The 72,089-nt window shown below is 33.0% G+C and overlaps 1 protein-coding gene across 1 annotated transcript; it reads left to right on the top strand.

Moving 5' to 3' along the window:
• Positions 1 to 38,059: 38,059 nt before the first annotated feature.
• Positions 38,060 to 47,140, top strand: LOC124361805 (probable cytochrome P450 6a13). The gene is made up of 5 exons (XM_046815787.1): positions 38,060 to 38,207; positions 42,136 to 43,061; positions 43,738 to 43,959; positions 45,780 to 46,031; positions 46,678 to 47,140. Exons 2-5 carry the CDS (start codon positions 42,140 to 42,142, stop codon positions 46,845 to 46,847), a joined length of 1,566 nt encoding a protein of 521 aa, XP_046671743.1. The 5' UTR covers positions 38,060 to 38,207; positions 42,136 to 42,139; the 3' UTR covers positions 46,848 to 47,140.
• The last annotated feature ends 24,949 nt before the right edge of the window (positions 47,141 to 72,089 follow it).

Below are 72,089 nucleotides of genomic sequence, written 5' to 3'. Positions count from 1 at the left end.
AGGACACATCAAGTAATGAACAAAATAAAAAATGAGCAGTGAATTCATTTTTCTAGTAGAAAACGTAACACGAATAATATAAGATATTGGAGGGAGGGGCTATTACAAAGTTATGAGGCTTCTACTGAATATTTCACTGTGGGTCTCGGAGCTGGACTCACTTTCAAGAGCTCTTTGAACCCACCGGAAACCAAATATCGAATAACGGATTATCTGGAAGAAAAACATCTTTAACAGTGAGAGAACAATAATTACTGCAGTAGAGGTTAAGTGTCAAGGCGAACTGAAGATGAGACAGAAATATAAACACAAACAACATTAACGGATGAATTATTCATGGTTGTTATCTTATCTGCTTTGAGCGAGTTTCGCCTCACAGATACACTGTTTTAGATGTTTTCTTATCACAATCATTGGATATTTTCCTTTGGTTATTTATCTACGGTAGTTTCGTGTGTGTATGTGCGCGCGTGTGTGTGTGTGCGTGTGCGTGTGCGCGTGCGTGCGTGCGTGAGTGCGTGCGTGTGCGTGCGTGCGTGCGTGCGTGCGTGCGTGCGTGCGTGTGTGTGTGTGTGTGTGTGTGTGTGTGTGTGTGTGTGTGTGTGTGTGTGTGTGTGTGTGTGAGTGTGTGTGTGTGTGTGTGTGTGTGTGTGTGTGTGTGTGTGTGTGTGTGTGTGTGTGTGTGTGTGTGTGTGTTTATGTATACACTGCCTATCTTCGATCAACTGGGGTATTTTAAGCTAGAAAGTTATTTTTAAATAGTTCGCATTAATCACTTAGATTTTTACGTTTCAATTAACTGATACCCGCAGCTTTGCACTTAATTGTCAAAATCGAAGTCCATATACTACTTAGTAAAATCACTTACCATGTAACAAGACGAACTTTAAAAACTTAAGTAGGGATACGTCAGGTATATATTATTACGGTGTTCTTTTTAATATGATTCATATCATATTTTGCTCATTTAGGAGGATTCATGGTTTGAATTAATTATAAAGTATTTCCGACGCCATATCTGGTTTTGCCTTGTTCAAAAAATTAAAATACATAGGTCTTGGAAATCTACGTAGCCTTTCTTCACATATATGTGTGAACTAAGGAATTTCCGGTGCCATAGTTCAGTTGGCTTTGCAGTTATAAAGAAGAAAATATAATATACATACGTAGGACTGAGAAATCTATCTCGGTTGAAAAGTGTATGCTGTCTATCGTTTCATTCCATTAGACGTCACAGTTGAGTATGTCTTATTGCCCCGATCATAAAACTATATACTTATTAATAATTCGGTCAAAAAACGTTTATTTCTGGTCTTTTTGTTTAATTTAGATATAAGATATTTCCAGCCCCAAAGTTGAGTTAGCCTTGTTGGCTCGACAAAGAAAATATTCATAAATTCAGAGGACTGAAAAGCCTATTTACGGTGTAGGAGTGACCTATTACTTTCTCAGCTGCTGCAGTAATCAGTAGCTTTGATCGGTGGGTAAATGAAGTACTCACGCCGTGGTGTGGACATTTCTGTTTGTCCACAATACGTTATGGTGTATTGCGTGATGTCCGATGTAATGTATGTATCTCACTATAGAGGTAGAGAATTATTTGTAATATTATCAAAATAAATGTAAAACAAAATAAAAAATGTATATTATCCCAAAATATACATAATGAATTTACTGATAGGGATACTGGATATCCATACTACCAGAGTACTTGCAGCATGACGTCATGTCTGTAACAGTACACGCGGTTTAAAGCAACATTAGGACACACTCACTGATCAGTATAAACAAAAACACACTTTCACAAGTCACACATACAAGTTTCTATGTAATTTTGGCTTGTTTTATGTTTTGTTATATTTTTTGTTTTTGGTGATAGTGTTTTTGTAAGGACTAAATCAAGTGAGGAAAAATGTGAAATTATCATGTGGCAAGATATCTTGAGAATCTCTGTATACTTTACATTTTACGTGAAACTTAATTTCTATTGTACCGTAAATTAGTTAATTAAATTTCATATAATGTAAATTTCGGAACCTAGTCAGCCAGTATAATATAATATTATTTTACATCCAATGTTCAGGAATTAAATTATTGGGCGGAGTAACTACCTAATTGGCACGCGTATGAATATTTTCTTCTAACCCTTTGTAGCAGCCCAACTACGTGACCGATCAGACCTCGCGCGCTTTGTCCGTAAGTAAAATTTATCTTTTCGTATTATTAAATTAGCCCTTTGATGCCAAACGTATAAAAATGAATGGAACGTAAAGTAAAGTTGTAAATAGTAAAGTAACGTACCCTTGAAGATCTTTTATTTGCTTGATTGAGATAGATAAAAGTTGTGGCGTCATCCTTATGGCGAAAACGTTTTTATAATAAGTAATTTGTATCATTAAATGGCTAATACCGTCGCGAATTTGTTTTAGGCGAGTTCACGTAGCTGATGTATCTCACGTGTTGTTTGAGTAGATGGCTTCCACTTTCCCAACTTCTACTCCTCTTCTAGGAATAACCATTCTTAGACTACAGCTTCAAAGTCTCGTGCCGAGACGCCGACGCCCGGGTTGTGAGTCTACATATTGCGAAGGGAATTGGAATCTTTTGTTTTATAAAGTAAAACATCGTAGGCATAATTGCACAGAACATTGGATATTTTAGGCCCACCTAGCAGATATACTTTTTTAGTTCTTATATTCTAATTGGCAGCAACGTGGCATTACATACTTTTCCTTTAACATCTAAAAGTGGTGCTTGTAAGTATTCATAATTAAACTGAACTTATAAGTAAACTTTGCAATTCGAGTATTTAATACTACGACCTCAGAAGTCACCATCCCTATGTGTTATCGTCATACGGTACACTATATAGACAAAAATAACTACTGGTGGATGTCTAACTATGAATTTTAGCTGAGTGCCGTCGAAGTATGTCACTCAGTGCGCTGACAATTACTCTGATGGTTACCAACATTTCTTCTCTATGGTTGCTTGTTGTCCTATCTCTCAGTACCTAAATAAACTGCATACAGACCTCAAGTCAACATGAAATGCCTTTTACGTAACACGTAGTAGTCGTAGGCTACCTCTTGTTTACTTGTATTTATTACTTATTTACTAATTATTTACTTGCAATTTATAAAGTAAACAACATTAAAGCTTATAAGTAAAATTAATCGATAAATGTGTTTCTAAGCGTTAACCTCGATAACGCTGAAGAAACTCGGCTAATTCTTTTTGTAGAATATTCGTTGAAATACGAGGCAAGTTTATATGAAGAAACAGATCTGAAAAGTTACCTGAAATATTTTATACCTCAGAAAAACTACTAATATTTCCATTTTATAATCAAAGTTTATCTGACACTAAACTGTTTTTAATACTTTCAGTCGACACAAAAAAAGAAAAAGCATTTTTAATATGAGAAAAATTTAACATCTGACCTTGAGTCCAGATTGTATCAGTGAGGAATTAAAAACATCTAATGCATTGTAAAGCAGTGAATTTTTTTCACCTAAGTAATATAAATTGGAACTTTTCTTTGTGATATGAAGTTTTCCCAGAAATTTAAGGAAAAACAGAGAAATGAACACTAACATGCCTCAACTATACTTTCTTTCACGTACTACAGTCCGAAAAACAACAAGACTTCTATAACGCAAAATCTTATAGACGATTATTTTAAAAGTTTTTTATTAACTTAGTATGGATACACACTACACCGTAATAGGCTTTTCAGTCCTCAAAATGTATGTATATTTTCTTTATTGGGATAACAAGGCAAACTGAACTATGGGGCTGGAAATATCGTATACCTTTTGGTGATGAAGAGGTGGTATTTATATATTTTAAAGAAGAGACTTTTAAAAGTTTTTTGTGTTTTGAAAAAAAAAATTATTCTCACACAATGAGCTCTGTTATAAAGTTATAGTAAATTACCTTAATGTGATATCAGACCAAATTTCAAAATTCCAATACTTTAACAAAAACAAACTATTAAACTGCCGTTAGAGGTTTAATTCGTTATTCGATATTTAGCTTCCGGTTGATTCAAAGAGCTCTAGAAAGCGAATCCAGCTCCGAGATCCACAATCAAATATTCCGTAGAAGCCTCATAAACTTGGTAATAACCCTTCCCTCCAATATCGCTTATTTATAATAAGATTTCTAGTAGAAAAATGGAGGTGCATATTTTTTATTTGTTCATTACCGTATCAAATCATTATCTATTCTAGATGGCCAAAGCCCAAACTTATACGGTGAGATACAAGACTTATACATCCAACAGTTTATGATATTGATTATTAGTACGGGTCCTTTAAAATTTTTTATATTTGCGTAATTTTAACGAAGCTTTGTCACTCAAGGTTCTGGAAAACTTCATTTCTGTCTGTCTTACTTTCTGTCTAACTGCCCGTCCGCGATATCTCGAGAACAAACTGGTTTACAGATTTTAAATTTTGTATAATTATTTATTTATATACTGGCAACATCAAGTTTGATGATTGTGTGTATTGCTAAATGGGATATGGTTGTACTTTAGAGAGTGTTTTTACATTGATTTTATGGAAACGAAAAAATCATGCAATAAGTAAAAATAATTTTATAATATAATATTTGCAATAGTTACAAATGCAGCTATACATTTGAAACTTTGCTTACAGACTCAGGGAATCTTCTTGCTCGACATACGGTTATCTACCTTGTAAGTACGACTTATTTTATTAGTAAATCACTAATTAAAAGTAGGTGAATTGATTTTTTTGGAAACTAGCTTATTTTTCAGATATAGATTTTTGGATAGTTAGCATACTATGTGGCAATTAAATATATATTTTATTTTCCAAAAGAATGAAAAACTAAATTAATAAAATTATTTGCAGTTGGCGATTGGAAACGTAAGAAAATTACAAAATCTTTAACGGTTGCGTTTGTCTTTTCTCTTAATATAATTCTATTGTATACAGTGGGGGAAAATAATACAAATATAAAAGGAAAAGTTTGTACCCAAACTATTGCTCCTAACTATTTATCCAAAGTCCACATTAGGCATATTAGGCATAAGTAAAAGGATTTAATACAACTTAGATTCCTGCTGATAAAATCGTTCCAACTGTACTGTATTTTATACTGTACTCTTTTCGATACAGTTGAGGACTGTTAAGGCATGTGTTCTATACCTTTTAGATGTTTTTTTTTTTTATATAATGTACAATAGCATTACATTTAAATATTACCAATTTTACAGATTTAATGGAAGTAGTTTTTGGACAGTTATTTGACATTCCAATCACGTGTTAGTTTGACTAATTATAAATACATTCAAACTTATTGACAGACAAAAAGTAAAGCTCATATAGTCAGAGACCAATAATTGCTGTAGTAAAGGTTACGTGTCAAGGCGAACTGAAGATGAGACAGAAATAGCGTATAAACACAAACAACATTAACGGATGAATTATTCATCATTGTTATCTTATCTGCTTTAAGCAGCTGTAATAAAAAATGAGCAGTGAATTCATTTTTCTAGTAGAAAACGTAACACGAATAATATAAGATATTGGAGGGAGGGGCTATTACAAAGTTATGAGGCTTCTACTGAATATTTCACTGTGGGTCTCGGAGCTGGACTCACTTTCAAGAGCTCTTTGAACCCACCGGAAACCAAATATCGAATAACAGATTATCTGGAAGAAAAACATCTTTAACAGTGAGAGAACAATAATTGCTGTAGTAAAGGTTACGTGTCAAGGCGAACTGAAGATGAGACAGAAATAGCGTATAAACACAAACAACATTAACGGATGAATTATTCATCATTGTTATCTTATCTGCTTTAAGCGAGTTCGTCTCGAAGTCGCACTGTTTTGAATTGAGATTTTGATATCAGTTAAATATTTAAATCGTACTATTTTGTGTATGTGATAGATACACAGTCTATCCCCGATTAATTACGAGTATCTAAACTTTAAAATTATTTTACAATGCTTCGCATTGCTCAATTGAATTTTTAAGTTTCAACTATCTGTTACTAACATATAGCTATACAGCTTAATAGGAAGAATAATCATCGTATCAGTATATTTTTATGCTTATATGAGCAAGTACAGTTGATATAACACCACTGATTTTGAAGGACTGTCAAATTAAAGATTAAAAGGTTCAAGGCTCAGACTTGAGGAACTCCAAACATCGTCTCATTATTATTATTCACCGCTGGCAACCTATAAAAATCAGAATAATAATCCATCCCTAAGAATCAATTTAAATTTGTCATGAGTTTTTATATTTTATTTTCCATAAATTGTACTAATTCTATATCTCCGCGTGAAAATCATACCAGCTTAAGGGATCTAAAGAAAGTGAGGGTGACAAGAAGTTATTCACTTGAGTTGTGCACAAGGGAGCTGTTGTCAACTTTTTCACGGAAGTCGCGAACAGAAGTCTTTTCTCGCTTGGATCGCAAACTTTAATGTTTGTCTCGGTATATTTCTAACCCACTGTTTAATCACAAGTTGATCAAATAACCGTCATAAAATATTACCATCTTTTTATGGTTTAATAATTGTGAGATTATATAATGCAGTCAGAAATATTAAATATTATTTAATATTTAATTAAACGTTTATGTGATTTGAATTTTTAGATATTTTCTCTAATTCATTAATACTTTTGTAAACGAAAATGTGAGGCAGTTAGTACACGCCTATTTTATATATACTTTCTGAAAAACATTATTTAGAAAAAAAACCAATCAGCCAGTAAATTATGTATAACGCCTTTTGGGCAATCGTAAATTTTTAATAACCGAAATCATCAGCAGCTGTGAATAGTGGATTCCTAAGTGTTGATCCACAACACGTTGTGAGTATTTAAGTGTTGTGTAATGGCCGATGCAAAGTTCGTTTCACTATCGAGGTAGATACATTTTCATAACATTGGCAAAATATTTGTAAAATGAAATAATAAATATAAAATATTCTATAGTATATGGAACAAATGGACTTATAGGCCTAATGGGCATACACGTTGCCAGAGTACCTGCTGTATTCACGTCAAGTCTGTAAGGGTAGTCGAAAATGCAGGTCTAAAACAATACAAAGATATCAAACTTTATCAGGCAAATTAACAAGCACACACTGAAACTACACACATCTGGGTTTCTGTACAATCTGGCTTGTTTTGTATTTTATTATATTTTGTGTGTGTGTTTTGTATTATTAAAGGTCTGGTGGTATTTATATAATTTATTTTACAGATTTTAACTTTAGCTTTTTACATGTGGAAAATAAATATATTCCCAAAAAAATGAAACCGCGTATACTATAAATTTATAACAAATTACGTCGTATTTATCTTTAAACTAAAATTAGTCGAAGAACTAAAACACTACCATTTCAAAAAACATTTAATAGCCGTTTCTGTTTCAGATTTAATCCGTTATTTGATATCTGACTTCCGACGATTGATTTAAACACCTCTAGAAAGCGAGTCAGCTCCGAGACCCACAATAAAATATTCAGACGAAGCCTCATAAACTTCGTAATAATCCCTCCCACCAATATCGCTTATTTATGTTAAGTGTTCTACTAAAAAACGGATCACAAACACATTTTTTATTTTTTCATTACTTTATAACACCATTAACGATATGACCAAGGCAAAGTTTACCTATACGGTTACATATACCTATGCATAAAACAGTTTATGATATTTAATATCAGTATGGGTCCTTTAATAGTCTAGTTTTAGGTCTGAAGCATATTTGGTTTAGAGGTTATTATTTTTATAGAAATAACATTTCAAACTACGAGTATTACCTTAAGTTCGGTAATATTCATTACATTTATATATATATATATATATGTATGTGTGCGTGTTTTATTACTTGCCTTGTATACAGGAAGAATTTGATTTTTGTGAATCTCTAATGACAAATAGGTAAGTTTATTTTATTGGATGTCAGCTGAATTTTGGGATATATATATATTCAGATGTAAGTTCCGTGTATAGAAATTAAATACATATTTAATGTTTCCTATGCTTGGAAACTATATTTACTAAATTATCTGAAGTTGATTAAAGCATCTAGGATATATATTTGCATGTAGTGTATATATATATATATATATATATATATATATATATATATATATATATATATATATAGTATATATTATATATGTCAGTTGGGTTTGGACTTTCTCTTAGTTATTTATTTACTGCAAACAGCGAAGAAAATTGATACTAATATAACACGAAAGATTGTTACCCAAACTATTGCCCATAACTACTGTTCCAACCTCCACACTTGGCATAAGTGAAAGGATTAAATAGACCTTAGTGATTTGCTGATAAATTCGTTCCAACTATACTGAATTTCATATAGTACTCTTTGCAATACAGTTGAGGTCTGTTGAGGTGTTTTATGAAATGGAATTTTCAACAAATTACAATACTACAGGATAATATTAAAATATTAAGCTATTACCATTTGTAGAAGTTTAGTGAAAGTAGTTTGACAGTTAATTGTTATTCCAATCACACGTTAGTTTGGCTATTTATAGATAGATTCTTGAGAGAAGGTACAAGTAACTCGTCTTGTAACATTCTACAATAAGATATGAGTACATTAAAAGCTAGATGTGATATTTTAATGAGATGATATTGTGAATGTCCGGACATTCATTCATTTAAGGTTGGCGTTTTGGAGAAATTAAGGCTTAGGGAGTCCGTGAACAATGTAGTTGGCAGTCCTTGATTCTTAATAGGAGCTAGGAGGAGCTAGGTCTGTGTGTCTCAAGCCGGGCTTTCGACTGTATTGACCATGGTATTGTATTTTCGAAAAGGTGGAATAGTTCCGTATTACCGGCAAAAACACTAAGCCACATTAGTATTATTTAATTTGTATCAAACAATATTTTAACCATTCAATGAGAATTGAGTATGGCGTTCCGCAGGAATAGGTACTAGTCGCGTTATCTTTTTCACTTTCTCATGATTATTAAGGACTTGTTAATAATGAATTAATTTTTTCCTACAAATATCTAAGCTAGAACATTCATTGTGTTTGATTGATGCCATCTCTAAATTATCCAAATGTTATGGTAGGCTAAGTAATGACATGGAAAGCATTGAATTGAATGATGAAGTAATTGGTAGTCTCTGGCGACGGGGCAGATCGAGATATTACTTCACGCCAGATGAAGGATTGACCCTCTATTCTAGGTCCGGGTGGACCGGGAGATTATCGAGACAAAGAGTGCTGTAAAGTACGAGTATTTCGGCGTGACGCTTGACACCAAGCTTACTTTCAAGAACCATATATTTAGGGCGGTAGACAAGTCAGCGGTTGTTACCACCTGTTTGAGCCGACCGTTGAAGAATATCGGTAGATCTGTGGTGACTAAGCGACGGCTGCTCATGTCACACACTCCATGCTCTTGTACAGGTGCAAGGAATGGACGGACGCTCTAATGTAAGTGTGCTACAGGCAATATATGGGCAGTAAAGAGAAAATAGGCACTCAGGATCGTGAGTGCTTGCCCAACTGTCTCCGAACCGGCCGTCCTCGTAATGGCAGGGGCCATCCCAATCGACCTGCTCGGTTTCGGAAGGAAGCGGTTGTACGAAGGGTACGGCGTGGTAACTCCCACCGAGGCCCGAGAACACACCATGAAGGACTAGCAGGAACGATGGCTGCTAGAGAGTAGAGGAGGTTGGACGGCCGGATTGATTAGAAACCTGAGAGAAAATAAGGAGTAACAACATAAGGGGAGGGGAAGGGGATTTCTACCTGATCCAGTTCCTCACCAGTCATGGCAACGTCGGATTTCAAGATGAGTAATTTTGAAATCCGAAATATCCCTTTGGGGATACGAAGAACGACGACACCAACCTTACGTTCTTCTCTTGCATACGGTGGGAAAACGAAGTAAGGAGACTTGAGATTGCCGTAGAAGGCAACGATAACGTCGAGAGCCAGTCTCTGACAGACATATTTGGAATACTGTTTTTGCTTATGTAAAGCGAGTGCTGAAAACCAATAAATTAGAAGAAAGGTAGTACAGCTCGGTGTTGGCTTACCGATAGCTTGATACTGTAACAGCCCTGTGTTGGCTTAAGGTGGAAATCTTTGGAAGTTATGCGGAAAGTAGCCCGAGAGAGAGTGGTGCCTGGGCCGGTAGGGCTTTATTGGGTGCAACTCCAACACACCAGTGAATTTAGCTGCCGGTGCACTAGCATTTCTCCTTATTCGTATCGTGTCATTCAAGAAAATCATATTTTACCAGTCAAAGTTAGGGCTAAGAAGCCCTCTCTAACACTTAACCTGGAGACCAACGGCTCAAAGGTGACTTCCGAACCACCACCAATGGCCAGACAGGAGAGCTGCTTACAAGGACAGAGTCGTTTAGCGGTCACCCATCCAAACAGCAGCCACGCTCGACGTTGCTTGATTCGGTTATCTCACCACAACCGCCGTATCGCGTCTGATCTAATCTAAGTTAACTAACTACATCTAATCAAAAAAAAACCGGATCTAATTACTTTATGCACAAACCGCACAATAAGCTTAGTAAATCTTTCACCTCTGCTTACAAAAGGTTTACATACAACATTTGGTAAACCTTTTAAAGCATTAATAGGAATACTTAAATACTTCAGTGGATGAGCAAACTTTAAATTTTGATCTTCTTTGATGTTGGTTTTATTAATTTGTATTTTTAACAGTAAATTTTAATTTATGTACTTTATTAGGATTATATATTACATATAACTCATAGGTTAGTTGTATTCATGTTTAATGAGAATAACGGTATTTTAAGTTCTTAAAAATGATTCAACATCCTCATATGTTAGCAGAAAGATAATAATAAACACACAAAGATGGATTGTGGCTACAATTTTCACTGTGTAACGTTCTTATTACTCCTCGATTTGATCAGAAAGTGGAAAAATAAACTGGTGGAAGTGAATGCGAGTCAAAGGCCTAAAGGGGCCATGCAAACATCTTGTCTGCGATTATTCAGTTTGTTATGCACACAAGTGTTCCGGGTAAATACATCTTCACTTCACCGCTACCATGTGAGGCTTTGACCTTTGTGCCTCACTTGTTTGGTTGGCTAACATGTTGTTCGAGCCATTACCCGATAGTGTTAGGTTGGGAGCACTGTTGTATCCGTCTTGATTAGGCAAACTTTGTTTCATAGGTGAATGTAGTGTTTTAATGACTGTTCTGAAGATAATCTCTGCGAAAATTAAAGTTAGTCTTACTTTTTTAAGCTTTTAATGTTATTTCATCCTAGAATGGTTTAGCAGAATAATTGTCATACCTACATAGTTAACGTTTGTTTTCATTTTGTTAACAATGGGAAATTCTTTATTTAAAGTTTGTTATTTGCGATGAAAAGTTTAAGACGATAAGATGATTTCAGACATTCCCCATCGTTATTGTTACAAAAGGTATAACACAACGTTTCGAGGAATGGAATCTATTCTTTTTGTCAGGTGGGGGAGGTATTAATACAAAAATATAGTTTCTTTCTGTTCCTTATTTTGTTATGTATCAATATCTCTCCCACCAGAAGAAGAGGATAGATTCGAATCCTCGAAACGTTGTGTTGTAACTTTTATGACCTAAAACAATGTCAAATTCCGAAATCCTGTCACACTTGGTATTCATGCATATGTTTTATATCCTGAGACAATCCCTACACAGACAAATGGAGAATATAAAGAAGAAAAGAAGATAAATTTAAACTCTGGCTCTTATTGATGATAAAAGTATACATTTTGATCCCACTGGTTGCAGTCCTCGGGCTATATGACAAATATGCGAGTAGCGGCCTCGGTAACACGATGTCGGGAAACGTCTGTAAAAACTGTAAAAGGGATCTCAACTATTTTACTGTCAACACTGAAGTTGACGATGTTTTTAGCTTTGGACGTGTTCCATAATGGATTATCTGTTCCGTATCATTAGTTTAGTTTTTCTGGAAGACTAGTATAATGTTAAATGACGTTTCACACAATGTCGTATCTAAATATTTAATGACGTCACCGGTTTCTTGCCAAGAGATAAGACTAAGGAAACTTGAAGGTACAATCACTTGTGTGACAAAACGTAGCCTACAATCTGAGTCATGCTACAATCCAGCGTGTACATTGTGCTTCATAAATCTGAAGCATGAGTTTTGCCTCTTCTTTCAGAATAAAGCTAAAAATAGGAAGTCAAGCTCTCCATCAAAAACATTCCCCTGGAGATCCCTAGTAACTGAGATGTATAAAGCATTCTCACGTGGAATTCCTGATGGAGATAACCAAATCCCAAGTGATCATTACGAATGTACTCGTACTATGTAAGATAGCCATTGTACGTGAGAGTAAGATGCACAATGATGTGTTATATTTTGTCCTCTTCACAGTGTACAATCTCCCAACAAGCATTCCTCTAAGTAACTAAGCTTTTACATGGAATAAATTGACACTTCAGATTGCAGTATGGAGTATATGGCGTCCTGAATAATTATCAAACAATTGTGTGACCTTCATCGTACCATATGAGTAAGACTAAACTTTCTAAGAAGTCACTGGTTCGGTTCCGGGAGAGGATCTTTAAAAACATATACTTAATGCATAAGTAGTTAATGTGACCATATAAGTAGACTTTGCTTTGGTCATCTCGATAATGGTATGATAAACTAATAAACAAATAGAAAATGTACTGAGAATCCATTTTTCTAGTAGAAACCGTAATATGAATAATATGCGATATTGGCGGGAGTGGTTATTTGATTGTAGGTCTCGAAGCTGAACTCACTCTCGAGAGCTCTTTGAACTAACCGGAAGTCAAATATCGAACAACGAATTATTTTAAATAGAAACAACTATTACAATTAACATTTTTGAAGATGTTAGTAGTTTAATATTTGGACTGATCTGAGCTTAAAGATAATTACGATGTAATGTATTGTACATTTATTGCACAGATTATTCTTTCGCTTTTTCCAAATAATATTTTTTTTCTAACTGTAAGAAGCTAAAATAAAATGTAACACCACACGTGTAAAAACAACAATAATAAAATAATAATAGTTCCTTTATCTTTGTCCCTTAATAATTATCGAATAATTGTATGACCTTCATCGTACCATATGTCTACGGCTTTCTAAGAAGTCACTAGTTCGGTTGCGGGGGAGGATGTTATGTTTAAAAAAATAATTTTTTTGTACGGTTTATCCGTTTAGCCGTATGTGACCAAATTTTAACACTTTTTATACTGTGCACACAGAGTGAACCGCACCAACTACTAGTAAGTATGCAAATATGATGCGCAACATATCGGAACGAACTCCGTTCAAACATTACACTAATCTCTCCGTAAGACAAACGATCAGAAGGCATCAATTACAACCTCTCATTCATTACGGAGCTCGACTCCGGCCCATTCATTATTGGTTGGTCTGAACCATCGATAAGCAATGGTCTGGACACCCTCACATTACTGTTCGTGTAACCGAGGCTGCCATTCGCGTATGTGTTATACAGCCCGAGAACTGCAACTAGCAGCATCAAAGTGTGTACTTTTATTATCAATAAGGGCCACAATGTATGTTTAAATTTATTAGGAATAGGATATTCAACTTTTTTTATTGTACACGTTATACAAATAGTTACTGCAATATTACAATGAATCTTTGACGATATTCTTTAAGCATTCATAGGATGTTTGTAGTTAGGAAATATTAGTATGATACGTGTTTAAGATGCAAGTACAATAATTGTTCCTGTTGGTTATGAGTGTGTGGACGACGGACGGCTATTGGTGCTTGGTATGATTTATTCAGACAAGCTTTCTTCATTTGTGGTAACGAGCCGTGGACAGTTTAACGATGGTAACCGTTCCTTAAATACTTAAATTCCTATAAGGCCTTCTGAAATCTGCGGACTAATTGGTTTGCAGCTGATTTTATAAAATTTGATTTTAATTTAGACAGCATAAGCTATATTTTTTAAGATGCAACTTCAGTTGGGGATAAAATGTACTTATACATTATTGATTGAGCGTTAACGAAGCTTATCACTTGAGGGGCTGGACAAATTTAATTTCTGTCTGTTTTTCTGCAGATTGGTATCTTGAGATTGAACCGGCTCTGGGATTTGTTTTTATAAAAAATCGAGAAAATTTCATTCAAAACCCGTATTGAGCAGAAGGTGAAATGGAGTTAAACTCAATATTTGTATTGAATCAACCCTTTTTGTCATGCTACGTTATGTGTGAGAATACCTCCTCATAAATTACACTTGATATTGTAGTATATTAACTGTCTCTTATGCAAAAATGATACAAAGAGGTCGTTTTGATTTTCTACGTCACTCACTGTTTTTGTCTCTTCAGACGGGCGTAGACTCAGGATTTCAAGAGTGAGGTCTGTGACGTCAGATATCAGACGCCGCATTGGTGAAGGTGGGATGGAATTGAACTCAACATTCACATTCAATTAACACTTTCTCCATAACAATTTTATGTGAATAGTTTGGTCATATGTAAATACTTTATGTAAGTTATAATTCATTAACAAAATGATAATTCTCTGATTTATATGCACATTGCACAAATAAAAATCCTCTTCTTTAACAGGTTTTCTTAAACCTGATTTAACAATGACTAAGCATGACTTCTTTAAAAGCGTGTTACTAAAATGTAATAGCGATCAAAAACTTTTCCTATTTTTCTGTCTTTAAAGAAGGCATCTCAAAAGTGTTTCTTACTACGACTTTTTCCCCCTCACTAATGGCTAGTAATACCAGCTTAAAATCTTTGCATGGATAAACGTCAAAGAATGTTCATCTGTTTTATTTATTACATACTTTCATATAACGCATTACAATATTACAATAATGGTATAAATCATGTTATGGAACACCGTTATCAAGTTATGTATCGGACTTTAATGACACTTGTAATAAAAAATTAAACTATATCACATTTTGTATTATATTAATGACATATGTTCAATATTCAAACAGAATTAGCATATGCCGTTGGAATAAAGAATAAACAATTTAATAAAACTGTTGTGTTTCTTGTTGTGTAAAATAGAAACAACTAATGTATAACAGTGTACTTAAAAGTAACGTCGCGTCGGGGATTAAATCCGTTATAAACAGTGCATGGTAGAAAGACTTTTAAAGTATTATCCTTTAAGCTAAATAGGAAATCATATTTGGCCAAACCGCTTCGGCAGATTGTTGTACAAGTTTTATCCAATATTCATATCTCTCAATTCGGGGAAGCGGAAACATCCCCCCTCCTCCCACTCCACCATATACTGATCGTTCCACCATGTGAAGCGACGTACAGGGCTTGGTGTGTTCATGTGATTAGATTTCCGTGAGATCTTTAAAAGGAAATTAATAAGTATTTGTATAAATACATTTTAAAGGTCCCTGTACTCCCATAATGATACAACATTTTTGTTAATTCAACTAATTAAGTACTAGTCAACAGTAAAAATACAAACTTCCGGTTTTATGTTTATTTCATGGAAGGAGAAGTTGTATAACAGCAAATTACTAAATCAATGAGAATATGTGTTTTTGACGGACTAGAAAAAGTGAAACACTTCTTCCACAATGAAATAGATTTGTAGTCCCGTTCATGTATACTAAGAATATGTAATAGTCAATTTTAATCGATACGTATATTGATGAAGTTACGTAGGTTAGGTCTTTAAGTCTTCGCAAAGGAAGTTTCAAATCGATCCTAAAATGTTTACCTAACAGACATACAAGAAATCAAGTTAATAAGAAATGTTTGAGTTTAATTATGTTAAATGTTTGAGAAATGTATAAACCCCCTATCCCCCTGATTTTGATTTCAAAGTGTAAGAATTAAAATTTAGTGGTCAAACCTTATTATTAAGTTATAAAAGTAGCCTCAAAAAGGGTTTTGATATATAAATATACAATAATAAAATTTTTAACACTTCTTATATATTTTATTTGTACAATACACATTTCGAATTCAACGAATTCAGCATTAGGTACAAGTACATTGCACAAATAAAATATATAAAAAGTTTTTAATGGTTTATTATTGTATATTTATTATTGTTTCTTGCCGTTGCATGTTTTCTTGCGTATGGTACGAAAAGAATACAATATACAAACGAAATGATACGCCGATCTATTTCCGATCATACTTCTAATTTTATTACAAAATTATGAGTCTCCGTTAAATGTAATACTTCGTATAAGTACTATATTGTATATGAGTACTTAACAAAGTCCATGATTTTTATAAAGTCTCTGAGGACAAATAAGGGATGGAAACTCTGATTACAGACGAGTTGAACATTAAATAATTTATGGCACCGTTGATCTTTCAGTGATAATTAATATATTTTAAAAGAGATACCCAATGTCTTTAACTCAAAAATATTTACTGAAAGCTTTGAAATATTAAAAGGAAATTATTAACTCAGATTATATATTCCCTAACTTGATACACTTAACAACACTTAAATCTACCCCTAAAACCGACCGTCATATACAAAAATAATACTGATGTTATCGTCAGACAAGTAGACAAAAAGTCTTAGACTCCATTAAAGATTATCTATATGGTTAGTTGCCATTTATTTAAAATGTATTTGCGTGTTTTATGGTTTGTTTTAAGGGTTCCAAGCTAAAAAATGTATGACAAAAATTCAAAAAATTTCAAAAGCACCGTAAATTTATGTCCAACCTTAATCTTTTGGAGTTGCATATTCTCTTGCTTCAAAAATACAAGAAATAAATAAATTAGTGTGCACTGTGGTAGTTGTTCCATTGAAGGAAAAATTCCTAAGATACGTTTTACAGGGAACTATAGTATAAAATAGTAACTGGTAAGTTCATTTTTGACTGGGGAGCAAATTATGTACATTATCTTCCTATGAATCGGATAGGGTAATGTATGAGTACTTGACAAAGTCTATGATTAAGTCACTAAGAACAGGAATAAAAACATGTCATTCAGAGATACTAATGACAGCGTTGATCATAGATAGTTATATTGTTAAGGAGATACTGCATGTAGATTATTCAAGTTATTTTAACCATAAAATGACTTTGGATGCCAGTTCTACAGTTATTCTTATTTTACTTTTTATCTTCCTAAATGGTTTGAATGAATGAATTAAAATGGTTCAAATGGTTTATTTCCCCAAAAATAGTACAATAAAAACACATATACACATATATATATATATATATATATATATATATATATATATGTATATGTATATGTATATATATATATATACCTATACACGTATTGCAACGAACGTATGCACGTACAATATACAACGTCTGAAACCATGTATCAGAGCGCAACAATGCGGTACTAATACATAGATATTTTTTATTATATTAAACTTGTAGTAATTATATTTTATGCCACTAAAATTCGAAAAAAGTGATATAATTGGGAAGAGCCTACATGAGCCGAGGGCCTGTGCGTAGGCTCTGATCGTGAATATTGGAACTCTAAATTTATAATAGGCCAAATGTTATTGTAAGTAAAATAAAAGTAATTTTGTAATTTTTGAGATTATTAAAGGGCTAAAGAATTTATTTTTAACCCGACTGGATAGCAGCGACAACGGTGAGCACACAGGCAATTGATGAGTCATATTCATAACGATATACAACCGAGTGTAAATCTAGCTTTGCTGCAATGTCGTATCAAGTATTAATTATGGTAATTATAGTGAAGGACAGACCGACCAACACCAAAAGTGAAGAAGGGTTAGAAGTTCAGCGATAACAAGGGACAATAAGTCTATCTACTTCTTCGCCATCTAACGATAGCAACCAATCCTTCACGCGTTTTTAAACCAGTTAAGATTAGATAATTGAAACACATCAGCGAAGTTGTAATTCAAACACACTTTACGGCACAAAACATGGTAAATATAATACGAATTTATTATGATGAATTTTTTTTATGTAGAAACTGCAATACCGACTTGTTGCGAGTATCGTGTGTTATGAGTATGAGTTGTCGATGGAAAAAGAGTATGAAAATGAGTGTATAAGTAAATAAGAATTTGTTTTGATAAACAATTGCCTTATGGTCATTAGTTTTGTCAAAAAAAAGTAATTCTGAAGAATATGTTTTACTCTTAAAGAGCATTATTTTTAATATACGATTCCACAAACATTACGATTGTTAACATTAAGATTCCACAAATAAACTGAAAAACTCAAAACCTTTTCCGGGAAATGCAACAGTTACAAAGCTTCTATGTATATGTTACAAACGGCCAGTTTATGTGGAGTGAAGACTGTTGTAGCAGCCAAATGATTAGTAAGGCGGCGAGCTCAGCGGTAACTGGCAAGAGTAGCTCGGTGTATTTGGTCGGGGTAATTAATGTGAGGTTGCAGCCGAGGTGCTTCCAAATTCGTCTTGGAATTGGGCAGTTTGGTGCAGTTCACCGTTTTGTCTGGTACTGTTGTGGTCTGGTATCGTCTAGTTTATTTTCATTTTATTAATAATAAAAAAATAACTGGAAATAAATAATTCAAGCTGCACATACGGATAGTGCAATTTTTAAAAGTAAAACTAACAAAACAATTCAAATACTATTTGGAAAAGGTATTTCCATTTAGAGGCATAATCTTCTCTATCGAGTACAGACAGCGTGTATTGTATGTTTTTTGGGCCTGTTTTTGCAGCCTTATGGTTTGTGGTTATTCTTTTTGCTATAAACCTAAATCATAAGCTCAATTTTGTATGTGCTATTTATTTTTGCCTTTTTTACTTTTTGAGTTCACTACCATAGTGATTTGTGTTAAGTTTATTAGTTTGTGCTGGGTTTTGATACACGAATAAGAAGGATTCCAATCCTCGAAACGTAGTGTTCTGTTCTTGTAACACATAACGATGGTAAATGTCCGAAATTCAGTTGTACATAATTTTAATTTGCTCTACTCTTACCATCTGTAACTATCTAAATATAGATAGTAACAATAATCGTAAGAATATATAAAACATCCCTTATAGCCTATTGCTTAGGAATTACTAATTATGGATAGTTTAGTATTGCCAGTTTGTGATAATGAAATCCTGGTAGTTAGCTAGGATGCGTAGAGCTTTAAGTTGAAAATCTTTGTGCAAGTAATAATGATAATAATAGCTTTATTGGAGTAGGCAATTTATAATATTGTATGATATGCGTCAAATTGAAAACACACATTAAGTATACAGGGTGTACATAAAGTCCTGCACAGGTATAATATTTTCTGAACGATAACAGATAAATCAACAGGATTTGGTACATCAACAATACACCTAAAAATCTACTTTTTGAAGGAACTATCAGTTTTCTGTAATATCATGGGGACATCCCGCAAGGAGTCAGAAGGAAATTTTAAATAGGAACATAGGTCAATATGCACATCATTTTAAAGGGCTTATCTAGCAGAGCTTAATGCCGCAAACCAAAATCAAAAAGAATGAACCAGTACAAAATGGCGTTTGTTCAAAGGTTTTACTTGGTTACATTTTATTAGTAGCCATAACTCCAGTAAAGCAAAACTGCAACCAAACGAATACTGCAGCTAAATACTACATTATGCTTGTCAGTTGTACAGAAGTGAATTATGACGTTAGTTATCCTCAAGGGTTACAAATGTGGTCCTAATTATTGATAACGGGGAAAACCTGATAACAGTAACAATTAAAAACATCTTATCTTTGGGTCGCAGTTTGCACTTTCCTATACCAGCCAGTATATTCATAGTATTCTATTCTATTTTTCTTGTTTTAGTAGTGCTGTCCAACCTTTCTATCAGTGCGCTATAGTACAAAAGAGTTTGACGTATTGCTTGTAGTTCTTCAACTACACTATGTCGCTTGACGAACGTGAACGTGTAACACTTCTTATGATGGTTGGTTGGGGAAACAACAGACGATCACACGAGGAAGCATGCCATTTATTTAATGACTACTTTCAAGAGAGGCAGCCGATTTCTAGAACAATTGTAGGGAGAACTGTTCAACGCTTTATGGAAACAGGAAGTGTTTCCGATCGTCATACTTCAGGAAGGCCCGCTACTGCGACAACCGAAGACAACTCTTTAGATGTATTGCAGTCATTTATTGAGAACCCGCAGAGTCCCTACGCTCAGCAGCAAAAACTCATGACACCTCTGTTACGACTATAAAAAAAATTCTGAAAGAGTCTTATTTTAAGCCTTATAAAATTCATTTGGTGCACGAACTCAACGAAGATGATTTCGATCGACGTTAGAATGTTTTGAAACTATGATGGCCAGAATATATCGCAACGAAATTGATGTGAACAATATTGTGTTTTCAGATGAGTGTTCATTTATGCTGAATGGAAGCGTAAACAGGCACAATTGCCGTTACTGGAGTAGCGAAAATCCTCACTGGATGCGGGAGGCACATACGCAGTATCCACTAAAGATGAATGTCTGGCTTGGTGTGATAGGTACCTAGTTGGTAGGTCCTTTCTTTATTGAAAGAAATTTAAATGCAATATCATACCAACGTTTGCTGGAAAATGAAATTACACCAGCACTTCGAAACATGTTTGGATAACATTTCCAGAATATCTGGTTTCAACAGGACAGAGCACCCCCACACTACGGCATCGACGTAAGAGCCTATTTAAACACTGTTTTTTGGCAACGGTGGATCGGAAGGCGGGGGACTGTAGAATGGCCAGCGCGTTCACCAGATCTGTCTCCATTAGGCTATTTTGTTTGGGGTTACCTTAAGGACAACGTCTACAAAACAAAGTCTCAAAATTTAAATGAACTGAGACAAAGAATTCTTCAAGAATGTCAGACGATTCCTCAAGATGCCGTGCAAAATTCTGCTAATAGTTTTTATGTGCGTCTTTCCAACTGTCAAATAACCGGAGGTGAACAATTCGAATATTTACTCTGAAAGCATTTGGTAAGTAAACATCTTTTTAATAAAACCTTTGAACAGCCGCCATTTTGTACTGGATCAATCTTTTTGAGTGCGGTTTGCGGCATTAAACTCTGCTGGGTTTGAAGTTTAATCCCCAACCCAACAGATTATTCATGAACCGCAAAACATTAACAGATTGGTAGGCTCCTTGCATCAGTAGGCACCTTAGGTTCCTCTTAAACAGTGGTTTCCTATTTCCAACAATCAAGTCTAAGAGCAGCTTGTTGAACAGTTTAGCTCGACCTCAGAGCTTCGTAAGCCTGGAGCCTGTGCTGCGCAGATCTAAACGCATCCCGCCCTCTGGTATTGTACTCATGAACACGACAGTACAGTACAGAACGGTCTCGTATATGTAGAAGGCAGGGAAGGTTAACAAATCAAGTTCTCTGGAACGATCCCTATAGGATGTATGATTCCTATTTTTCCAATTATTCGTATTGCTTTCTTCTGAAGGACGAAACTCCTCTGGAATTGGACGTTAGCGCATCCTCCCTACAAAGTTATACTGTGTGAAATGTGAGGGTACACTACATAATAATGTGTTCTGTTCTTGTAACATAAAACAATGAAAAATGCCCGAAATACTGTTAAACTTTATTTTAATTTTCTTTACTCTTACAATCCGTAAATATCTAATTATAGTTAGTACCTATAACTTTTAAGTTACAATACAAAAATATCCTTTCTATTGCATAGAAATCACAAAATATTGAATGTATAGTCTTGCCAATTGGTGATAATGAAATACTTATAATAAGTTGTACTGGTAGAGCTTTCGAGTGGAAAATCTTTGTGCAGGTGTTTTTTCAATGAATTTAACTTAAGGAATTAGAATTATAAAAACTACATATTGCTCAGGAAAAATACATGACATAAAAATGAAACTAAAAATAAAAAACCGAATAAAATTATATTGTTATGTTAAAGTTAAAGTAACAAATACCATTTTGAGGATACTTCAGAACTTTTTATGTGGTCTTGTTTTAAAAATTGTTCACATAATGGAATGAAACTTTGAAGGACATATCTTAAATATCTGTGTCTAATAAACTAAATAAATAACCCAACTGTAAACCAATTAGTGTAAGCCAGCAAGTTACGTTGCACACCGTTTATAGGTGTCTAGAAATAAGTTAAATTGTCTTTAGACATATGCAATAAAAATTAATTAGTGTCACAGCAATAACTTGCAGTTTAATCGTAATCCTTCGGGAGGTCCTATAAAAACTATTATTTTTTCTTGCGTGATTCATAGTTGAAAATTACTTGTAATTTATTATTAAATCAAGGTCGAGTATTCTTAAACCTCTCACCTTCCTTTTAAATGTAGGTCTGGTATTTATTATACTAGTAGTTTGAACGTAATAAAATTACCAACACTGATTACTTGTGTGATAACAACAACAAAAACAAAGGAAGTATTGTAGATCTTACAAGAAGAGTGGCCGACACACCAAGTTCCCGTTATTACTGTTCTGGGACACACCCGTGCCTTGTCACTTCATTGTTCAGTGTGTAAAACCCAGATTTTAGCCGCTCTAACCGTTTCGAAAATAATGCGGGGGAGCTAAGACAATATATTTTTATAATAATTTAAGTTTAATTACGAAACATTGAAATATATATTAACTGGACTGAATCCAATGATTTTTGAAAGACCTGATTTCACATAAGTTCGCAATACGGAGATTAGATATGTAACTAATATTTCTCTCGCCTGTAAAATTATTTCAATTATTAACCATCAACTCCACGAACAATATTCAACCTTAATAATTTGTAACTTTTGAATCAAAACTTTCTTAGTACTGCAAAACACTGGTTGGTTGTCTTGATTTATTTTTATGTAAATACATACTTTGCAGGAAGTAACCAACAGTTTATTTAAACTATAACAGAGTATGAACAAGTTTGTTTATAGATAAAAGGTGTAAATTTATATAATGATTTAATAATGACATTACTGGGTTTTAACGATAAGCATGTATGAAATACACTTTTAAAAGAAGAAGTTTTTTCTTTCAAAATTTACATTCACATACCAATTTGCACCAAATATTATATACATTTGTCAGTACTGTAATCTTTTTCATAAATTAAACTAAATAATGATACAATTTCAACCACATTTTCTTTCTGGAATTCGATTCGTGGTTCTACTGTGTATATAATAAGCTACGGATATTTCTAATTTAATCAAAATAATCACAATTCTTAATCAAATAATTTGGTTTTTTATATTATAAATAAAAAGTTTGTAAACATTTTTATAGAATATAAAAAAAAAAATATTTAGAAATAACTAACTATAACATAACAAATCCTATAATAATCAAACCATTGCAATCCTATCAGTAATCGCAAACTCATGAAATCGCATATAATATGGAAAGACTTCAATCAAGAGATTTATTTTTTTACACCCTTCACAATCTCCCTTTTTCTCAAAAAATCTGTATGAAGAAACTGAAATTGCAATCATAAATTAAAATAAAAACCACGAGAAAGATCGTTTTAAATTGAATAATTAAGACCTTAGGAGGTTTAATAGGGTTTATCATTATTAATAGGGGTTTAATGACTAGCGATATAATTAATTATACGAAAGATCAACTGCTATTACTGAGTACACAGCACAGCAATGAAAAGGTTAGTTGCAAATCTAGACTTATATTTTATTATACTGAAAATAATATAACAATATTTTAATACATAATAATTTATAATGTTTCATTTAATAACGGTATTAATAGTTTAATAGTTGAGGAACTATACCATAAAACGGTATTAAATTAAACTTTATTTATTGCATAGCGACTGTGAGAGCCAATTTAAAAAAGTTAATTACAATAGATAAAAAAATGAGTTTAGGCTATATGTAAAATTTCGATTCATAGATATCTTACGTACTTATAATATTCGTTTCAAAACTTACAGCTGATAAAAGGTTGTGATTTTTATTTTTATCACTCAAAAAGATTAGTGGTAATAAATGTATATTTTTCATATCGTTTTTCTTTATTTCACTAAAAAAACGTTAAATTTAACTAGACATCAGCACGAGAGTCTGTTTGATATCGTTTAACCTAAGTGTAACCCGTTCAAAGCTCGTACGTTAACGAGGGCTCGTTACGTTAACGAGATAAGCAATCTGTGAACTCTGCCGAGTGTTTGTATTTAAAGGTCTATCTTGGAGCAAGTCCGGCTCTAAAGAAAAATAATCAAAATTAAAGCTGCTTATGGATATCTCTGATCTTCAAAGAATTTCAAAGTAACTGTATTGCAACTTAATGTGTTATTGTTACAAATCATTATAACCTATAACAATTATTCGTAGTTCATTGCTCATATATTAGCTCTAGAGTTTATTATTTGTGTATATTTTAATCATTCTAAACAATTTTTCAAGTCGTTATGTTGGTAATACATTTTGCAATTTATACTAAGCGTAATGATGTTGATTATATTGTATAAGAAGCCGTAAACAAACAATGTATTTTAAATGTGAATTGTATTTACAATTTTAAGTTATCATTAACATGAAAGTTAACATCACTTTTTCCTCTTGGGTTAGTAAATTGTCTGAGCGTTAGGGTAGGACATGTTACAACGTATCTATTATCTGCATAAGTTCCCTATGAATATGTTGAGAACTAATTTAGGTATAGACTTGAAAATTTTGCAATAATAAACGTTTCTACATAGACAATAAAGACTTCGATTACGTTTCATGCTCCTCCTTTGGATTTGTCTGAGCGTCAACAAAACCTAGTTGAACAAACACAAGACCATACCCCCTCCCCCTAGTTTTACGACGATACTTGAAATGTTGCATAAAACGTTATTTCCATTTAAACAAGATGTAATTCACTTGCAGTGCATGTCCCTCTATTTTGTATTCGGCTGAGCAATAGCGAATAATCATATGATAATCCCCGAAGAGATTGGGTATTGTTACGGTGTACGGTACTTCTATCCTGCATTCTAAAAATAAGAAAGAATGTTGTTACTTATTTTTAATACATATACCCTAGTTCAATAATAAAAAAAAGAAATCTAAAAAAATGGGGGAAAACCAATGACCAATAATTTACGAGTTAACACGTAATAGAGTTAATGATCAGAAGAAAAATAATACTGCAAAGATTACTCGAAAGATCAAAAGATATACGGAAGTAAATTTAAGAAATTATAAAAATGTACTGTTACCTTACTGACAACACTACATCCTCCCATCTTCCACACCTAGGTCAGATGGGGTATCAACCAGAACCAACAATGATCATCTTCTACCTATACACATTCATCTAGATGACTCAAAGAATATTGATTTCCCTAAACAGCCCAAAATAACGTACTGTGATGTTCAACCTAGACTAATAAGATGCCATGCCAAGTTATCATGTTCGCGAAGACTAAAAGACTATATCATTGAGAATTAATAATGTGGATTCCGAACATTCGTCTGTACCTGGCCAGTCGTTCCACGTTGGACACTGCCTCACTAAGTGCTAATAACAAACTCCTTCTACAGACATATCCTGTCATCGGTGTCTCTCACCAGTGTCTAGCAACTGTTTCTTAGTAAAGTCCAGCCATCAATGTGTCCCTTACATCATGGATTGAATTGAAAATAACGAAACATGGTACTGCTCATTGTTCTAGGTGAAATACACCTACCTTCACGCCTGTATAAACCTGATCTTAACCTTAATGGATTTTGAAAGGGAGGTGTTAGCGGAAGGTGGGTGAGGAGCAGTAGCCCAGTGGTCGATGTAGTCTCACAGGTGTGATTTTGGAGTCGATATAATGAATCTGTAAGCGAAATTTGAATAGAGAAAAAGGCATGCAGGTCTTGTGCGGAAGACTGCAAACCAAATCAATATTATTACGCAATCAGAATTTCTTAACACCCAGTAGAAATCTGAGAGGAAATGAAAGCTCACTGTAGAATTACAATGGACAACACTTGTAGGAGTAATCACTACGTCAAATTCTAGTGAATATCTCAAAAACATCTATACTTTATATACAAGTCTAGTGGTGTCTCTCTGTGTGTTACTCAATCTCGTAAAAACTACTTGTACGATTATACTTAAATTTTACATGGACATTCTTAGGGTCCATGGTTAACACATAGGCCCATTCCTAATTCGAAAATCGCTACGGGCTACGCCCCACTACTTTTAAAACTTATTTAACACTCCATTATCCATTATATTTATGGACTTGGCTTAGTTAGCAGATAGTATTTTTTTTTCTCATTTAAGCCTGAGCGTCAGCTATGCCGGCTTCGAAGTGCACTGGTTCTTTTTTTGTTATTATTACATTTTTAGACCTCCCTGGGATTCGAACCCGTGATCTCTCGGTTAGAGAGTCGAGACTATATCCATTAGTCTACGGAGGAGGACTTAGCAGATAGTAAATCTGTTTGTGATCACCTGTCAAAGTCAAAAATAATAATTTATACGCATTTAAACAGGTGGTAATAAATGTTTGTTGATTTCCATATGTCAAAGTCTATGACACTCTACATATGTCATGCTACGTCATAGTTATTAAGTATTTATGACGCAAGTTATCCGAAAAACAGTTATGTACTGAGAAACGCTTAAGAAATAAAGGCATTTTTATTTATTTATTTACGTACAGAAGCTTTTCTTTCACTTGGTTTGTTTATATTGAGATTTTAATCAACTAAAATAAAATGGCATCACTTATTACGTAATAAGAGTGTTAAGTGAAAAGTTAAGGACTTCGAATTTATTCTTCCTTTAGACTTAGGATTTCCAACACAGACCTAAAATAGTTCAATTTTTACTAAAATCGAGCTATTCTAGAAATAAAATGGCATGACATTTTGGGAAATTTCAGCGGTGCTTGTAAAAATAGGTTTCACCCTCCAAATTCAGAGCCTCATCTTTAAACTTGTATCAAAATTGGATCAAGAGATAGGAATATCGTTCAATGGCTATCACTTATCCCAGGATTGTTTGGAGTGTCTTTATAAATATTCTCATGGTGTGTCTGTTTTTCAAAATGAAATAGCGGGCGAAACCGCGGGTAATTGCTAGTTACAAATATTTGCGTTTTATACCAAGTTGATGACATTTGTATACAGTCGAAACAGCTGTGAACTACGACGAGAGAAATCAGCTGTTCAATTTGCAGTCAAGGTCAGGATGTCTGGACAGTACTTGTTTAAATAGCAAGATTGCTGTTCAAACTGGTGACTCTGTAGTGCCTTGTCGTTAACATAAAAAATATCGCTCCTTATCTTCAGGTATGTTAACAAAATCCATAACTATCTAATTACTATCCCATCTAAATATAAAATATTTTCGTAAATGCTTATTGATATGCTTATTAAACACTATAGCATTTTGCGTTTTATATTTTCTCATATTGACAACAACGAAACTTTGAACTTAAAACACCGTGTTCCGACAGCCAATTTGACTTTATACGAAAACAGGCTGGTTTTTTCTAGAAATATTATATTAAACCCTTTCAGAAATAAATTTACTGTTAGTGTGATAATTTTGGCACCAAAATATGAGGGTTTAGAATATGATGAATATATTAAGTGGGATATTATCACACGTATGTTTATCTAAGTAATACTTATATGTTAGCCAGCGAGATAAACAGACTATTTTTTTATCTTTTAGTAACGTTTTCCTATATTTGGTATTTCCATATTTAGAGTATATTATACTTTGTACAATATATTTAATATTCTAACTGTATTGTAATTGTGTTGTACGAGTCATTCATTGTTTTGCGTCGATTGAAATGACACAGGAATTCCTGGTATTAACTTGAAGGTTTTAATTTTTTTTGTTTATTTAGACAACCGTTACTGTGAATAAGCGGTTCCATATTTCAAACACATTTAAGTCCATAGTTGGTTCAATGTTTCTCTGGGAAAACATAAAGGCTTCAAACAAAATAGTGTTTTTGTTTTCACAAAACCGTTCTCCCATAGCATGATAGACCTATATATGCAATGGTCCTGGAATATATTTATTAACCGTTATTTTAGGTTAACCATAAATTTGCTTTAATATTTTTATCCATAAAATGTTTCAATTTGTTCCAATTATTTTTGATAGACTAGTTAAAAAAATAAATTATAAGTACTTAGTTGAAATATATTGCTATACTATATTTACTAGCATAACATGTATTAGTGCAGTTAAGTAGTCATATCAATGCTGGTAAATTGTTAGTTGTACGAAAACGTGGTTTTGTGTTAATGTAATACTATTTTATATATCCTAAAAAATTATAAAAAAATGAATTGCCTTTGTTTCTTTGTTTTGCTTCCACGCAAGAACTGTTCATCCCGATTGCACTGAAATTTTACAAGGGCATTCTTAGCGTCCCTGGCTACTATATAGGCATATTCTTATTTCGAAATCTCCCCTGCTAGGCATAGGATTTACCTACACTAGCATACAATATTTCAATTCTCACTGAAATTGTTGCAGCTCTTCAGTAAATATATCATAAAATATTGTAGAGAAATTCCAGAAATTTCAGAATTAATAAATTGAAAAAAATTCACTGTCGAACTTCAGAGCCCCATATAATTTTAAAAAGTTTATACAAAATGGTTAAAAATATTGGAATATCTTTCGATAATTCCAACAAATCTCAGGATTTTTTTGAAAAATCGTTAAAATAATATGCTTATGGTGACCATGTTTTTCAAAATAAAAATTGCATGCGAAGCCGCGGGTAACTGCTAGTTTACAATAAGGTAAATTATTGTACAGTAACATTGTACCCAATACTGAAAATAATGTTTCATAATTATGTAGTATATCTATCTAGGTTGGACATGTATTAGAACGATATGTTGAAAAATAACTACCACATTTTCGTCCGATAATTAATCTTCCGTAGCTTTTCATAACATTGGTTTGTGGAAGAATTTTCATAATTTAAATATCTGAAGTATAATAAGACAAATTATAAATTTTCTTTGCACCATTTAAATTAAAGTTTGGTCTCTTTTTGCGTTATCAAGTAGGGCAATTAATTTGATGTTTGTTGTATAACATCAGTTATAATATACTTAGTTATTCTTAAGTGTTAGCACAAAAGATATTTTCACAAATTTGTAATACATTTACACCAACTTATGCAAAAGAAATTAACAATCATATACGGGTAAAAATGTTCTTACAAAGAGGTCAGTGTTCATTTACGGCTTGTTTTATTAACCAATGCAATTCCGCAAAACGCTTCCACGTGGCTTCACTCCCCAGCCTTTACGCCGATGAAACAGGTACCAAATAAATAAACAGCACGGCCCGCGAGAGGCAAACAGCAACAGCTAGCTCGGCTGCTAACAGTAATTGAGACGCGGTTTATTTGTTCCGACACTTTTTTACGATGGTTGAAATGTAACAACAAATCGATTCACCGTATTTTACTAAACGATTGACGTTATGATACCGTTTAAAAAATTTCAAGTAAATTAACAGATGTGACACCTTAAAATCTATTATAGCTTTTTAATAAGCTCATGCAAAGTGATGTAAATAGGAACAACGTATTAACGCTAGATAAATAATGTATTAACCTTCCACTATGTCGCTACTCATCATGACATTTTTTGAGGCCATCGTGATTCAATGATACCTCTCTAACACGTAAACGGCAGTCTCTGCCACGATGTCGCTAGCCATCGTGAAATTTATTGAGGCCATCGTGATTCAATGACAACTCCCTAACAAGTAAACGGCAGCCTCTGCCAAGATGTCGGTAACCAGCATTACTTTTGATGTGTACACCTTAAATTCAATGATAACTCCCTAACAAGTAAACGGCAGCCTCTGCCAAGATGTCGGTAACCAGCATTACTTTTGATGTGTACACCTTAAATTCAATGATAACTCCCTAACAAGTAAACGGCAGCCTCTGCCAAGATGTCGGTAACCAGCATTACTTTTGATGTGTACACCTTAAATTCAATGACAACTCCCTAACAAGTAAACGGCAGCCTCTGCCAAGATGTCGGTAACCAGCATTACTTTTGATGTGTACACCTTAAATTCAATGATAACTCCCTAACAAGTAAACGGCAGCCTCTGCCAAGATGTCGGTAACCAGCATTACTTTTGATGTGTACACCTTAAATTCAATGATAACTCCCTAACAAGTACGCGGCAGCCTCTGCCAAGATGTCGGTAACCAGCATTACTTTTGATGTGTACACCTTAAATTCAATGATAACTCCCTAACAAATAAACGGCAGCCTCTGCCAAGATGTCGGTAACCAGCATTACTTTTGATGTGTACACCTTAAATTCAATGATAACTCCCTAACAAATAAACGGCAGCCTCTGCCAAGATGTCGGTAACCAGCATTACTTTTGATGTGTACACCTTAAATTCAATGATAACTCCCTAACAAATAAACGGCAGCCTCTGCCAAGATGTCGGTAACCAGCATTACTTTTGATGTGTACACCTTAAATTCAATGATAACTCCCTAACAAGTAAACGGCAGCCTCTGCCAAGATGTCGGTAACCAGCATTACTTTTGATGTGTACACCTTAAATTCAATGATAACTCCCTAACAAATAAACGGCAGCCTCTGCCAAGATGTCGGTAACCAGCATTACTTTTGATGTGTACACCTTAAATTCAATGATAACTCCCTAACAAATAAACGGCAGCCTCTGCCAAGATGTCGGTAACCAGCATTACGTTTGATGTGTACACCTTAAATTCAATGATAACTCCCTAACAAATAAACGGCAGCCTCTGCCAAGATGTCGGTAACCAGCATTACTTTTGATGTGTACACCTTAAATTCAATGACAACTCCCTAACAAATAAACGGCAGCCTCTGCCAAGATGTCGGTAACCAGCATTACTTTTTGATGTGTACACCTTAAATTCAATGATAACTCCCTAACAAATAAACGGAAGCCTCTGCCAAGATGTCGGTAACCAGCATTACTTTTGATGTGTACACCTTAAATTCAATGATAACTCCCTAACAAATAAACGGCAGCCTCTGCCAAGATGTCGGTAACCAGCATTACTTTTGATGTGTACACCTTAAATTCAATGATAACTCCCTAACAAATAAACGGCAGCCTCTGCCAAGATGTCGGTAACCAGCATTACGTTTGATGTGTACACCTTAAATTCAATGACAACTCCCTAACAAGTAAACGGCAGCCTCTGCCAAGATGTCGGTAACCAGCATTACGTTTGATGTGTACACCTTAAATTCAATGACAACTCCCTAACAAGTAAACGGCAGCCTCTGCCAAGATGTCGGTAACCAGCATTACGTTTGATGTGTACACCTTAAATTCAATGATAACTCCCTAACAAATAAACGGCAACCTCTGCCACGATGTCGCCAACCATCATGACATTTCATGTGGTCATCGTGTTTCAATGCTAACTGCCTAAAATGTAACGGCAGCCCCAGTCACGATATCGCTAATCATCATGACGTTTGATGTGGTCATTGTGTTTCAATGCTAAATGCCTAAAATGTAAACGGCAGCCTCTGCCACGATGTCACTAATCATCATGACGTTTGATGTGGTCATCGTGTTTCAATGCTAAATGCCTAAAATGTAAACGGCAGCCTCTGCCACTAATCATCATGACGTTTGATGTGGTCATCGTAGTTCAATAATAACTCACTTACAAGTAAACGGCATTTTTCTCTATTTTTGAAGGTTGTTTATTTTAAAACAGTTAAACTGGAAGCAATCCCAAAAAGGGATTATATGAAAAACAATACCTTCCCTGCAGGGATATAGACATGTATAGACTTCAGAAGATCAAACTCTTTCACACGGCTATGAAGTGTTCAAGTATTTCCTTGCATTTTCTAAAGGTCTTGTTCTTTTCATTGGGACGACATGGTGTGCTGTGTTATAGTACACACAATCCTGTCTAAATTATTTTTAGAAATAATGAATGCCAGAGAAAGGTTACCTAGTCCACCACCGCACACGTTATTGTGAAATACGTTCATAGGAACATCATTTACCTGGCGCAATGATCCCTGACCTGAAGTCATACAGAGAGGTTGTGATCTTTCAGGGTTGCTACAGGAGTCCAATAATGAAATTCCCTGACTTTTCCCTGATTTCCAGACCAAGTTTTTCATTTTTCCCTGACTTTTTTCGACGCAATCCCCAGGGTTTTTGGCAATTAATGGGTGGAAAAAAGCGGTGGTTGAGGCTAAAAAGCGGTCGTCTGCAGGCTTGGACTCGGCGCGGCGGCAGTAAGTTTATTTGTGTAAAGGGATTTTATATTTTTCCCTGACCAACGTCGAAATTCCCTGACTTTTCCCTGACTTGAGACCGGATTCCCTGACTTTTCCCTGATTTCCAGTCCTGTTTATTTATCCCTGACTTTTCCCTGACTTCCCTGATTTCCCTGACCTGTAGCATCCCTGTCTTTTCTTGCGTTATCCTCCTAAAATCCAGCTCTAAGACAATGCTATGGCATATTTATTAGCTGAGCTTTAGCGAAGCCTATCAATCGTGGTGCTGCAAATATTTCATTTCTGTTTGTCTGTCCGCACGATATTTATAAAACGAAGTAACCTATAAACTATAAATTGTGCATGAAGCTTCATTTATATATGAAGAATACTGAGTTCTACGGTCGTACATGTTACTCCATGAAAATTGGCTGAGCGTTAGCGAATATTTTTACATCGGTCGTAATGGGAAAACATGATGGCAACGAGAAAATAGCAGAATAAATATATTTCAAAATAAACTCAATACACCCATAAGAGATTCTAACATGTGAGATATTACCTCATGTAACCTAACTATCCCCACACATACAACATAACTTATAGTGCTCTTTAAACTTTTATTATTTATACACTGATAGGAAACCCCATTGAATGAACAAAAGTCTTAAGTCGTGTGGCAAGATATATCGAGAATGATTTGAATTGTAGACTTTAAATTTTTAATGAAACTCTATTTATACAAGAATGTGTTCTATGATACGCCATTTTGTGTCAACTTCTTTTTTGTATGACTGTATGTACGTTTATCAGCCCGAAGGGCGTCTAGAGAGTGGAATGAGCTATATGAATTTGAACTTTTGTATACAACCTCAGCACGGCTAATAATTTTGATATTAGCCTTAACACATTCATGGCCTCTAAATAACAATATAAAGTACCTCAATAACGCCTAACACTAACCGGTAGAAGCGGCATTGTGGTGTGGAGAAAGCGTGATCGACGTTTTCATATATGGAGAATGTCATTCAATTCCACACTGCCATTCATTGACGTTGTTGTACACATCGCCGAACCTCCTCATTGCGTTCTCCAATACCTCGCACAATAACTATAATAAGCATAATTTATGTTTTAGATCCAGCTCATTGCTTCTGTTTAAAGTGACTTTAGAAGTAGGTCCAAATTGAATAAAACAAGATCACATTATATACCTTATATTTTGCTTCCTGCTAAACTATAAAACTTATATCTGTTATAAATCATTCAATTAAAATGATTGCACAGGTTGTGGCTGATTTATTTAAATATAAACTGATATCGAAACTTACTTAGCATTAAAATGTTCGTACGGTAAAGTTAAGGTGTATTAATTTACCATGTGATGTTAGGGCTAGTAAGCCCTCTCTTAAGCACGGCACCCATTGCGACTATCTACTTCTTTATATAAGAATGTGGTGAAATTTTCTCATCTCTTCCCAGATCTCTTTCAAGATTTCGTCTGAATAGATGAAACTAACCATTTTGGTCAAAGGGACTAATAAAACGACCTGCACTGCTGAGTGTACTTTCGGAGAATGGAAAAAACTCTAGACAGAAAAGGAGACCATGTAGAAGGGGTATCCCAAACCCACCCATCACCTCCCTTCCGGCTATTTTGAAATGTCGAAATGCATGCAATCAACCAGGATAAACCAGGCCGGTCGCAGTGGGCACCGTGCATTAACCTGGGGACCAACGGCGTAAATGTGACTTCCGAACCACCACCCATGGCAGGACAGGCGGGCTACTTGCAAGGACAGGATCGCTCAGCGGTCACCCATCCAAGCAGCAGCCACGATCGACGTTGCTTGATCTGGTTATCTTGCGATAACCGTCGTACCCGCTACACTAGCCATTGGCCATTGTATTAATGAACTATTTGAGGGTGAGTAAATCGCGATTCACTATTCTCATTCTGATTGCAATTTCCAAATTAAAACAGTGAAACAGTATGTTAATGTGAAGGAACAGTAACCTCAGACGTGATACAGAACGGACTCGTGTATGTTTTTAGAACATATTTATGCGACACTCCAATTAACCGACTGCAGTTATGAAGTCAGCAAACACAGACCTAGGCAAACAGTCCTGATTGCCCCGACTCCGGTCACATCGTTCTCTGACCCAATTGGTTTTTACCTACTTACGTTGCTTGCCATAGCCGGACTTCAATTTAACTTTTGCTCTGCTATTTGCATTTGGGCAGCATTACATTTCAAGGTGGACGTGTTAGTAGGGAATTGTACTTCACTCCGTATATATATAATATATATATATATATATATATATATATATACGGATAGTATATATATATATATATATATATATATATATATATATAAACTTTCAATTAAATTGAATCACAAAAAGTACTTGCTCCTCCGGGACTCGAACCCGGATCTCTCACTTTACCACTACATACTGTTACCACTACACCACCGAGTCCTTACTTTTTAAGGTTCAATTGTTTTGCATTTGGCCGTATCTGTCCCATATACTTTATATATAATATAACGTATAAGCCATGTGCGGTAGCACACTCACCCGGAAAGTGAGAGATACGGGTTCGGGTTCGAGTCCCGGAGGAGCAAGTACTTTTTGTGATTCAACGTTTATTGACAAATTATATTAGGCTATTGCCATTTATAGAAAATGAACTAATTGTATATATATATGTGTGTGTATATTTATATATATATAATGGGCTAGAGTGTTGTAATTGAGAGAAAACAAACAGGCAACGCTGACTTATGTGTATACCGAAATAAATACAGGAAATAAAGAAGGAAAAACTCCCTTGACGGTTCAAATAAAGTATACCTGTATGAAATAATGTAACATGGCTGTGTGACTAACCTGTAATATTAAATAAAGCTTAAGTCATTTCGAACCTTCATGAACGTCAGGTAAATAAGCTTCTTATATCGAAAACTTCTTATGTGAGGTTCTCCAGTAGTTACTAAACTTAGTTTTCCTCTTATTGGTCTGGTAAAAACACAGATGCCTAGAGCAGTGATATGAAAAACACGAGGACTATTGGCGCTACCTACTAGCCTTTTCCTAATGTTAGGAAAAATATTTGGTTATTTTTAATGTTATGCACGCAACTGAAAAACTAGTCCGTTTTTTTATTTTTGTCCTCTTAGGACAAGAAGCTTAGAAATAGCACTTAATCCTAAAAGGACCTTTGCACTGCTTCCGGAGTGACAGGACATTCTGGATAGCTATGGTTGGGGGTAGGGTCCACCTCCTGTTGAGATCCATGAAGAAGAATTTGGGGCATCAATCTCAGTATTGTCCTCTCGGAAGAAGGGGGAAGCCAGCTCTGAACCAGTCTCTGCAGTCAAAGCAGGATGTGGCATGTTATAATGGCTGGGGTAGCAAGAATCATTGACTATTAGGGAACCCCACCAACTCGGTTAGTGATGTGCCGCTCCTAGACGTCTATAAGGTTGCCCAGGTTTAAGTGTCACATCGGTATTTGTTGTGCCTAGAGTGGATTGAACTGGAAGGTATAAACCAGCCAGAAGTGAACTCTCCTGGAGGTAACTAGTAGTTAGTTACAAAATATCTTAATGTACAACGGTGAAGTTAAGGGCACCTCGAGTCCCATTTATCGCTAATGTTAACTTTATGTCACATATATCTGGAACCAGACTGCATAGTTATTTTTTTATATTGGTTTATTGTCTAGTTCCACAGAGATAATCGTATATTTTTATAAAAACTTATATTTTTTTAAATGTAAAGAATTATGTTTTAAAAACTAAAAATAATTCAGTTTTGGTTTTTATTTTTTATGGAAAAGGGAAATTAAAATTATTTAAGGAACTAGATATATGCATTGTTAGTATACCATATAAATGTCATAGCTCTAAAAAGTCTAACGGTTTTTGAGATATGCGACATCGAACTTAAAAAAATAAAATTACGGGAAATTGCAAGGAACTAAAATAAACTAAGCATAGGCTAGTTAAAATAAAATAAAATGAAATAAGAAGTAAATGTACCTTTAATGTAAGCCAGCACCATATGGTGGGTTGTCAGGGTCCTTTGACTCCTTGTAGAAGTCCTCAAAACTTCTTTTTGCAAAAGTCCTGTTTTTTTCAGTTCTGTCGTCGCTTTTTTCCGCTCTACATACGCGATCAAAATCCAGACGTTTCATCGCTGACGTTTAATTCACATTTATACGCAATTTTACCTAATAAGTTTTCAAAACCACGCACATCTATTATATTATAGTGTAAGAACATAGGGGTTATAGTTGGTTGATTGTTAGGGCTTGATAATGTTCGGCTCTTCCTTATCTTGTAAGTTTTATATCTAATACCTACTTTCTTTCTATTTCCCATTTCAAACTACACAAAACACTTCTACATAAATAGTAAACATTACTTTTACTCACTAAACTTTTAAGTTCAACAAAACTATGTACATAACCTAAAAACCAACTTCAGAAAACAAACTGTGTATTGTAAACCTAAAAAACAACATCGTTGTAGCTAAAGCACAGCTGCCATCATAACAACAATAAAAGAAAATTAGAAACTAGTAACGCTTGTACTGGTTTCGGCCGATTTAGGGTGCCCTTAAGCTTTCTACTTTCAAAAGTCGTTCATAACACAGCCTAGTATTTGTAACATGTGATGATTGCGGAATAAGCACTTCTGGCTGTGGTAAAAATATACGGTGGAGTAACGGCAAAACTAAGAAACTCAGGAGTGTTGATGTACCATCCACAGAACAAGACGTGTCTCCCTACCTCCTCTGATCAGTTAGGATCAAACTGAATTGGTAAAATAATCGATTTCAACGCCCTTAAATTCGTTAAACTTAAATAACAATCTAAGATCAGAAGTTGTGTTTGTGAAAGTCTGACGAACATTATTATATCTCATCACCTGATTGAAGGGACATTTACGTTTGAAGTATAGATCAATAACTGTGGAGGAAATATGAAAATATAACGTTGAATATGGATAGGTGAGATTCTGGTGTCTGTTATTGTTATTATCTTTTAATAATATGATTGACGCAGGTTGTATACCTGAACGGTCTAATTACTAGAATCCACACACCAGATCTTGCATTTATGGCATCAAATTATTAAAATTGTTAAGTTTACATGGCTGAGTGTACATTTGATCCTAAAAACCATAATATTACTTTCAACTCATACAAATATTTACACTCTGGACTCACTAATTAATAGTTCAGCATGGCTAGAAGATCAGATTACAGATCTCAAAACGTAGGCTAATGTTACTATTTTTTGTATCACTGAACTATGACAAATATTCGGAAAAGTCCTGTTTTATTCGCAATCATTACATTATCAAAAACAAACTTCAAACAAAGAATATTGATTCTCAAAAATATTCAGAAAATGAACAGAATATGATAAGGTCTGAACATCAAAAATATAAATATCGCATTAAGAAATAAAGATGCACACATCCCAGTCATTGCAGATGAATTCAAAGTTATCTTGTCAATTAATATTTAGACTTTAATAATAATTTATTAAATTATTAATTACTCATTAATTTAAATTATTTTTATTTTATAATAACTTTATTATATTATAGCACGTGGAAATAACCAAGCAAAGTAGCAAACCTCTGAGTTATGGCGTATTTACAATTTAGAGACTATAAGCTATATCAGGTAGAAAATGTTTTATCTTCATCTTTGTGTTTACGAGTAGATTCTAGTGTTATACCACGATAACAGTTATCTCTGATAGAGCAGATGGTAACAGACTTGCCTCATCACCTGCTCTATGATAAGAGTTTAGTAAATGCAGCTTGTGCCATTATAGAAGTTAGGTTAGGTTATTATGTGGAGTATTTAACATGATCTCCTTTTAATGTACATTTCCTTTAAGTGTGAAACATACAATGTGTTTGACAACCAAGGCAAGTAAGACTACAATGACTGTATCGTATTTGATGAAGGAACTCAATTTATGTTCTGTTCAATGTACAGTATTTTGATTCAATGAGTTAATTAGCTGTGTAAGATAGAATGCACCAATATAATTAATTCCTTATTATTTTAAGTGAACTTAATTTAACACATATTACATTTTAAATGGATACAATTCTGAATAAACAAGCTTTCGAAGAAGTTACTTTGCAGCACAAGGCAAAGCCAGAGAGGTTAACCTCAATTGGCAATCGTTAGCAATTTGATATTACGATTGCCTTCAATCTCACAATCAAATACTGTATATGCTTTTAATTTGTAGCTTTGATAATGCAAACAAACACGTCCTAACTACCTGTACACATAGTGACATGTTTTTTTATAACGAATTCACCATACCCATTAGTAGCAAAACTGTAATAATAGGTTCCAGCTTTGATTATACAAGGATACATGATACTTTGTTCCAATTGCGTACCAGTAAGATTAAACGCCGGGGCGGCAAATCACGAATTTGACGTTACCAACGTATTCTGCTCACCCTCCTGAACAAAGAATATATATAGTACTATGGGGTGCAAATGACAAATAACATGATTTTAGGGGGTATATTGATAAGTGGTTAAGTTCCTAATGTTTTAATGTTCAGTTTGTGTGCTGTGTCTGGATAATTTGTTTACTTGAATATTATCTGCGGCCGGGACTGATAGCAGCCTGATAACGTACCTGTTATCTGAGTTCTCCGGGGCATGGGTCAGTTCTACACAAGATATCGTGTTCAGTAGGTCGGATTGAGTGAGTGCGTTTACAATGATGAATCAACCATCCACTAGTTCAACCAACCCTAGTGAATTGTGTGTGTCGGAGTGTTTCGTAGGGCACGTAAAGAGTTTACGTTTTAACCAAAACGAAATTATCTCTTTTTTAATTGAACATGGAATTTTTAAAAATGAGTGTATGTGTTCGTCGTGCGGTCGAGTGGTGTTTTTAAACCGGGAGACTTTGTCGTTTCGTTGTGATAGACGACTTTTTTGTTGCTGCTGCTCAGCTGTATCCGCCAACACACTAATGGTATGTGTTCTCTGATCCATCTATATATTTGAGTTTTTCATGATTTATTTAGTTTTTTAACTTTACATAATTGCCTTTGCATTACATTTCAATTTATATTTTTGATCAGCCCCTCTAGTATTTTATATTTTACTGATAGGTACTATCTCGAGGGATGTTTTTCTTTTATTGAGGCACTCGTAATTAATTTTTTTCTCGAAATTAAGAAAAACATTTATTTTTATAAAAATTCTGCTCATTTCTGTATTATTTTTTCATTTACATTTGCAAAGATGGCGGCGCAACCGGTGACGTCATCACGAGGTTCAATCATTGGCCACAAAAGGTCACGTGACGCTAGACGTGGATGTAGAACATGGAGATATTACTGAAAAGTTATTTAATTTTTTCATTTTCTAGAACTTCGTTATTTCTCATTTCCACCCCATCAAACCTTATACTTTTTGGTTCTATATGACGATTCCAATAAGTTTTTAAACGCAAAACTCGTATTTTTCCGCCCCGGCCGTTAATATGATAATTACCGTCATTTGCAGAACTAGAGTAAATCATATAAAAGAAGCCCTAAATGAAGGAATAGATTAGCACATATAAAATGTTTTGTAAAGAGAAACACTATGGCTGGATTAATGCCCCAGACCCATCAAACCTTACTCATTACCTGTCAGTAAACAAGATGTAACAGCTTTTTTTGTGGGAAGAATGTTTACTGACAGGTAATGAGTAAGGTTTGATGGGTCTGGGGCATTAATCCAGCCATAGTGTTTCTCTTTACAAAACATTTTATATGTGCTAATCTATTCCTTCATTTAGGGCTTCTTTTATATGATTTACTCTAGTTCTGCAAATGACTCTTTACAAATCTGAATAGATTTTTCTCTTCCATGAACGCTGTATATTTGTATATTGTGGACCACATTCTGTGATGTAAACCATTGTTTTTGGACTTTCTTCGTGAAACTCCATCCCTGTCTCTGTAAAAACTTACTTTGTCCAGCTAAATTATCAACACTCCAGTATTTACTATGGAAATGATGAATTTCATCTTCAGTTAATTCATCAATTTTACAATACCTAACAATTATCACTTTTGTGAGAATAAACAACTGAATAACCTTCAATCTTTGGAATGCGCTTTCTTTCCCATTCTTGATTTTTTATCCATTTATCGGATAGTTTTCCCCCGGGTTTTCAGTGAGTGAAGATGTGTCAAGGATGTAATCGCCATCTTCAGACATCAAATTATTTAGTTAACATAATTTCACAGAATAAAGTGTTTTAAACTCACAGGGGAGCAAACCAGAATAGTTTGTGAAATAGTTTTATTGAAGAAACTTCTTACTAAAAATACAGAAATTGTAAAATAGACTTATACTGTTTTCAAGGTACAGACACCATTTTACAGTTATTATAATTCAAAAGAATTTATGTTTTCTAATGGTTTGTCTTAAAATTTATTTTTGAGAGGAAACTTTATAATTATGTATTCAGTGTGTGAAATTATAGTAAAAAACTGTATTTGTATTGAAAATATATAAGTTGATCATTCCTGAACAAAATAAACTTAAATTCCAAAATCAGCTAAATGCTTAAAAATGATTCCCAAAATATGCTAAAAAACAATTTCTTAAGCCCGCTGGGCCGGATTTTGTCAACTAAAAATAAATATAAATACTAAGATACAATGAATTATCTTATTGAACTATTTTCTCGAATAAATGGTGTGAATAATCAAATAAACCTTCTTTAAAAATGCTATACAACGAAATAAGGACACTTTACACTTTTTGACAATTTCTTAATCATGACAACAAGACTAACTCAACATTGGCATCGGAAATTAATTCCCTAAAACCAGAAGTATTCATACATGCACAGTCTACGAAATTGCGTGTGTAGCCAGTACATAATACCATTTCTGTATACATAAAAATTGGAATTTAATTAATTCGCCATTTACTTATGCTAAGTAAATGGCGGGCTTACCAAAATCTGTTTGAATTTGCTTACAAAGCATTGAAACCACTTGATGAATGTAAAGTCTAATCCTGTTCCATAATAATCTCCAACAAATCTTTAGTTCAGAAAAACAAACGAATAACAATGATGATTTGTGTTCTTTTCAGTAAGTATATATAATTAATTTATACCTTTAATTATACCCTGGATAATTCTAAAGTATTACACATACTACACAAGTATGTGTGTTTTACCTGCTTAAGAAAATGAAATGCTTTTTTAATTCCAAATATTTTCATTTCCTCAACATTTTCAAATATATTTCACATCAGTTATGTACGATGATTAGATAAATATTCAAGAATTCATCATTCATTCAGAATTTTTTAATTTTCTAATATATGTAAGAAAAAGGTACGGGATAATTCTAACTGTCATTAAAATATGTAGGTACATACACAAAACTAATACAGGGTGAGGCAGAGGAACTTGCTTATTTGAATTGGGTGCCATGAGGCGATGTCTATTCCGATAAGGGTAGGAGTAGGGGTGTTCGAGAGGGAGTGTCAAAGTTTTTGATCCATTCAGTTTAGTCTGTATCATGGAGTGGACCAATTTGGAAGCGTTTTCTGTGTTGAAGCATTCAATCTTTGCCACACAACGTGCATCATTCCTATTTTTTATACTTATTTTACTAAACGTAAATAAGTGTAATGTGTTTAAGCTTTTTCTTTCTCTCATTTAGTGGATTATTACGTAAATAATATTGAAACAATAATAAAAGCTGAAAGCATATTTTAAATATTAGAAGAATGAAAACTTTAACTACTTTGATATTGTGAAACTCCATTTTCAACGATGGATTAAATTATATTTTCTTTGTTTCAGTGCGATGGGCCTTTTTATTGAGTGTGGTATCGTCGAAATATTTTACTTGTTTCTCCTCAGTTTTTGGTTGATTTACTTGTATTTTGTTAAATTTTATGGGTACTGGGAAGAAAGAAACGTGCCACAAGTTCCACCAGTGTTTCCATTGGGTTCTGCGGTCGAAGGATTCCTAGGGAAGGTGTCCTGGGAGATAGCTCTAGACAAGATTTATTGCGATTTCAAAGATGAGCGCTATGTTGGACTGTTCCTGCTGAGGAATCCATGGTTGATGGTTAGAGATCCTGAACTGATCAAACTAATCTTACAAAAAGATTTCTCCAGTTTCACAGATCGTTCCTCCAAGCAAGCACATGCAGACGACTACATGTTCCATAACATATTCAATTTGAATGGACAAGCCTGGAAAGAAAGAAGATTGAAATTGATGCCAGCTTATACAGCTGCCAAAATGAGTATGATGTTCTTTTTAGTAAAGAAATGCAGTGATATTTTACGTAACTTCATTGAAGAAAATACGGCACCGAATAATGTCATAGATGTCAAGGAAATTCTATCCCGCTACACAACAAGTGTTATTGGAAACTGTGCATTCGGAGTAGAAATAGATGCTCTTTATAATAAGGATTCTCAATTATATAAAATGGGAAGAATGGCTATGAACTTTGACTTTAAAGTACTATTTAAAATGTATGTGTCCTACATATTTCCAATATTTTCTATATTGCATTGTTTTGACCTGTATGACCCAAAGATAAAAAATTTTGTAATCAATTTGGTACAATCCACTTTAAAACAAAGGGAGCAATCCGATGTTAACAGATGTGACTTTCTGGATATCTTGACAAAACTTGAGAAGAACCAACGCCTTCTTAGAAATGGATACTCAACCTATAAAGAAGATTTAACCACTGACAATAAAAATAAAGGTAAGCTTAACTTTTAGTTAATGCACTATAAATAAATTTCTTTCTGCCCCTTCAGCCAAAATCGTCGTATTTTTTCATAAATAAATATTTATAGTTAATTATTCAAGATTTGACGCTGCACAATTCTTTTAAATCAACTTTAAGTCATGTTTTTAATGTTTTCTGATTCAATAAGTCATTGTAAGTCTGTTGCCACTGCCAAATATTGAGTTGCCTTATGCATTTTATATTTTTGAAAAGATAGTTTAAGTGAAAATAAAATTTAAACAGTTAGTACCCTACTGAATGCTGACAATAAAATTTTAATTCGTAATTCATTGGTCAATCATATACACCAAAGGAGATACTTCCGTTTAATTCAATATGTGTGTAATCACAATTTTAAAATAAAGTGCCATTTTATAAATAGAATAGTAAAAGATTTTGTAGTAGGATGTGTTGCCTTGAAGTTTTTATTTACTTTCATCACTCCATAATGTTTAATTACCCTATCTCATGAAGGTTTTAAAGTGAAAATGCTTAAAATTAAATCACGTACAGATAATATTTTGTCCCCAAAGCTTTCCATTAAATAAGAAAAGATATGGTGTGGTTCTTTTATGTAAGCATGGTTGTGTTAAAATTCAATCAATTTACTGATCATATATAACTTTAACAGACTGGTTTATATTTTCAGGATTAACTATTGAGCAAATTACATCAGAGACATTTATGTTCTTTACGGCTGGCTTAGAGATTACATCAAACACGATGTTATTCTGCCTGTATGAGTTGGCCTGCAACAAGAAGATACAGGAAAGGCTTCACCAAGAGGTTCTTATTGTTCTGAGCAAACATGATAACATCATCTCTTACCAGGCCTTGCAGGACATGACATACTTGGATCAGGTTATTAATGGTATGTGGAAGAATATGTTCAAATCAGTTCAAAAAATGTGTAATGGTTTCGTTCAAAGGCATCATCACCATGGTTATATTTTTAAGAACAGCCTATTAAATTCTTTTTATTTCGGTGGCAATTACAATTATTTAATCAATAACCAAATAAACCATACACACTTCAAATACTCAAAGCAGGACACAAATTTCAAATTAAACAATAATATTGTAAAAAGTTAAAACTAATTGTATTGTATAGTTTTATCACTCAGAATCACAAAATATAACAACATGTTATTTTAAGATCTGCAATCTGATCTCTTTCTCTGTTTCTCAGGTGGCTAACTAACCTAACACATAGGTAACTACAATGTAAGTTAAACAAATCATACTAAAGACGCATTGTAAGACGCATAAGTCAGGAATCACAACAAGCAAGTTGTGTGTCAACTCCATGGACACTAAACAGGGTTTCAGATAAGTCCCAGGATGGCCTAATATGATTTTAACTATTGGAAATAGAGTTACAACAATTTTACATATTATTAACGTATATTAAAACTATACTATATTATACTATACTACTAACTATACTATGCTTCCAAGGGTCAGCCCGCTATGGGTTAGAAGAAAAGTTTTAATGGGAGCATAAGTCGAGTAGCATATCAAATTAAAATTTCTTATTAGTATAACACAAAACCATAAAACTGACATCAAAGGTTGACCCTTGCCAAAATTGGGACTTATTGAAGTTTTAAAACATTTTCATTATTGGCTTTTTTGGTATCATCTGTAAAGAGATATCTGTTATTATTGGATTTTGTATCATCTAAAAATATATACTACGTTATTATTGTCTTTTGTATCATCTGTAAAGAGATATTTTGTTATTATTGGCTTTTGTGTCATCTGTAAAGAGATGTTCTGGTCAGCTGCAAGTCATGATTAAGTTGTTTAAAGTTTAACTTGCTCCTTACAAAGATTTTGAAATTAAAATTTGACGATAATATACAGTTTTTATTGATAAAAGTTTTTTGTTTGACAATATGGTCAGCTTGGCATACATAACTTGATGATGACAATACTCATTATTGACAACATATTATTTAACATAGAAAGCAAATTGTGATGAATTCTCCAACCTGTGCTGGAGTTTTATAAGAATCTATGTGCACACATTCACAGTTTGTTCCTTCACACAATCAATGTCTGGTTTTACAGCATGAAGCCTTGCCCTCAAAATGTTTTTCAAACATAGAATCCTAGACTAAACTCAGAATTGCACAATATCTAATCCAATTAGAGCAAGGGATCTTGTTTTTGGCTTCAACCCAATGGAATCGTTTCAGTGATATATTATATAACAGTTTTAAATTGAATATTCTAGTGCCTTCCCACCGACATAACTATGGCAAATGTTCATGATCTTCTTATCACTGGTCATTTGTTCTTTGACATCTCTCTTCATATATGTTTAATAGAACAAAATGAAGAATATTACAAATTCTTCATTAATTTCCTTTTTTTGTTAGTTCTTACTGTTATAATATACGAAGGTAGTGAGCCTGTTATGCACCTGAATATCTGTATTGTGCATGTGAAATTAATGGAAGCAAAATGTTAAGGTAACCTAAGTTCTTAAAGGTACTTTCAAAATTAAAGCTTTATGTGTATAGTGTTTTGATGAAATATTACTCAAATTGTAGAACAATGACTTCTACCATTCTACTTCTTCTATCCTTTTCTTACCCTTTAATTAGATCTCAAAAAGCACATTTGAGCACTATATAAACTTTTATGTCAGAAAATTTAAGTGATCGTTTTATTTTGTTTCCACAGAGACTATGAGGCGGTACCCCCCTTTCCCTTTCCTGACAAGAGTTTGTACCAAGAAGTATAAACTTCCAGATTCAACTCTTGAGATTGATGAAGGTCTGTCATTACTTATTCCAATATATTCAATTCACCATGACCCAAACTATTTTCCTGATCCATTCAAATTTGATCCTGAGAGATTTGACGCACAGCATTCCACAAACAGACACTCCTTCGTTTACTTGCCTTTCGGAGAAGGGCCCAGAATGTGTATTGGTAAGTCTAATAAGGATTGCTTAATCTTAAATTATGTATTGATAGTATGATTTGTAATCTATGATTTCTACTTATACTCCTCTGTTGAATTTGGCCACTCATTCTTGTTTTGTTAACAGTAAAATTTGCCTGTCTTGGGTTTAAAAAACATTCCAAAACAATAAAAAACTATTTAATATTCTATTCCTCTGTAAGAAACGGAAACTTTTTAATCTGTTTTCCTTTGAGAGAAATTAATGATAAAAATATACATACGTTATATATGAAACAGAAGAACCAACTGGGCACCTAGCTCACACAAAATGTCTTTAATTCATTAAAAAGGCGAACATATATTTATAAAGTACTGATAGGACAGGAAGAACCTTACTTTTATCAGAATGGAAGGATATTCCTATCTAATTTCTTGACATAGAGGTATTAAAAAGAACACACAACAATGGGATATTTCGATTCTACTGGGAAAGAGATTCAAAGATTCTACCTTAGACAAAGTGCTTTTTTCTGATGGAGAAAGAGTAATTCAGTTCACATTGTCAACAATTTTGAACCTAATTATGACCATGCCATATGAGCCTTGTACAAAACAGCTCTTCAAAATAATTAAGATAAATTTAAATAAAAATTATTTTTTTGTGTTTTTCAGGTATTCATTTTGGCCTGATGAAGGTCAAGACTGCTGTCGCCACTCTTGTGCTCGACTACGAGATCAGTCCTACTCCTGACACAGAAATGCCTCTACAGTTGAAGGCTAATGCTTGTGTAACACAGCCAGCGAAAACTCTCCATCTGGCCTTTACCAAAAGAAATGCCTAGTTTGAGGAATGGAGGAGATGGTGACTTAACTGTGATATTAACTGGATGGACTCAAAGACCAACTAGACTAAACCAAAATAACAATATGTTGACAGAATCAGTGATGATTCATAATTTTGTAATATATATTGTTATATATTATTATATAAAATGTGTGATAAAACTGCACGATCTAGAGCACACGGGACTTATTAATAAATGTACTGTAAATAATAATTTATACAAATTAATGTTTGTCTGTATGTCCTTTAAAGACTCAGAAACTATTTGACCGATCACTATGCAAATTTGTATGTATATGTATTTTTCCATGTAAAAGGTTTATATACTATGCCCATTGATGTAACTAGCCACATGGTGGCGCTGCAAAATATAAAATTTATCAAAGCGCCTGCAAGTTATAAACTGCAATTACCAGACAGTTATGTATATTAAATAGCCAAACACTATTTGAAGGAGCTAAGATTTGATGTTTTATATTTATCTTTAAAATAAGCTTCTGGCTGAACTTAAAGCTTGAGTGTTAGAGCACTTTATAATAAAGTACATGTACGTGTACAATGGCTATAAACATATACTTTTGAAAGATTTTCTTGATCGTGGCAACAAGGTAAACTCTACACCAGCGTTGGAAATATAATTCACTTGAACCAGAAGTGCTCATACATGGGCTAAGCTTATGTAAAGCGAGAGAAGCCGTGAGAAACTAATTCAGAATAAAACATGATTTGAGAACATTGTTACTCATGTTTATTTATAGAAAAGCAAAAAAAAGTAACCTAATAGTTAGTTTATGCCATCATTGTAAAGTTACCATAACTACTTATATGTGTTTTTAGTTAGATACATTTTTTGTATTTACTATAACTTTACACATGTTTATAAAGTACTAAGTTAATAACACATCTCCGTTATTCTTTAAAAAAAGAGAAACTCGATAAAAATATCAACATGATGAACAAATAAATAAATTTATATGTGCTAATTAAAATGTTTATACCATCATAGTTACGGCTTCTTTTGCAAAAGTCAAACTGGACTGATTGAGCTAATATCAGTTTCGAGCTGCCAAAAAACTAAAATGTCTGGGCAAATTGCAATAAATCTGCTTGTTTTTAACACCGTTTTTTTACTTATATTTTGAATTTTCACTATCAACTTTGGAGATATAAGTGGTTAGTTCTGTATCAAACCAATGAACCTGGAGTATGTTCAATAATTAATGTTCATATTATATAAAATTTACACGTAAAGATAATAAAGAAGGCAAAGTCCATGTAAAACATTGTTGTAGGATCCACCTCAATCCAGATGTAAAACTCGTGTCACAGAACTTTATTATTTCCACAGTGTATTCTTACAAAGTACAAACAGTTTTCACTTAACACAAGGAGCTTGGAGATCGTGTTAAGATTGTATCTTCATCTCTAGGGATCTCTTTATAAGGAAATGTTCTCTTGGATACAAAAACATGCCCTCTATCAAATGTTCTGCGATTACTTTACCCTAAACAAAGTACTTTAGGTGGGTATTTAGCACGAATTTATTACTTTTAAAAGGATTGGGAGTATAATAAACTGAAGCACTTTGCTGCAATCTAAAACTAATATCAAATGCAGATATCTTTTGTTTTATAAAAGTTAATTTGTCTCCAATGAAGACGTATAATTACATTAACATCCTTACAAGTTATAACAAACTTATATGTTTCCAATATTTTTTTTGTCGAAAAATATTTAAAATGTCTTAAATACATTTCTTGTATTTTATTTTATGCTGAAAACATTTTGAAATGCAATCAATTTTTAAGCAGAAATAATTGATAATTTTATTTTTACACACCTTTAAATCACTTTACTTGCTTTACGAAAAATTCTTAAGAGCAAAACGTATGTTGTCATTGAAAAAACTCATTATAAGTAATGTATGAAAAAGTTTTCCATGTAGGCGTAAAAGTAATATATTTACAAATGTATATTCTTATATGTAATTTTGAGGGCAGTGTTACAAGGAAAAAGAAAGAATTACATATTATTGTATTCAACAACGCAGGTTATTTCACATGTAAACATTTTCAACTAAATAGTGTGTAAATAGTTTTGTGCATGACTTTCACGACAAAAAAACTTATGAATATTATTTGAAAATGTTATATAAAATATACATAACCAAGATTCCAACAAATTAAGATTATTTATTAACGTTATTTTAACATTAATAAATAATCAACCTTACAGCTATTAACAAAAGTATTTATTTTTAGCATATTTTAAAATTATAACTTTGACAGGACTCCATTTTTTTACTGAATTGAGATAGAGAGACCTCTGATTTACGGCAAAATAAATTATACATGGAACTATAAAATTGGGTGGGTGACTATATAACATTGTTATAGATAAATACTTGTTATAGACAAATAAAATTTAAGGAACCTTCTCTAAAACACATGTTGAATAAAAAAGAGAGATAACATATACTATGTAAATTGTACGAAAATAATATGTAACATTTTAGAATATTTCAGATTATATGAATATTTGATGGCTACTGTATGTATGTTGTATGTATTCTTTTACTGAACACAAATATATTTTCCACTAACAGAGTTTCCAAAAAAATAGTAAGATTATAAACTAAATAAATCAATAGCACAACAACAATTAATCTAAATTTATACTTCTGATGGTTTTCTCTAAAAAAATTTCTTTTTTTTAATTGCATGCAATAATTTGTATTGTATTTTTGAAAATATTTTCCAACAAACAAAAAACCCACAAAAACTTGTAGTAGATGTTTTCTAAAACGTTCAAGGTTTTTTGTTGAATGTAAAAAACAAAGAAGAACCATTCTTCCTCTTAATCATTTGTGACCAATATTAAAAGTGGAAAACAAAGATGTAAAATAGTGTTTTATAACTTTAATTATAACTATTATCTAGGCCACCTTATTATCATTAAAAATAAATAAAATTTTAAAAACACAGTCTGGGTTTTATGAAATGTCTGTTTTTCAAGCACTGTATCCTTAATGAGTTTGCAGCATTCTGCCATCCAACAGTGATTTGACTTACTATTGTAGCTGTTTAATTACATGATTACACCTCCCTCCAGCCACCTGTGTAAAGATGGATCCACAGTATCCATAAAATATTTATTTTATTGAAGATACAACTAATTTTCAAACAATTGTTCAACAAGTAAATCGTTCAGCCTGAGCCTTTGTTGTAGAACTCACAGAGACAGCTGTAACACAGACTTTGTTCAGTTACACCTTTGTTCCGAGAACAACTGTTACTACAAACTGAAGCATCAGTTAGAGTTACTTCTAGAACTCAGATAATTAAATCAAACCATAATTACAGGAACTCTGAGAAATAATTTACCAGTAATCAAATCATGCAACATGATCAATTTAGATGCATTCTGTAGCTGATGAGTTCTTTTAAAAAGGTACATTCTGTATTTAGTTATTAAAAGTACTGGATATGGCCCAACTAACAAATATACATCAACCTAAGCTTTTTGGTACCCCAAGTTCTGCTGGTACGATCTGTCTACATATCTCAACCTTTAATGAGATACTAGAGTTTCTGGCCAATGCTGATTTTTAATTCATCACCTAGCGTTCCAAATAGGGTTCTTCTCCTAACTCTGCTACAAGCTCAAGGTCAAGGCTCAAGAATCTCATAATTCAAAATATGTTTAGCAATCTCCTCCAGCTGATTACATAGTCTACAACTAGGATGTTCAGTAGTGAGTACTAAAGTGTGCAAGTGTTTCCTGGCCCCAGGAGTGTTAGTTCTGGCTGGTTTATTCCTTCCAGTTAAACCTAAACTGGGTAGAGCAAAAACCAATGTGTCACTTAAATTCGGAAAACCCTATGGATGTCCTGGAGTGGCACGTTACTAACTTCAAATGTCGAGATATTGGGGTACAAGGGTAGATTGTTAGGTCTACTGTGGGGATGACTTTTGGATTTAGTGGGGCTTGCTATGTGTTAAAGGTAGTTGCTAGCTTAGACATAAGGGTGTGCTACCTCTGCCTGCTTTGACTAGAAAGACTGGTACAAAACTGGCCTCCCTTTCTTCCAAGAACACGTGACTGAGATTAATGCCCGAAATTCTTCATCATACGAGGGGTATTAGAAAAATAAGGTTCCCTATGCCGCCAAGACAGAATGCGATATGTTGGGAGAAATCAGGCAACACTGTCTTACCCATCAGCTGTCTCTCTCTCTATCCATACCACTCACGCCTCGCTATGTCCCAACAGTGCTGCCCTAGCTACCTTCGAAGATGGAGACCCTATCGTTGTTACCGCCAAATTCTAAATTCGTGCTGTAATGCGTTTTTTAAATGCAAAACAGATTTCACGTATTGAAATTCATCGTCAGATAATCGAAGTTTATGGGAAAACTGCATATCTGTTCAACACGTTCGGAAATGGTGTAGAGAATTCAGTAAAGGCTGCATGGAAATTCGCGATGAAAACCAAAGTGGACGGCCTGTCATGACAACCGTCTTTTGGGACAGGAAGGGCATGCTTTTGATCGACTTTTTGCCCCATGGAACACACAGTAAACTCTGACAGACATTCCGACACATTAAGAAAACTGAGACGTGCGATCAAGAACCGCCCCGATAGGAAGATTGTCCAGTGGTGGGAGGCTCGACCTCATGTCTCACGTCAAACTCAAGAACTGCTGACAAATGTTTCCTGGACTATTGTGCCCCATTCCCCCTACAGCCCAGACCTAGCCCCAAGTGATTATCACTTATTCCCAAAATAAAAGGAACACTTGGGTGGCCAACGCTTCAGTACCGATGATGAAGTCAAGGAAGAGGTTACTCGATTCTTCAAAAAAATTGGTGGCAGAATTCTACAACATGGGGATAGAAAAGTTGAAGCATCGTCTACAAAAGTGTTTGGACAGAAACGGTGATTATGTGGAAAAATAGCTTAACTTTTAAGTTTTAAATTGATGTATAACACTAAGTAGAAATATAGAGCTGTCTATTTAAAAAAAATCATGGGAACCTTATTTTTCTAATACCCCTCGTAGATCTCGACAGGAGGCGGCCAATTCCAACCTTTCCCATCCAGAATATCCTGTCACTCCAGAAGCAGGTCAAAGGTTCTTTTAGGACTAAGAGAAATTTCACAGCGTCTTGTCCAAAAAGTGTTTCTTGAATTGACTAAGTGTCCAATAAAGGAAATGACCTGTGTCAAAAGATATTTGTTTAGCTTCATCAGCCAGTCCGTGAAGTGTATGTTAGTACCTCTAATAAGTTTCTTACCAGATGATTGGCGAAAGAAACTCTACCACTGATGACAGTGCTTATTTCTGAACCATTTCCTAGTAGCCTAGTAAGCAGTTAACTTGTTTATACCACAAGCTGGTTCAGGTTCAGAAAGTGCTTCTTTGAGCCAATTCCAATTTGTCAGTGAGTTCATTGTCCCTAAAACCAGCATGTCTAGGAACCTAGTTGAGATATACTGAAATACAACTAGCTAGGACAGATAAAGTCTTAAATCATTCCTATACCAGCCTTGAAGTAAAATTCTGTTGAGTTAAAGGCTGTATCAGACAGTATCAATAGCCATTGATCAATATTAATTCCTAGTCCTATATTAGTGCAAGTTAAAATAGCATATATTTCAGCCTGAAATATTGTACAATGATCTCCCAGACTTTCGCTGAGAGCTGTTCTGGAGATGACCTCCACACTCCATAGCCAGATCTGCCCCCCATCAAGGAGCCATCTGTGTAACTAGATCACCTTTATTTCCTTCTTCCTTTTCCAGTTCTCCCGAGATTCGATAATAATGACAAAGGGTTTGCTAAATACAGACTCTTTTACCATAGTGTCTGATGTCATAAATAATATTGGATCGCGTACCGCTTTACCAAATAGTGCAGAAGCCCGTATGCATCAATTTTGCCCTCCCAAGGCAGATTTAAATGCTTACGCCATGACTTGTAAGACTAGAGGTAGAAGTCCAAAACGAACTTCAAATGCAGCTGTAGGGCTGCTTCTAATAGCTCCTGCTATTTACAAGCAAGACAGTCTTCAACCGTGCTTGCACTGCCTTCTTCCACCAGACTATAGCGAGCCATAGTTTAATTGGGGTCCTACAATCGCAAAATATACCCAAAGGGCCATTTGCGGTTTTATGCTATAGTTCATGCCAACAAATCAGCTGAATTTCATAAAGATCCATCTTGCCTTGTGAAGCTTGCATTCTGGGATCTGCCTAAATATTTGACCGAGTCAAAACAGCAAGCTGAGTAACACCCAGGTTCCATCGGGAAAGAGGCTCAGGATGGACAAAAGAATTCAGCATGTTGGTGGGGGTGAGAGAAGAGCGAGCATATCTGATCATACCTGTATGTGCAATTTGGTAAAAAGCAGACAGAATTCAAAGGAATCACTACATAGTATAAAACAAAGTCGCTTTCTCTGTCCCTATGTCCCTTTGTATGCTTAAATCTTTAAAACTACGCAACGGATTTTGATGCGGTTTTTTTTAACAGATAGAGTGATTCAAGAGGAATGTTTATATGAAGTAAAGTATAAGAAAAGTTACCTGAAATATTTTGAAATTCAGAAAAAAATGTACTTTTTACGTTTCATAATCCAAATTAAACTGGCACTAAACAGCTGTTCACACCTTCACTTTTATGTCGACTGGCTGAAACATCTGTTTACATTTAAATTCAATCAAATATTAAGTAAACAGTGCTTGATCAGTTGTGTAATGCAGATAGTAAATAAAAGGTTAATATTAAAATTTTACTCCAGATTGCGCCAGTGATGAATTTAAATCATCTAATGCATTTGATATATTATTTAAACACTGTTATAAAATCAACCTTAATGAACAAAGTTATGAATGTTTTTCACATACGTTGCTTTAAACTGGTGGGCTTCCTTGACATTGTTTATATGGCATTTTAACAGTGGCTTATGGGAAAACAGAGAAATTAATACTAACATGCCTCAACGTAACAAACAACTTTTATTTTTAAATGTTGCGTAACCCTAATAAGGATTTCTCCCTTATACCGAAAGTACATAAGAAATGGGTAGGACTTCTCCCTAGGCCGTAATAGGTCCTATGTATGTGTATATTTTCTTCATAAGGACAACAACACAAAAAACCATGTCCCTGGAAATATTTTAAACTGAAAATAGATTACAGAAACCGATAGTAGACGATTTTGAAAAAAAGTGGATTTCGGAGAACTGAATAATCGAACTATCTAGAATTTGATCGAGGAAATATTGCAAGCTGAAATGTGACTGATAGTAAGTGAATTTAAACAATCTGAAGTAGGCACTTTTTAACCGAAGTAGGCTTCTCAATCCTACGTAAGTATATATATTTTTTTCGTCAGGACAAGGCAAACTCTACTATGGTACTGGAAATATCTTAGACCTGAAATACGTGATAAAGGCTAGAAAAAATAAACGCATTTTGACCGAAGTAGGTTTCCACGACCTGTGCATTTGTGTTTTATTGATCAAAATAATAATGCAGGCTCAGCTGTGACATTGCAAATATAATTAATTAATTTGAACCAGAAATGCTCTTCCCCGTGCAAAACATGATACATTAATTAAATTAAACTCTGATAATATTCACCATGAACTTAAATAATATCTACTTGATGTATCCCTACTACAATCAGTTTACATCATAAGTGCTTTTACTAAGTAATATAAGGACTTCGGTTCTAAAGATTGCGTGCAAAGCCGCGGGTAACAGCTAGTGACATATATTTGAGAAACAAACACAAATATCTCTATAATTAAATGCTTTATGATTTAAGAAATTCCAATTCTTATACAGATAGATATGGTTTTCCATACTTTTAGATATTGAATTTAATATTTATTAATTAACCATTGTATGGATTTAACTTTACCATTGATGAAAAAATAGATGTCTTCTAATAATAAATTGATCTTCCTTTAATCCATATTTCATATAAATACTGTAATAAGCACTCATAGCCCTTCCTTAATTATTTTTTCTTGAGCCTTTTGATAAAAGACTCAGAATACTATTCTAAAACACGTAAAATTCTCATGTAGTAACAAAAAAATGTTCAATTTATCCTTTTTTACTCGTATTTCTATTTTGATCTGGTTCTGGTAGATATTTTTCTCTTATCCAACAAATTGCAGCAATGTAAGCTCTATTATTATTCCAATTTTAATGAAAAACTATTTATATAATAATAAAAATGCTTAATCAAAACCTATAATCAGTGAATCAGTGGTAGAAATGAAAGTTCCGGTAATATCTCCTCTCCCTCAAAAATCAACAAATATTTCCTTGTGGGATGGAAATTAAGGTGATTTACTTATGAAACAACCACATGAAAAAACCGTGATTTATATTGATGTACAAACATGTAGCACTGTAAAAATAGATATTTACAATATTCCAACAAGGTACAAACAGTAGTAAGGCACAACATCCATCAGAAATCATCATCAAATAAGCTATCAGCATCAATGCCATCAAAATACACTCTCCACCAATGATTGTTCTTCAGCAGTAAGCTGTGAGGACTGAGACAACATTACTTTACAATTATTGTTCCCTAAATCTGGACTTTGAATGGACGAATTTGGTACAGAGGTACTCTGCACATCTTTGGAGTGTCTTTGTGGGAAAATTTGTATATTTCTCTCAGGCGTAACTATCACAGGATCAAACTTAAAAGTTTTAGAGGAGGAACTTGAGTTTTCAGCATTTTTAGGAAAAACTGTACTAGGATTGTTAACTTGGCTATTTCTAACATTTGATGTCGTAGAGAGAGAAGTTTTATTTATGTTTCGGGATGAATTGGTACAGTTCAAATTACCAAAAGACCTGCTACTACAACTTGGTACACTATGCCTAACAATGCTAGGAGTGAGGGGACCTCGCGGGGCAAAAGAAGGGAGCGAGTTGTTGCCTCCAGATGGTACTTGTTGTCTAGGAGTTTGCTGTGGTGAAACTCTTTGAGTCACATTTAGCAGTCTTTGATCCACTCCTGTCCTTTTGTTGATACTTCCGCTGGGGTTCAGAATCCTCGGACTTGACACTGGGCTAGTAGGCAATGAGGTGTTGAACAGTGATTGGACCGAGGCCGGAGAGCCAATTCCGTGAGGACTCACAAGACTTTGCCAGTTTTTTAATCATGTGTGTGAAGTCCTGACCAGAGAACTGATGTAGTCTGGTCTTTCTTGAATTTTCTAAAAACAAAAATATACGTGATAAATAAGTTTAATAACAAAATACGTATGTCAGAAAGAAAACGTATGGCACCACATACCCGATCAGCTTGTTATGTGACATTAGTCTCAGCTTGTTTGGGCTAGGGCTGCCACTTTGAGCTCAAATTTGACTGATCACTTGCTTTGATCAACAGACTGACAATGATTTTAACTACTTTTTCATACAAGACTGTAACTTCCACCTAACTATCTATAAGAGAACATTGTAGACAAAACAAGGAACACAATTATTTTTGCATTGTGTTTCACTCTCGTTGTTTTATTTAGTCATGCATTGTTAATGTTCAACAGGCTACCTGATTGTTCAACAATGTTACCTGATTGCAGCTACAGCAATGAAAGCAAACAGTGTGGCTAATGATCCATCATTTCTCTATGACACTAACGTAAAAAATTTCATGGTTGGCATATTTTTAGTTTGAGAACAGCTGGCCCATGTTACTCGGCTAACCAAGTGACTTCTGAACTTTGTTCTGTGAGAAGGAGAACTAGGACACTTCTCGGGAGAACTAAACACAGTAGAAATTGAAAGGTATTTAGACCTTATGGATCAAACACTGGGATATGTTGATCAGTAATGAGAGGTTGCTGGACTTAGATTGAATACTTGAATTGGTTCCGATTCCCTTCACAAGGATGATTGTACTAAATGGGTTTCAGCCTTCTGTTCTCCATAGTGTGGAGATTAGTTTTCAAAAGAGCGATAAGTATCTGGGAGTGACCAGAGCCCATGGGTTCTAGCCTGGATAATGTCACAGATGGAAAGAAACGATCACTGATTACAAACAGATGCTAAATTGTTACATCTTGGTGATTAAAACTAAAATTTGTACATTGGCTTTATGGCTTGGTGATCAGACTGTACTTGCTATTAACTTTTTAGTGACCCCAGGATTGGTGTTTGAGTTCAGGCAAATGGAATGACCTCTAAGCAAAAGCTAATTTGCCTGAGGATATAGTCCATACATTATGAATGCAAGGCATATTACTCATGGTAATGTCTAGGCCATTTACACAGTCTTCTACCTATAGGCACAGTTTCACCTCTAATCCGAAATTTATTGTGCTTTTTAGTTTCAGTGTCTTGGCCACCAACGGGTGTAGTGTCTTAGGAAGCGGTATAGATCACTGAGCTAATTGATAAAGATGGCATTTTGGTTATTAAATATCATGGGAACTAAGTTCTCGCTTTCAAGACCATTTCAGATAGTGAAGAGCGAATGTCCAATATCTTGGTCTGATATTGAGTGGTTGAAAGATGGCTGATGGACAGAGGCACGAGTATTGGGATTTACTGCACGAATCCCAGCAATGAACAAATAGAAATAACAGTAGAACATATTATAATGCTGTTGGCAGAACAAAGAAGGATGTTTGTTTGTATCTTTACCAAGTCATTCTGCAGAACTATACGCTAAGCAAAGTTGGTGATTGGATTCTGGGAGTACATAGGACATAATAATGAAAGGTGACGTCTCAGGTCTTACGATAAGTAACCTTTATCTTCAGGAAATGTCTCAATTAATTACTTCAAATATCTTGAGTTTCTGAGAAGAAAGCAACTGCTAAAGAAAACAGACTGTCATAGGCCATGATTAGAGAACTATTATGGAGAGAGTCTACTAAAAACCTTTCGTAAATGTTGTGCTCTCTGAAGAAAGTACAGTCTTTGGGTTTTTGACCAAAAATGTTGTTATAGTAGCTTATAGGAATGTGCAAAAACACTCACGGCTCACGTGCTTCGGCTGCAAAGCCATTAAAATTAAGGAATCCAAAATACATAGTCAATGAGAATGTTAAGAACATCATAATAAAATAGAAACCATGAACTATTTATTCTCACTTGTTATATCCCCATTGTTTGTACAATCACACAAAAAATATCTTCTGCGTCTTCAATAGACTATCCAGTTTCAGTTTTAATAGACTGCAATTTAAATCAATTCAATTTATGTAAATTATTTTGAAAATTGTTAGTAAATACGCACAGTAAAAGTTAATTAGACTAACTAACGTGCCAACGTATAAAATGTTTGTAGCTTATATTAAACTACGAGAGCTATCTAGAAAGTAACAGGCATTTGTAAATGGTGCGGCAGTGGCCGGGGCTACAGCCCCCATCTTAATGTCAAAACACTGTGGCATTCAGTACTCATCGAGCCGTAGTCACGGTCAGATTGTATCTCTTTTATTTTTCTCACTGTGCTTAGTTAAAATGTGTGCTGCAATTGAAAATCCCGCCACTTGTGAAATGCATTCAGTGATAAGGTTTTAGTTCGAAAAAAACCATAAACCAATTTAAATCTATCACCAAATGTGTTTATGGAAATGGAACAATGAGTGAAAAGCAGAGTAAGGCAGTGGTGTATTGGGTTTAAAAATGATAGCACAGTCGTACCAGTCGGCTTAGCCTAGTGGCTGAAGATTTGATGTTGACAATCAACGACAGAGTTTGTAAAAATTTCCGTTTCACAATGACTGAACTCTCAGAACATTTCCCACAAATTTCACGAAGTTTACTTAATGAAATTGTTGTAGAGAAGCTTGGATACCACAAATTTTGTGTCAGGTGGGTTCCAAAAATCCTTACGGAAGATCATCTAAACCAAAGACTTGTTGCATCGTTAACCTTTCCTTAACTGAATACAACAAACATGGCATACAAATGTCTCGATCGTATTGTTGCTGGTGATGAAACATGGGTGAAGCATGTCAATTGTGAAACAAAATGTAGTCTATGAAATGAAGGCACACACATTCCTCTAAAAAGACCAAGAAAATATCTCCAAACTCTGCAGTGAGAAAGATTATGGCAACTGTTTTTTGGGATGCTAAGGGTGTGATTCTGGTTGATTTCCATGAACAAGGAACAAGGACCAACAATCATTGCAGAGAGGTACTGTGAAACATCGCAGAAGCTACGGCAAGCGATAAAACATAAAGTGTAGGGGAAAATTGAACTAAATCATTTTGTATTTACACGACAATGCACGTCCCCATACAGTCACTCGTACACGAGAAATCTTGGATGATTTTGATTAGGAAGTGTTTGATCATTGTTTGGGCCTCATAGCCCAGATCTGGCCCCAAACAACTAGAAGAAGGTATTCTAAATTTAGATCAAAGGCCTGATAAGTGTTTAAACTATTTTCCGGTAGCTTAAAACTTTTAATTCAATAATCTTAGTTTTTCTTACATGTAAGTAAATAAAAAATAAATTTCAAACCTGAGTTAGATGATGAATAGATGGTGACAAGATTGTTGGCTGTAATGTTGAGGTAGTGTCTCCCGAGACGAGAGGCCGGTACTGAGCAGACCTACGTTTTCTCATGACCAGGACAGAGCCAACTACCAGCTCTGCAGCAAAACTGCTCCCACACTTCACGGTGCAATGTTCCATGGATTTCACCTTCAATAAATAAAATAAGATTGTATTGTATTTGTTATTGGTTGTAATGATTCTAGCAGGTTTACTTGAAGGAACACAACATAAACTATAATGAAAATAAACCTAATGTATTTAAAAGTAAGTTGAATAAAACAATGAAATGGTTCCAACTGGCAGATGGAATCTTTTATTTTTTCTAAAGAACAGTTTGTGTTCTGATAAATCGAGTGTTCAAATAACAGCAGCATCTAACAGAAAAGAATCACTCTACAAACACTTATTTAAGTAGTTGTTTATCCATTTATCATTTCGATATACTGCTTTTTTCATTATGACTTAAAATTATGGACTTCATTACAGAAGAACTTAAACTACATCTATGTGAAGATGAAGAACTAGAATATTTGAGATGTTCCTGGTTAAAGTTCTGAGGAAAGAAAGTAAGATTAACGCCAAGATTTATTTTTAGGTTAATACTTTTTTCACTTCTTGAACGGAGCTCAATCATCACAGTTTTTCAGCACAATTTGATATGTTACATTGTATGGAATGAATTCTAACCAAGGGTAATGATTTTAAAGACAATGGGATGTTGCCCCTGAGCAAAACCATATTCCACACAATTACTATGGTACTCTTAAAAATCTGTGAAACTTAACAAAAACTGGCATGAAAATGTCATTGAACAAATCCCAGAGCCAGGATCAAACTAAGATTTTGTATTGTACATACTCAAAGAGAGCAGGAAAAATGTCCAAAGAAAAATATGTAATTTAAGAAAAGTGTAATAGTCTATGTAAATAATCATTCTTCCAAAATGTATTCTATACTCATGGGCTCTCTCCATGAATTCTTGTACGCTTAGAAGGTATGTCTTCCCGCCATTTTATAGTTTTTTACTTAAAATGGATGGCCAAAAATTTTTTCTTTCTTTAAAAGGTGGTCATTCATATTATTAGTATTATTAAAAACCACTTGATAACTGGAAACTTTTTTAGCCTACAATAACCACGATCGCGTTTTGGAGGCTGTGAATTTTAGCTTTGGTCCACGCCAACCACTTTGAACGATGAGTTAAAAGGTTACGAGTCTAGGCGATTTAATAGTTTAAGGGGGAAGTCAGGGCTTCCTGGTTTCCACCCCATTTCTAGGAATTCAAGAAAGGTTCGAAATGGATAGAATATTTTCAGATGTCAGGAGCTTTCTAAAGTGACGCTTCTTTTTGTTGGAAACAGGGGATGTTTTTTCTCTCCCGGGGCTTTTTTCAGCTCTGAGGCTGTGAGTGGGCTCAAAGAGAAAACTAAATTATAATTAAAAGGCCAAGGAATCTCAGAGGCAAAAACAAATTTTGAGAGCCAAAAAAGTTTTTTAAACAGATTTAAGGAGATTCAAGAGGGCAACCGTTTCCAGACTCAGGAAGTTCTAATGGTTGAGATTTTGGGAAACTCTAAAACAGAGGCCCCAAAAGCAGCCAGAAATTCAGGAATCAGAAAAGTTTTTGCCTTCATAGGATGCCTTAAATTTTAATGGAATACAAAAGGTTTTTTCCCTTCATCTTTTCCAAAATGTAAACAAGGCTTTTTTGAGATTATTGGCCTATTTTGTTAAACTATGCTTGGCTTATTTATTCAGAAATCCGAATAATAGCTTTTTTTTTCCCCTTGATATTATGCGTTTGTTATGAAAGTTTTTGAGAGGTAAATTGTATACATTCCTTTAATGGTAATCTGTTACCTGGAAACCTCTTCTGAAAAAACCATGTTGCCAAATGCTCCGCAAGAATGAAGATTTTGGAGGAATCACATGTAATCGAAAATTTTTGCCAGACATTTGCCCTATGGTTAAGTATTTTATAATTTAAATCAGTATCACGAGTTTCCCTCCCAGGGTACAAACTAGCCTAAAAATACACCGTTGTTTTTTCCCAAAAAAAACTGAACTAAACTTTATTAGATGTATTATTTTAATAACACACATATAAAAGAATTTTTTGATTTTAAATAGTAACACGCAGAATCTCAAGTTATTTTTTGGGTACAAACTTTATTTGTGAACCTCCCCAAATGGTTTCTCATTGTTGGCAAAAAGATAGTCGGATTTTTCGGCTATTTCCCCATATGCTGCCCACACTAGGGAATGAGCATTTCCTCCCCATTTTAATTTTGGAAAAGGTTTTTTTTGGAAACCTTGTCCTTCAATTTTGAAAGGTTTTTTAAAAATTTTTTTAAAAACAAAAACCGGGCTTTCCAAACCCCATTTAAAAAAAATAAAGGTTTTTTTGGGTTCACGTGTGGGGGAGGTTAAAACCCCCCCAAAAATTCCAACAAAAAATTTGTATCAAAATTTTTTTCTTACAAAAAAGGTTTCCGGGGGCGGGAGGTACCCTTTTTGGGGTTTTAAAAAAAAAGTTTGGGATTTGGGCTTTATTGGGTCCGGGCCCCCAAATTTGGGCCAAAGAGGAAGGGGTTTCCAAATTTTTTAAAAATTTAAAAAAAACGGGAAAAAATTGGCCAAGGAAATTAGAAAAACAAATTTAATTTTGGGGCCCTTTAAAAAACATTCCCAAGGGAATAAGGTTTTCTGTAAAAAAATTTTTTTAAATTTTTTAAAAAGGGAAGGGGTTGAAAACACTAAATTTGGGGGGAATTTTTTATAATTTTAAAAAAAACAACCCCAAAACTGCAAAGTTTTTTAAAACTTTTAAGGGTTTTTTTCCCCCTTTTGGAAAAAATTTCCCCTGAAATTTTTTCCAAAAAATAATTTTTAATTTTTCAAATTTTTTTAAAAATTCTTTTAACCAGGGTTTTTATAAATTTTAATACGTTTTCCCAGTAAAAAAAAGGAATTTTTGAGGGGCCCTTTCCTAAAATTTTTGTTTAAAAGTTCTAAAAAAAAGCCTTCCCCCTTTTTTGGGCCAGTTGGGGGCCCCTCCCTTTTTTTTTTTTAAATTTTTTAAAGGCCAGTTCTGAACTTATTTCCCAAAATTTTTTGTTTGGGGGATCCGAAAATGGGTTTTTAAAACCCTTCTTTGTTAAAATTAAAATTTGGAAAAAACAAGTAAAAACTCCAAACAAGGTTTTCCTTTGCTTCCCATAAGGGGATTTTTGGGCGTTAAAAATTTTTGGAAATTTTTGGGGGTTTAAATTTTGGAAAACCAAAAATGAAAAACATGAAAAAATTTTACAAAAAAATTTAAAAAAAAAAAAAACTTTTATAAATTTTTAAAATTTTTGGAAAAGCAAAAAAAATTTTAAAATTTAATTTGGGGGTTTTTTAAGGCTTTAAAAAAAAAAAAGGGTTTTTTTCCAGTTTTTTTTTTGGAAACCAGGGAATAATTTTAAGAAGTTTTACTTTTTTTGGGATAATTTGTTTTTTTAAAAAAATTTTTTACTTCGGGGGAATTAAAAACATAGAAAATATCTTTCTAAAAATTTTTTTAAAAAGGGGTTTTAGGTTTTTTGGGGAACCCCCAGAAAACCTTGATGGGTTTTTTAAAATTAAAACAATTTTTAATTTTAAAAGGGGAAAAAATAAACAAAATTTCCTTTAAATTTGTTTTTTAATTAAAAAACCAAAGGTTTTGAAGGCAAATTAAAAATTTTCAAAGAAAATTTTCTCCCAAAATTTTGTTTAGGGGTAATAATTTTTTAATGTTTAAAGGAAAATTGTTAGCCCCAAAACTAAATTTTTAAACAATCCTTTGTTTTTTTTGGTTTTAGGGGCCCTTTTAAAAAAAATTCTATTAATTAAAAAAAAAAAAATTTTTACGGATTTTTGGCCTTTAAAAAAGTTAAAAACCCCCGGGAACCCGGTTTTCAAGGGGAATGCTAAAAATTTAAATTATTAAAGGGTGTCCCTAGGAATTTTTTTTAACCCTTTTTTAAAGAAACCCATTTTTCCAATTGAAAACCTTTAAATGAGTTTAAAAACCCTTTTTTTCTAAATGTTTCGTTTTGGTTGTATAAAGATTAAAAAAATCTAAATGGAAGGGAAATTTTCCTTAAAAAAAACCCTTTTGAACTCTTGGGCCTTTGGGGCCAGGAAAAATATTAACCTTTAAAACGGGGTAAACCCTTAAGTTTGATTTCATCCTATTTTCCCCTTGCCCCCGGGCCTTTTTTTAGACTGGGGGATTTAGGCAAACTAAAAGGCCCCCGTCCAGGTTTTTTTTCCCCATTTTTTTTTTGTTTAAAACCAAATTTGCAAAAAAAAGTTTTTTTTGGCCCAAAAATTTTTCCAAAGGGTTGCCCCTTTTATAAATTTTTTTTTTTTCAGGAGAATTTTTAAATTTTTAAACGGGCCGGGGGTTTTCCCCAAAAAAAAATTTTAAATTTTTTTAAACAAAAAATTTTGCCCTTCCCCAAGTGTGTTTAAAAAGGTTAAACAAAACCCCCCCTAAAAATTTAATCTTTTTAAAAATTTTATAATTTTCTTTATTCCCCCCAAAACCCGGATATTTTTTTTTTCCGGTTTGGATGGGGAACTTTTTCCCATTTGATTTTTTTTACCAAAAAAGTATTTTTTTTTAAATTTTTGATGGGGCCCTAAAATTTTTAGGGTCCAGGTTTTTTTTTTTTTTAATTTTAGGCCTTTTTTAAAACCCCAAATTTTTTGGGTTTTCAAAACTTTTTTATACAATGCCCAAAAATTAAAACCATAACTTTTTAAATTTTTAAATTTAAATGTTAATAATTTAAATTTTGAAAATAGTTTTTTTTTAAAACCCTTTCTTGATTTGTTTTTTTGGGGCAAAAAACTCTCAATGCCACTTAAAAACTTTTGGGAAATAACCATTAATTTCTAAAAATTTTGTAAAAAGGGGGGGTATAAAAAAAATTTTAATAAAAAAAAAAATAGATAACTTATTTTTAATTAATTTTAAAATACAGCATTTTGATTTTGGTAAAATCTATTTTAATGAAAAAGCAAAAAAAATACGGTCTTTTTTTACAAAAAGATAATTTAAAAAATAACAAAAATTTTATTGAAACCCTCTAAAAAAAAAAAAAGGCTGCTTGGGTAATTTTTTAAGCAATTTTAGAAGTATTTTGGGCCCCTCCCGAAACCCAATTGCCGAAAAGGCCTGGGGGTTTTTAAACTCTTTTTTCCCCAACTAAAAATTGAGGAAATTAGTAAGAACACCCCCCTTCCCCCAAAAGTTAACCAAAAAGGACTCCCTTAAAAAAATTCCCAAAATTTCTAACCAAAAAAATTTTCTTTAAAAGATTTTTTAAATTTTAAAGGAGTTTACCCTGTTATTAAAATTTAAAGTAATACTCAAAGTCTTGATATTTAGGGTTTATTAACCCCCACCTATGTTAAATTTAAATCTTTCGCTTACATTTGTGAAGCCCCCACATTCCTTTTTTTAATGAAAAAAATTAAAATGGGGAAAATTTTTCCCAGATAAAGTTTAACCTTAGAAAAGGTGCCCACCTGTTCAAAAAAAAAGAATGATTAAAAACCAAAATTATTCAAGCTACCCCCAATTTCTTTTTGTGCCTACAGTGTCGAAGGTCCCTGGAACGTTTTTTTGAAATAAACCCTTGTTAATTTTTCTTAAAACCCCAAATAGGTTGTTTTTTACCAAAACCAAAAAGGGTTTTTGGGCCCCAATTTTTAGTACCTTTTAAAAGCTTTGCTTTCCTTGATGTCCCCTCCCCTTTAAAAGGACTTAAAAAGGGGAATATTTTTTTAATTTCAGGTTTTTTTGAAATCCCCCAAAGGGCCCTTTTTGACACTTTTTGGAAAATTAGCATTTTGGTGGAAATTTTACCTTTTTAAAATTTTTTGACGAAAACAGCTTAGTTTTTTTTAAATTTCCCTCTTTTAAAACAATAGGGAACAATATTTTCTTTCCCTTTTGCCCTCTCTATAAGAAAATCTATAATTTTGGTTGCCCCAGGGACCCCATCCTGAACCTACTTTTTCATTTTATATTTAAATGCCCTTCCCCATTTTAACTTAAAATGTTTTTCCAAAATTCTAAATGTTTTTTATTTCCCTGACACCCCTTGGCCCTTTCCCATCCAAAGGGAATTTTAGCTTAAACAAAACCCTCAAATGTAAATAATTTAATTTTTAAATTGTTTGACTGGGTAAGGGTAAATAAGCCAAATTTTAACTCTGACAAAACAAAAGCCCCCAAATCTTGATTTTAAAGCCCATTCTCAGGGGAAAATTTTCCCTTTAAATTTTTTTTAAAGGCATTTTTGGGTACAAAGAATCAAAAATTTGGCAGTCCCCCATAGACAAAATTGCTTCAAGAAATGGCTAAAGACTTTTTTCCCTGCTCAGACCCAAAAGGGGTAATGTGAGCCGTAATGCCCCTTTTTTAAATATTATGCTCATAAACATTCCCCAAAAGCCTTTTGGTAAAGTTCTTTGGGCAAACCCTGTTTTTTAATCTAAAAAAAATTTTTAAATTTATCCCCAAAAAAGGGCCGTTAAAATTTAAATTTTTGGTGTCCCCAGCAGAACTCATTGTAAAAATTTTTTTCCAATGAGCTGGGATTTTCCCCCCTTCCCGTTTTTTTTTACATATTTTAAAAGTTTTTTGTCTTAAAAAAAAAGGGAAATTGTACCTAGTTTAAAGTTTTAAAATATGATGTACAAAACCATTTCCCCAGGCAAAATAAGATTTTAAACTTTTAACACGATAAAAAATTTATAACCTAACTAAGTCAGCCTTTGTACAGAAAAAGGGAAAAAAATTTTCTATAATGCCAAACCGTTAACTTTTAGGGGGGGAGCCACAAAAATTTTTTTAAAAAAAACTCAAGGACATGCTTATAAGAAATTTTTAATAAATTTTTGATAAGTTTTTTTTAATTTTTGACCCTATTCTTATTTAAAGCCCATATAACAGTTTTGTAAAATAATTTTATTGTTGACTTTTCCCTATGTCCCCCCCAATTTTCTTGGAATAAATTTTTTTGATTTTTTGAATCAATAGTTTTTTTTACACTTTTCTTGAAATTTTTTTTATTTCAAGAGATTTAAGATGATAAGGGAAAAGATTTGTAATTTTTTAATGCCTTTTTAAAAAAAACAATTCATTGAAAAAATTCCAATAAAAAATTTGGGGTTACTAGCCCATAGGGGTTTATTCCAGATCTATTTTTGGGTAGGGAAAAGAAAAAATTTCTTTTTGTATACAATAGACAACCCTAAAATAAAATAGTGCGGGTACAAAAAGAAACCCCTTCCATAATTTTTTTAAAAAAAGGGTTTACAAAAAAGTCCTTTTGTTTACATTACTTTGCACTTTTTTTTAAAATTTTAAACAGTTTTTTTGTGTTCCCAAATCTTTTCCCCAAACAAAAATTTCCATAAAAAAAACTATAAAAAATTAGTAGACATAATGGGGAAATGTCTGTATTACAAATATCTTACCCTAATTAATATAAAAATCCCCCAAGCACTTTATTGCAAAACCCTTTTCCAATTTGCCTATCCCATTTATGAATGTTTCTTAAAAAAAAAAAAAAAAATAAACACTAACTTGTTCAAAGATACTTTCCCTTTCCTAGACTGCCAAAAAAATAACAAGATTTCTATTTTCCCTAAAAACTTTTTAAAAAAATTTGAAATGTTGCATAAATTTAGAAAAAATTTCCCCCTAATAACGAAAGTAAAAAAAGCCGTTTTTAACATAATGGCTTCTCACCCTATGTAGAAAAACCATTTATTTTCTTTTATATCCGGAAAATAATAAAGACAAAAACTTTGGAAAAAAATTTTTAAAAAAAACCGGGGAAAAGTAAAACTTTGGGGGGGGAAAAAAAACCAAAAGGGAAAAGGGAAACCTGGAAATTTTTAAATTTTGTTTTAAAATGGTTGAAATAAAATTTTTTTGAGAAAAAAAATTATGTTTATTTGGTTTTTTTTTCTTGGTTTTTTAAAACGGGCAAAAAAGTAAAAAATTTTTCCAATTTTTGGGCGTTTTCCGGAAACCCAATTTCTTTTCCCCATTTTTTTGCAAAATAAAGTTTTCCAAAAAACCTGATAAAAGGTTTCAAGTCGGTTAAACCTTTATCCTTTCTTAAAGCATGAAAAAATTTTTAAGTTTTTTGATTTAAAGTTAAAAATTTCCCATTTTGAAAAATTTTTTTTAAAAATTTTTTTTTTTTCCTTTTTAAAAACCTTTAAAATTCTTTTAAAACGAAAAAAACCCAAAAAAATTTTCCCTTTTTTCAATTTTTTTGCGAAGAAAAACAGAAAAAAAAGTAAAGATTTTTTTTTTATAAAATTGTTTAAAATTTTTTTCTAAAAAATTTTTTTTTTAAAAATTTTTTAATGAAAAAAAAAAAAAAAAAACAAAAAAAAAATTATTTTTTTCCCCCAAATTGGATTTTTTTCCTTTTAATTTTAAAATAAACCGGGGTTATAAAAAATTGGAAATTCGATTAAATCAAAGATTTCCCCCTTAAAATTCTTAGCTTGTTGGAAAAAATCCGAAACCCTTTGTTTTTTTTTCCCCCTTAAAAAGGGACTTGGGTTTTAAAAATTTTAAAAATTTTTTTTAAAACCGATTTTTTTTTTGGCTTTGGGAACAAAAATCTGTTTTAACCCTTTTCCCCTTTTTCCCTTTTAAAACCCTTAATTTAATTTCCTACCCAAAAAAAAAGGAAAAAATAACAACAAAAATTTTTTCTGTTTTCTTTTTTTTAATTTTGTTTAATTAAGAAAAAGCCAAACCCAGAAACTTTCTTTAAAATTTTACCCAATCCTTTTTTTTTTTCCCTTTTTTTAAGAAAAAAAATTTAAACCTTTTTGGTTAAAATTTTTTCAAAACCCAGTTTTATTAATCAAACTTTCAAAGGGGGGGAAAAAAGGGAATTTTTCCAACAAAAATTCCCCTTTTCCTTTCCCAATCCCAATTTTTAAAACCTTTTCCCCTTTAATAATTTTTTTAAATTTCGATTTTCTTTTTCCGGGTTTAAACAAAGGCCAATTAGGGAAACAGGGGTCACCTAAAAGGAAAAAAAAATTTTAAAAAAAAAAGTTGGACCCTTTAAAAAAAATTTTCCGATTGTAAAATATTTTTGGAAGAAAAAAAAGGGGGAAAATAAGGGGAAAAACTTGGGGCTTTTGGTTTTTTTCCAAAAACAATAAAAAAAAATTGGGAAAAAAAAAAAGTGGTTTTTTGCCACCCCTTTGGCAAAAGTTTGGGAAAAGGTATAATTTTCCCAAAGGCCTTTAGTTGTTTTTTGGGCCGGTTTTAAATCTAAATCAAAAAAACCGGAAAAGGCCTCATGGTTGGCTTCCCTTTTTTAAAAGGCCCTTGACTTAAAAGGTTTTATGGCCAAAAAGGGCCCGCCCCAGGGGGAAAAAAAGAAAAAAGGTTTGAAAAAAAGATTTTTAAATTGGGTTTTTTAAAATTTGGGTTTTGGTTTTTCAAAAAACAAAATTTTCCTAAATTTTTGCATAAGAGTATTTTGAGAAAACGTTTTTTTTTTTCCAACCTTTTAAAGTTTCTTAAATAAAAACCCGTTATTTCCAAAATTTTTTAAAAAACCTCCATTGCTAACAATTTTTTTATTTCTTTTTGGTTTTAAAAAGAATGATTAACCCTTTTTAAAATTTTTTTTAAAAATTTTTTCCAAAAACCCCCAAAATTTTTTTAACAAAAAAAAGTTATTTCCCTCAATTTATAAAAAACAAAAATTTTTAAAAAAAAAAAAACTAAAAAAAAGGTTGGTTTCAAGAGGTTTGCAAGGGTTGGGAAACTTTTAAACCAAAACCCCGGCCGCAGCCTTTTTCTTTTTTTTTAAATCCCCCAAAAAGCTACAAATTCCCCAATTTTTTTTTTTAAATTTTTTTCGGCCCGCCCTTTTAGAAGGTTTAAAAAAATTTTTTTCCCTTTTCCATTAACCCCCACTTTTAAGAAAACCCCGGGCCTTGGGAACAAATTAAAAATGAAATTTTTAATAAAGGAAAAAAAATAATAAAAAAAAATTTTTATAAAATTTTTTAAATTAAAACCTTTTTTTTCAAAAAAACCCTTTCCCCAAAAATTTGTTTTAAAATTTTTCCCAAACCTTTAAAAATAGTTGAACCGAAATTCCTTTAAAAAATTTTTAAAAAATTTTAAAAACTTTAAATTTAAAAAAAACTTAAAAAAATAAACAAACTTTTAACTTTTAACCCAACAAAATAAAAGGGAAAAAATAAAAAAAAATTTTTTTTTTAAAAATATGGAAGGGAATTTTTCATAAGGGCCCCAAAACTGGGGACAGGTACCCGGGTTTTTAAAGGGAAAAAAATAAAAAGTAATTATTTATGTTTTTGGGTTTGGTTTTAAACCCAGCTTATTAAATTTCCAAAATTTTTTGTAAAAAAAATTTATTAAAAAAACTTTCATTTTGCTTCTTTTAATTTTTCCCCAATAAAGCAAAGGGTTTGTAAAAAACAAATATAAAAAAAAATTTTTTCCAATTTTTGGGCCAAATACAAAAAAAAACCCGGTTTTTTCCCTTTTAACCCAGAAATCTTACAAAAAATTTTTTTATCGTTTTTCAATTTTTTAAAAAAAGGTTTTACAAATAAAAAAATAAATTTTTTACAAACATTACCCTTTTGCCCCTTTTTTTAAATTTAAAAGCTTTAAAAAGGGGAAAATTTAAAACCCAATTTTTGGGTTTTTTTAAAGAAGTTAAAATTCAAAAAAAATTTCCCCAGGTAATCACTGCACCACTTATAAAAAAACAAAAAAAAAGCGTTTTCTACTCTAAAATTTCGGATACTATGAGGAAACAACACTTTTGTGACAATTTTTCATTGAAACATAACCTCCCCAAAATCTCCCCAACATAAAATAAAAAAATTAAATAAAGGTTAAAAATTTTAAAATTTTTTATAATTACATGATTGTTGATAATGCTTAAAAAAAAAACCCAAAGTATCCATAGAAAAAATAAAAAGGAATTTCCCCTAAAGGGGAAACCCAAAATTTAACCATGAAATATAAAAGTTTACGTATATAAGAAACCCGTTTCAGCAACCATGACCCAAAATTTAATTAAAAATCAGAAAAAAAAAGAAAATTAATACAAAAAAAGAAATTTTTTTTTTGAAAAATCCCCAAGACATGCCAAAAATTGCCCAGAAAGGGGATTTTTTTCCACACGGGTGCCAACATACTTTTGGCAGGGCCACCACCACCTGGTCTCGTTCGGGAAAATTCCTATTGGGGGCTGCTGTCTCCTGGGAGGGTCGGGCGGGCCCTCGCTAAAAACTTCATCCCCCCACCCCTTGCCTGCTCCAGCTTCCCGGGTTTTTAAATTTCTTTTGGGGAAGTACACTGGGCCCCAACACCCCCATGCGTTCACCTTTATTTTTGATTTACAACCCTTTCCCGGGTAAACTCCTTTGGGTGTAGCTCTTAAGTTGGAATTCAATGTTAAAAAAGGGAAGAACATTGAAAATTTGAAAGACTGCAAAAAAACCCAAAATTTTAAAGAAATTAAACCCTTTCTTGCACACATTTCCTATACTGATCACCACATAAAAAATAATTTTTTTGGAGACTAAAAAATTTGACAAAACTTTTTTAAAAAAATTTGGAATTAATTTAAATTTTAAACTTAATGACGGGTTTTTTTATAATACAATGTTGACATAGAATACTTTTTTAAAACTTTTTAACACTCTTTGAAATTAATTTTCAAACTTTTTTCCCCCAAAAAAAAAAACCCCCAAAAATTTAAATTTTTTTAAAATTTTTTTTTTAAAATTTTTTAAAAATTTTTTTAAAAATTTTTTTAAAAAAAAATTTACCCTTTTTAAACCCCTTTTTTTTTTTTTTTTTTAAATTTTTTTAAAAAAAAAAATTTTTTTTTTTTTTCTTTTTTTTAAATTTTTTTTATTTTTTTTTAAAAAATTTTTTTTTAAAAAAAAAAAATTTTTTTTTTAAAAAAATTTTTTTTAATTTTTTTTTTTTTTTTTTAAAAAAATTTTTTCCAAAAAAAAAAAAATTTTAATTTTCCCAAAAAAAATTTGGGGTTTAAAACCCCCCAAAAATTTTTTTTTAAAAAAAAAAAAAAAATTTTTTTTGGGGGGTTTTTTTAAAAAAAATTTTTTTCCCTTGGAAAATTTTTTTTTAAAATTTTTTTTTTAAAAATTTTTTTTAAAAAATTTTAAATTTTTTTTTAAAAATTTAAAAAAAATTAAAATTTAAATTTAAAAAAGGGAAAAAAAAAAAAAAATTTTTAAAAAAAAACAAAATTTTAAAAAAGGGGGGGAAAAAAAAAAAGGGGGTTTTTTTTTTAAAAAATTTTTTTTTAAAAAAAAATTCCCCTTTTTTATTTTAAAACCCCTTTTAAAAAAAAAAGGGGGAAAATTTTTAAAACCCCTTTTTTTTCCCCCCCGGGTCCAAAAAAAGGGAAAAAAAAAAGTCACTTTTTTTCCCCCCGGGAAAAAAAAGGAAAAATTTTAAAATTTTTTATTTGCCTTTTCCCCCCTTTTTTTAAAAGGGGTTTCAAAGGGGGGCCCAAAAACCCCAAAAAAAAAGGGGGTTTCCCCCCCGGGGCCCTTCCCAAAAAAAATTTTTTTTTTT

This window comes from Homalodisca vitripennis, chromosome 5, assembly GCF_021130785.1.
Source record: "Homalodisca vitripennis isolate AUS2020 chromosome 5, UT_GWSS_2.1, whole genome shotgun sequence".
NCBI classification, from domain to species: Eukaryota; Metazoa; Arthropoda; class Insecta; order Hemiptera; family Cicadellidae; genus Homalodisca; species Homalodisca vitripennis.
This window is presented reverse-complemented; position numbering and strand designations above follow the sequence as displayed.

Excerpts from the sequence above, each read along its gene's own strand:
- LOC124361805 (XM_046815787.1), top strand. The coding sequence starts at position 42,140 with ATGGGCCTTTTTATTGAGTGTGGTATCGTCGAAATATTTTACTTGTTT. Across the intron at positions 43,062-43,737 it reads CACTGACAATAAAAATAAAG|GATTAACTATTGAGCAAATT; the intron begins GTAAGCTTAACT and ends TTATATTTTCAG. Across the intron at positions 43,960-45,779 it reads CTTGGATCAGGTTATTAATG|AGACTATGAGGCGGTACCCC; the intron begins GTATGTGGAAGA and ends TTGTTTCCACAG.